Below are 71,382 nucleotides of genomic sequence, written 5' to 3' on the forward strand. Positions count from 1 at the left end.
GTGGGCGGCCTGACACAGATGTCTTTCTTCATCATCTAAGGTTGCACGGATGATTTGATTTTGACTGTCATGACCTATGACCAGTTTGTCACCATCGGTCACCCATTGCCTTACCAGGTCATCATGAACCCCCAACGCTGTGGCTTCTTAGTTTCAGTGTCGGTTGTGGCCAGCCTTTTTGATTCCATGCTGCACAGCTTGATGGTCTTGCAAGTTACCTGCTTCAAGGATGTTGAAATTTCTATTTTCTCTGTGACCCTTCTCACCTTCTCAACCTCACTTGCCTTGACACCATCACCCATTTGTTTATTTTGCTGGCATCATGTAGGTTTTTTTCCCCTCAGGGATCCTTTACTGTTCCTATGAACGTGTTTCCTACATTCTGAGAGTCCCATCACCAGGTGGGAAGTCCAAAGTCTTCTCCAGCTGTGACCCTCACCTGTTGGTTGTTTCCTGGCTTTATGGACCAGGCCTTGGGGTGTATCTGATTTCAGTTTTCTCACTTTCTCTCTGGCAGTGTGCAGTGGCCTCAGTCGTGTACAGTGTGGTCACTCCCACAGTCTGAGGAGCAGGGACATCGAGAGCACTATGCAGAGGCTCCTCAATAAAACAGTCTAATTTCAGTCCCTGTGCCCTACCTTGGATGGGAGTTTGGACAAGGCAGCAAAACTAGACATCTAGGGACTGGTGCTGTGGCACAGCGGGTTAATGCCCTGGCCTGAAGCATTGGCACCTCATATGGGTGCCAGTTCGAGACCTAGCTGCTCCTCTTCCGATCGAGCTCTCTGCTACGGCCTGAGAAAGCAGAAGATGGTCCAAGTCCTTGGGTCCCTGCACCCACATGGGAGGCCTGGAAGAAACTCCTGGCTCCTCTCTTTGGATCAGCACAGATCTGGCCATTGCAGCCAATGGGAAGTTAACCATAGGATGGAAGATCTCTCTCTCTGTCTCCCTCTCTCTCTCTGCCTCTCCTTTCTCTGTTTAACTCTTTCAAATAAATAAATAAACAAATCTTAAAAAAACCTAGACATCTAGGCACAAGATCTCACCTCTCTCTGGTTTGATACTCCTGTGGCTTTCATTCTTCTCTACATTTCCTGTTTGGCTATTGCTTGCTTGTGTCTTTCTTTAATGGAGAATATTATATGACTATTGCACATCTTAACCAGTTCATGCCTGAGTTTTTTTATATTATGGAGCCTTCTTCAGTATGTAATTAATAATCCAGGTATCTTGGATAAACAATTTTTTGTATCCTTAATGCTTGCCTCTATACCATAATTCATATGTGCTTTCCATACACAGTTTTTATCTATTTTCTTTATCTGGGCTAGTGTCTGTGGGGATGCACATTGCTGCTCATCTTTAGGGAATCACCCAGGGAGCTTTAACAAATCCAGGCCTGTGTCTCACCACCAGAGATTCTCATTTCTTGAACTGGTGTTAAGACTGAGTTAAGAATTTTTAAAGCACTGTAGGTATGTGCTGAAAACTATGCTGATAAAAAAACTCTGTTGTTGGTTTTTAAGCAGCTTCATTTTATGTAATGTCACTTTTTAGTCACTGCTTTCAGATTTTCACCTTTTTTTGACTTTGGATAGTTTCATTATAATTTTTTGTGGTAGTCTTTTGGCTTTATTATAATTGCAGTTTAATGAGCTTCTTGAATGTGTATGTCCAGTTCCTTCTTCAAATTTGGGAAGTTTTAATTTGCAGTCATTATTTCTTCAAATTGGTTCTCTGCTATACTTCTCTTCATTCTTACTTTGTATTCCTTTTACTTGAAAATTTCATGTGAAAAAAAAAACCCAATTCAATAGGAATACAGAATGTTGATTACTAGAGGCTATGAAGATGGAGAGAATAAAAGGTTTTTGGATTAAAAAATAGGGGAATCTTGGTATGGTTCATTAATTGTAATGAGGATGTTAATATGAGAGGTAATAGGGGTTACAGGGTGAGGGGTACTTGGAGCCTCTTTTACTACCTCACATTTTTATTTTTGTAATTTTAAAGCTATTTTTTTATGTTATTTATTTTATTTGAAAGTCAGAGTTACACAGAGAGAGGAGAGGCAGAGAGAGAGAGAGAGGTCTTCCATCCACTGGTTCACTCCCCAGATGGCCGCAATGGCCAGAGTTGTGCCAATCCAAAGCCAGGAGCCAGGAGCTTCCTCCAGGTCTCCCATGTGGGTGCAGGGGCCCAAGGACCTGGGCCATCCTCCACTGTTAAACCTATTTTGAAACACAGTGTTAAAAAAGAATGATATAACTTACTAAGTAAATTACTTGAAAAGTAAAATAGTTTACTGATTCTTTCTTCTACTTGAAAAGTCTGCTGTTGACCACTCTATCTAATGTTCTAGTTTGGTTATTCTTCATCTGCACTATTTCTGTTTCTGTCTTTGTTAAGTGTCTTTCATTCTTTTTTTTAAAGATTTTATGTATTTATTTGAGAGTTAGAGTTAGAGGAAGAGACAGAAAGAGAGGTCTTCCTTCCAATGGTTCACTCCTCAAATGGCTGCAATGAGATGTGCAATTTGGGACATGCTCAAGCTGACTTGCCCCAAACGGTAGAGTTAGAAACATACCATGGGATTCCAATTCAATCCCATCAAGGTGGCATGTACCAATGCCATCTCACTAGTCCAAGTGACATTTCTGTTCACAATTGATCATAATGATAGGACTAAGAGCCAAAGGGAGCACATAAACAAGACTAGTGTCTGCAAATACTAACTGATAGAATAGAAAAGGGAGAGAACGATCCAACATGGGAAGTGAGATACACAGCAGACCCATAGAATGGCAGATGTCCTAAACAACACTCTGGCCTCAGAATCAGCCCTTAAGGCATGCGGATCCGGCTGAAAAACCCATGAGAGTATTTCAGGCAAGGAAAGGCAAGACACTCTGGGGGAAAAAAAAATGACCTAAGTGAAAGATCTCCATGAGTGAGATCCCAGTGGAAAGAACAGGTCATCAAAGAAGGAGGTAGCTTTGTCTGTAGGAAGGAGAGAACTTCTACTCTGACTATGACCTTGTCTAAATATGATCAGAGTCAGTGAACTCAAAAGGCTTCCATAGCCTTGGCGACTCATGACTAGAGCCTAGGGTGATTACTGATGCCATAAACAGGAGTGTCAATTTGTAAAGTCAAAACAGGAGTCACTGTGCACTTACTTCTCATGTAGGATCTCTGTCCTTAATGTGCTGTACATTCTGATTCACTGGTATAACTAGTACTCAAACAGTATTTTACACTTTGTGTTTCTATGTGGGTGCAAACTATTGAAATCTTTACTTAATGTAAACTAAACTGATCTTCTGTATATAAAGAGAATTGAAAATGAATCTTGATGTGAATGGAAGGGGAGAGGGAGCAGGAAAGGGGAGGGTTATAGGTGGGAGGAAAGTTTTTTTGGGGGGAAGCCATTGTAATCCGTAAGCTGTACTTTGGAAATTTATATTCATTAAATAAAAGTTAAAAAAATTTCTTATGGGATATGTACTCTATGGAATACTACACAGCAAGAAAAAAATGAAATCAAGTCATTTGCAACAAAATGGATGAATCTGGAAAACATCATATTTAGTGAAATAAGCCAGTCCTCAAAGGACAAGTATCATATGTTCTCCATGATCTGTGACAACTAACTGAGCACCTAAAAGGACACCTGTACAAGTGAAATTAACACTATGAGACCTTTTGCTGACTGTTGAGGAACAGCTTATTATTTTATTTTCTTTTTACTATTTTCTTTTTCTACTTAATACCATTGGTTGAACTCTTTACTAATACAGAATTGTTCAGAGGTGTTTAAATCCAACTGAAAATTGATCCCAGAAAAAGTAATAGTGGATATAATAGAGGGAGGAGATGTACAGTTCAGCACATGTTCCCACAGACTTATCCCTAAAGGTAAAGCTATAAACTTGCCATGGGACTTCAAATCCTACAAAGCTGAGTGGTACTAATGCTACCTTACTAGTTAAAGTGATTATCTTAAGTGCAAAACTGATGATACAGATAGGAATAAGTGTCAAAGGTATCATATAAATAAGACCAAGTGTCTGCTAATAACAGTAGATAGAATTATAGCAGACTCATAGAATGACAAATGCCCTAAACAGCACTCTGGCCTCAGAACCAGCCCTTAAGACATTCGGATCTGGCTAAAAAGCCCATGAGAACATTTCAGGCATGGCAAGCCAAGACAAAAAAAATTACTTGAAAAGTAAAATAGTTTACTGATTCTTTCTTCTACTTGAAAAGTCTGCTGTTGACCACTCTATCTAATGTTCTAGTTTGGTTATTCTTTATCTGCACTATTTCTGTTTCTGTCTTTGTTAAGTGTCTTTCATTCTTTTTTTTTAAGATTTTATGTATTTATTTGAGAGGTAGAGTTAGAGGACAAGACAGAAAGAGAAGTCTTCCTTCCAATGGTTCACTCCCCAAATGGCTGCAATGGCCAGAACTGGGCCAATCTGAAGCCAGGAGCCAGGAGCTCCTTTCAGGTCTCCCACTTAGCTGCAGGGGTCACTTGAACCATCTTCTACTCCTTTCCTAGGCCATAGCAAAGAGATGGATCAGATGAGGAGCAGCTGGGACACCAACTGGCACCCATATTGGATGCTGGCACTGCAGGCAGAGGCTTAGTCTACTATGCCACAGTACTGGCCCTGTGTCTTTATTTTTATTTTCATTTGATTCATGTTTTCCTGTTGGCTTTAAGCTGTCTATCTGTGTCATCTTTTAGTTTTTGACTAGTTTTTATGTTATTTATTTTTTAAAGATTTATTTTATTTATTTGAAAGACAGAGTTAGAGAGAGAGGTAGAGAAAGAGAGAGAGGTCTTCCACCCACTGGTTCACTCCCCAGATGGCCGCAATGGCTGGAGCCATGCCGATCTGAATCCAGGAGCCAGGAACTTCTTCCTGGTCTCCCACATGGGTGCAGGGAAGCCAGGGATTTGGGCCATCTTCTCCTTCTTTCCCAGGCCATAGCAGGGAGCTAGATTGGAAGAGGAGCAGCCAGGATTAGAACTGGCACCCATATGGGATGCTAGTGCTTCAGGCTAGGGCTTTAACCCACTGCACCACAGCACTGGCCTCAGCTTTTGACCATTTTAAAGAGGATTTTTTTTTTGATTTTGTTGTCAGAAGATCCAATAACTCCATATCTTTTAGGAAGGTTTTCTAATTTATTTCTGTAGATGTAAAGGTGTCCTTTGACTGGGCTGTATTTCCCTGTTGTATGCATTACTGTGTTCTCTGCTGAGATTTGAGTATTTAAAAAATCAGGTTCTCCTAGTCCTTAGGATTGGCTTTATGCACGGAGAGGCCTTTGCCACTAGATTTTTCAGAGATTCTGGGGGACCCTCAAATCTTTTTGGGGGAGGCATCTTCTCTGGGCTAGTGTTGTACTTTTCCTTTAAAGAGGTCTGCCATAATTCTCAAGGGCTTATCATCTCTTCCTTTAGCTGGTGTCTGTGGTACAGTAATTTCTCTAAGGTATGTAACTAGGGGCCTTCTATTATTCTCAGTGGCTCTTGAACTTGTACCCACATAACATTGTAACTACCATTAGTGCCTGAAGAGCCAAAGTGACTCCATTTTAAAACAATAAAAAGCAGCCTCTGTTTCCTGTAGCAGACCCGAGTCCTTGTAAAAGCAGGCATTCCGGAGATACCAAAGCTTAACAAAGGGCAGTTCAGTAGACCAAGGACAGCTCAGTAGATATTGCTAAATAAAGTAACTCCTTGAAGCCAAGCCAAATGGAGCCCCCCTTCCACTAAGAACAACCCAGAAAAGCCCCGCCCAATCACCAAAAGCCCCCGTAATGTAAGGCCCTGCTGATGTAACCCTGTGGTTTTTTCCTTTAAAAGCACTCCTAAAACAAAGGCTGGGACCTCCATCCTGCCTCTGTTGTGCTGGTAGGTTGGATGGGGTCCTGGCTGCGGCTTGTACTCCCGAATAAACCTTGCTTTTGCATTTTGGTGTGATTGACTCTCTGGGGGTCTCTGTGGGGATCTAGCGATCTGGGCACTTTAGTGCCCAAGTCAGCCAGAGTATCAACCAGTTCCTCAGGCAGCCCGAGAACAGAACACTCCACATTCTCTGCCCCTTCCAAGACAGACTGTAGTATTTGGATATTTTCTCCTTCTGCCTAGCTGTTTTGGGGAATTGGAGGATCTTGGTGGGCCAATGCAATAAATGTTCTTATCCATTTTGACACAGTTCTCCTTGGCTTTGCACTCACCTGGATGATACAATCTCTTAATGTGTTTGTGGCATTCTCACAATGGCAATTGGGTCCATATATGTTGCTAAGTCCTGCGTCAATGGGGGAAGTGAGGACCTGGAGCTTCCTATGCCATCACCTTCTTGATATCACTGTGGCCCAAAGTATATTACATTGAAGACATAATGAGCTGATAACACATATGAAAAATATCTAAAGAAAATACATTTTGATGGGAAATGAGCACTTATTTGATGAGCAAACACCAGAAGCCAGTGGGAACATGTGTTTCTTTTGGACACAGAATGGCTAACACTGTCTGTGACATCATAAATTGTGTGGGAAGAAGGGAAACCCTGGTTACTCCTTTGGACTATATAATCATGGATACACCATGGAGCAGTATGATAGACACTGTGTAACTGCACAATACAGAGAAACATCTGTCCATATGGTAGTTCTTCTGTAGGAACATTTGGCTGAGAGCAGATGGTTTATGGGTTGTGTAACATGCTGGGAAGAAGAGGAATATATGTACAACCTTGTGGTGTTTACAAAACATCAAGAGTACTCGTTAGTCTCTAAAGTGCTCAAGAACAGCACGGGCAATCACAGCCAAATATACAAATGGGATTACATCAAGCTGAGAAGCTTCTCCACTGCAGAAGAAACAACAAAGTGAAGAAGCAACTTATAGAATGGAAGACAATATTTGCAAACTATGCAACTGATGAAGGATTAATACCCAGAATCTACACAGAGCTCAAGAACCTCAACAACAAAGCAATCCAGTTGAGAAGTGGTCAAAGAACTTGAATAGGCATTTTTCAAGAGAGGAAACTCAAATGGCCAACAGACACATGAAATAAAATGTTCAGGATCACTAGCCATCAGGGAATTGCAAATCAAAACCACAGTGAGGCCTTACCTCAGCTCTGTTAGAATAGCTCTCATACAGAAATCAACAAACAGTAAGTGCTGGTGAGGATGTAGGGGAGAAGGTACCCTAATCTGTTGCTGAGAACGTAAACTAGTACAGCCATGTGACAGTCAGTATGCAGATACCTCGGAAAGCTGAAAACAGATTTGCCTTATGGCCTAGCAGTCCCACTGCTGGGAATTTACCCAAATGAAATGAAATCAGCATATGAAAGTTATCTGTACCCTATGTTTATTGCAGCTCAATTCACAATAAGATAGCGAATCAACCAGATGTCCATCAACTGATGACTGGACAAAGAAATTATGGTAAATATCCACTATGGAGTACTATTCAGCTTTAATAGAGAATGAAATTCTATCATTTGCAACAAAATGGATACAACTTGAAGCCACTATACTTAGTGAAATAAGCTAGTCCCAAAAAGACAAATATATGTATTTTCTATGATCTGTGGTAATAGAATACCAAAAATGTAATGTATAGGAAAGAAATTGACATTTTGAGCTTCAATGATTGTTTACAGCCCTTGTATTTACTGTTAAGGAACAGGTTTTTTTCTTATTATTTGTTGAACATATAATCTTATGAATATAAAATAAACTGAAAGTATATCATTATAAGAATTAAGAGAAGGATTAGGAGAAGATGAAGAGGAAGGGTGGGAGTGTGGGTGGGAATGAGGGCAGGCTAGGAAGTATCACTATGTTCCTAAATCTGTATATATGAAATGTGTATACCTTAATTTTTAAAAGCAATAAAAATAAAAAAAGAACTTATGAGAAAGATATCAATCTATATTCAGTCTTTAAGATGCTGGTCCCAGGAGAAGGCATTTTGCACAGCAGTTAAGATGCCACTTGGGATGCAGGCATCCTGTAATTGAGTGCCTGGATTTGAGCCCTGACTCTGCTTCCATTGTCTACTTCTTGCTAATATGCACCCTGAGGTGAAGCAGACAATGGCTCAGGTATTTCTGTCTCTGCCACCTACATGGGAATTCCTGGGTTTGCCTGCCTTAGCACTGGCTCTTATGGACTTTTGGGGAGTGAATCAGTCAATGGAAATTCTCTCCCTCTCTGTCCTTGTCTCTTTTTACTATTAAAATGAAACAAATTTTAAATAAGAGTATTGTTTCCAGTCTAGTAAAAATTGTACCAGTGTCTCTCCTCCGAGTCACCTGTAAGAGGAGGCCGAGTCCTGGCTGTGTTCCTAGCAGTCCTGAGGAGAGAGCCTCAGCCCGCATTGCCCAATGGACATGTAAGGGAAATGGACCCTCACTCCCCAGTCATGCCCCACAGCAAGGGAGCCCAGTGAGAGGCCTGCATCCTTGAGCAGAGTGTGTGGGATATAGTCACAGCCCCAGTTTGAATTCCCACTTCCTACTAATGCACACACTGCAGGGTAGCAGTTGAGAGCTTAAGCAATGGGGTTCCTGCCACCCATGTGGGGAATTGGGTTGAGTTTTTAGATCCAGGCTTAAGCCAGAGCCATAACCAGCTGTTGTGAGCATTTGGGGAGTGAACAATAGATGGAAGTTCTTTGTATCTCTTTGTCTCTCTCTGCCACTTAAATATTAATAATTACTAAAAGAATAGTTAGATATTAAAAAGAATGTTGGTCCCAAGCCAGTAAAATAGTATGTGTATGTCTTTCTCCAAGACTCACATGCATTAGGAGGCCCAGGCCTGGCTGTTTTCCTGACAGTCTTGAAGAGAAAGCCACAGCCCTCATTGCTCACTGGGCATTATGGGGTAGTGGACCTTCACCCCCCCAGTCATGCCCCTCAGCAAGGGAGCCCAGTCCCATGAGTCCTCTGGGACACAGAGGATGCAGGAGGGAATGTTGGGAACCTTGTCTCCTTGAGTGTAGGACCAGCAATGTGGTTGGGCTAACCAGATTGACCAGGATCAATATAAAAAGTCTCAGCCCCAAAGCATGAGGTGTATAATCTAGGTTCTTAGAGGGACTTCCTAAACCGTAGTGAGAATTCTGATTTTCTTTAACATTTTCTCTTTATAGGGCTAGTCATCCCATTTACACAACCATTTGCTACACCTCAAGAATAACTGAAGATATTTTATATACATGGGGTCTCTCAAAAATTTTATGGAAGACAGATATTATGAACATTAGTTTCAATTTTTGAAACAAACATTTTGAAGTATCTGTTCTTCCTGCTGCTCCTATATTATTTAAGTATAAAATAACAAGTAAATATGTGATTATGAACAGTTTTGTAATATATCAATTTACTTCCATAAGAGACACAACTCAGAAATGAAGACTAAATCAAACTGGTAAAAGGCCCAGAGGTCCCCAGACATGAAATATCAATCCAAGCAACGGCTTAGGAAATAAAAGTAGGAATTTGTGTTTAGAAACTAAGAAAATGGTAAAGGCATCAGATTCTTGGCACAGAAAACCCAATTATCCTACTTTTATAATTTATATAATATTTGGACAGATGAAACAATCACACATTGAGGTGTGAAAATGTAAACCAGAAACTGAATTCGATGTAAAGATCCTACAACTTGGAAGTCGGCAGCAAGGAGCACCGATGGGTGAGCTCTCTGTGAACAGGTTCTGGGTACACTTGCTTTTCTCCTTTTCCTCTTCCAATGATATCAGAAAGTCCTCGGAGACGAGGGTGACATGGACCTATGGGCCAATTAGGAGCTCTGTGCCTTGTGCCCCCTCCCCTGTCCCTCAAGTGCAAATAATGAGCCAGTGACTTCAGAACTTGACTTGCCAGACAAACGCAGTGGCTCTCTACTCATGTCCAGTCCTCTTGAACATCTGGGTGTCAGGAGACCCAACCTGTCTGTCTTCCTCCCACCCCTGAGTACAGAACCTGAGGCTTTTCCGCATACCAGGCAAGAAGCAAACAGTGGACCCAGCTCTTTCTGCCATGCTTCAGTGAGTGCTGAGGGACACAGTGGAAGGAGGTGGGAATATCAGCCTTGATCTCCACATCTTTGGGACAAACAGAACAATTGGAGTAGATGGATGGGAAGGAACCAGTGGGCAAAGTTCCAGCTTAGATAATTGTGAAGTTCACGTTCTTGGTTCTCAAGGGTCTCAACTTATTGAGCATTTTTCTTTCCTTCCACACTGATTCTTCTCACTAGATTCTTCTTCATGATAGGAGCAAATGAGTCTCTGAATTTCCGAGCACTCACACGTAATCATGAAGGTGAGGAGGAGGATGCAGTAACCATAAAGTCTCCAAACTTACTGAGGGCTTCCTATGAGCCAGGCTCTGAATTCTATGTCCTATTCAACCTGCTTCTTCTCATCTATGTACTCCCCCACATTATGTTGCAGATGCTACTTTTGTTTTACAGAAGAGGAGAGGAGCACAATGTTTTTTGCAACTTGTACCAGGCTGTGATGTAGAAATGGGTGAAACCACAACCGAGTCAGGTTGTCTGACTGCAGACACGAGCATTTCCAGTCTCCCCCCTGACAACCCATCCATTCATCTCTCTTTCCTGTCACTCCAGGCTGACAGCCCTGCTCACCGTGCTCTGTCTTTGGGGTTTCTTGGTAAATCACAGCAGGCAGCAGTGGGACAAGGTGACTGAGCTCACAGAGAGAGCAGACATGGGATCAGAGTCTCTCTCTCTCCACCCCACCCCACACTTCAGTCATCCATTTTCTCCCCAACTCTTGTAATCACCTCATTTGATCTCAAAGAGAGACAAGATTGGGGTCTTGGGTTCCGTTTCTACTGCCAAAACTGGGAACGATTTTAAAGGAACTTGTATAACCTGTGGTTTGGATCTCTGGTGCTCTAACACTCCCTGATGGTTGGGAGAAAATGGGGGTCTTTGATAAATTGGATCCAGAGACTTTCAATGTCATTTTGACTCCTGCCTGCTCCACTGATGATTTCTTTGATGTAGGGCAGGTTGTCAGTACCCTGAGAATCTGCGTTGTCATCTGAGATGATGCCTCATTGATAGCACTTCACTGGGTAATTTTTGAACTGATAATAGATACATCCCAATCATCCAAAATCATTTTAGAGCATAGACATACCCTCACAAACATATTTGCTGTGTATTTGCTGAAGAACTGTCTTTCATTTCAGATTCCTCAGACACTAATCTGTTGCTTGGCACAGAGGAGGCATCAAAAAAATGTTAAATAATGAATAGACCTTACTTGGCTCACAATAGCTGGCCATACTCAGTAACATGGGTCCAATAATCTCCTCAGTAGCATCTGCAGCATTACTATTGCTTATAGTTATTCAAAAATCAAGGCAGAGGTTGTTTTATATAGAATAAAAAAACCTAGAGAAGGGGCAAACATTTTGTGTGGGTGAGACTCATTTTTGAGCTGGATATCCTTGTAGCTTCCCATGCCTTGGACAATGGTATACACTGACAAACTTGCTATCTCCATAATGAGAGAATTGTGTATTTTGTATTTTTAAAAAATATTTATTTCAGAGGTGGAGTTACCGACAGAGAGGGAGTGACAGAAAAAGGTCTACCATCTGCTGGTGCACTGTCACAATGGCTAGAGCTGGGCCAATCCAAAAATCCAGGAGCCTCCCATATGGACACAGGGACCCAAGTGCTTGGTCACCTTCTACTGCCTTTCCAGGCCAGAACAGAGAGCTGAATCAGAAGAGGATCAGCTGGGACTTGAACCAGTGCCCAAATGGGATGTTGGCACCACAGGCAGAGGCTTAGTCTACTCTGTCACAGTGCCAGCCCCAAATTCTGTGTTTTAAAATGTCACAGTGACCAAATATTTTGGTTCTAAACTTCCTTAGATGCTACGCCTGTCATAGATGTGTGTGTTCTTCTTCCTGTATCCAGTAGACAATACAAGCACACAGGGGTGCAGAGATTCACACGCATTGTGCCTGTAGTGGGTGAATGATCTGGGATGGAAACATTGATTTCCTCACCCCTTCTCAGAGCACTGTCTCCTTCACTGGAGTCAAATGGAAATATTATTCTGTCTACAAGATGAAACATCTCAGTGAGTAATCATGGGGGGATTATGACTAGATATAACCCAGGGATATATATTCAATGGTATATCTTAATAAGAGGATGTAAGTTGATTACAATTGTTTTATTGGGGCAGCAGATGTAAATGATTAATAGTAAAATTGCCTGTGCACTGAATATTGCAACTCAAACAACTCTATTCCATGCACATATCTTATAGCTATTCTCATTTGTGTGATATGGAGACAAGAATTTTTGAAAGATTGTCAGAATAAATAGACAAATGAAATGATGTTCCTCTCTCAGGTAAGGACAGGAAACAATCAAAGTATATGAAGGAGACATGAGCACTTCACAGAGAGACTTAAACCCAAACATCAATGTATACTTGTACATTTCATGGGCAAGAGGTATAGAATTCTACTCAGATGAGCTTCAAGCACTTTGCAGGTAAGTTTTAGAGAAAACTATTTAGGGATGCAGAAATTACTGCTGACTCAGAGGGGCAGGCATTGTGATAAAGTAGGTTAAGCTGCTTCATCCATATTACATTGCCCGGTTCCAGACTTGGCTTACTCTTCTTCCAATTCAGCCTCTTGCTAATATGCCTGGGAGGCAGCAGATGATGGTCCAAGTACTTTGGTTCCTGCTACTTGTGTGGGAGACATGGATGGGGTTCCTTATTCCTGGCTTTGGCCTGGCACAGCCCCAGCTGTTGTAGGGATTTGGGGAATGAACCAGAGGATGGAAGATCAGTCTCTCTATCATTTTTACTCCAGATCTCTCTGCCTTTCAAATAAAATAACAGAAATTTAATAACATATTTTAAAAACTTTTCTTACAACAGCTCTACAAGGGAGATAATTATTATTGCTATTTTACAGAGGTGGTAACTATTGAGTATCTTTACATTGTTTTCTGGAATTCTGTTTCACATTTTTTCACCATTCAATGACAGTATAACCTAGCAAAATAATAAACTAACATTGCCTTTAGGCAGCTGAAGTTGGAAAAATTCATGTACCAGGAAGTGGTGACATAAAAATCCTTGAATTATGCATAGGAAGTCTGGGACTCAGAGCTGTCTTTGGAGCTTTCCTGATATCACTCAGCTCAAATGGTTTATGATCAGAAAAACAACGAAGCAGTATTGCCAGGCCATTAAGTGACACATAAGAAAAAATTTAAAAATGTTCAAAGTAAAAAGCTCTCATATATCAGGCATTTATTAAGATTCTCAGGGGACCATACAAAGAAACCTGTAGAAAATTTTAAAAATTCAAATAGTTCTTAATAGTTCACTGTTTCTAATCATTGACAGGTCCAGAATACACTATTGTTCCAATGGTGGTCATTGATTTCACATGACTATGTGTATTAGACAATGACTTTTATGAAAATTTGAAGTCCACCAAAGCTAAGGACTGGAGTTATATATTAAATGGCACTAAGAGGCAAAAAGGAGTGAGTGTAAATAGCATAGTGGTTAAGGTGCCAGCTCCCACACAGTACTTAGGGTTGATTACTGGCCCTGGTTCCTGACTCTTGCTTCCTGTGAATACAGATCCTGGCAGGCAGTGGTCAGATGGTTGAGTCTCTACCCAGGGGAGACCTGGATTGAGATAGGATTAAGAACTCACAATTTCTACCTTGTTCCAGCCACAGCCATCACAGGCATCTGTGGAGTGAAGCAGTGGATGAAAGTATTCTTTCTCTCTAAGCAAATGAGTTAAACAATATTAGAGTGAGCACATACATCCACGAAGGAGGGGAGTCAGAAAAGCCAGGAATGGGTAGATCCCTGGAAGACAACAGACACACAACAGTATTTCCTGGTTGTGAACAATCAATGTTAGTTTGGGGTTCAGACAATACATTTGTAGCTTTATAGATGACTTATAAAAATTGTGACTGAAAGGAATTTGTTCCATTGTCTTAAAATAAAAAAGGCGTATTTAACTGTTTTTAAATTTCCTTTAATTAGACTATTTGTCATAAATACTAGATTGCATTAGACTCTGAACATAGACTCGTTAGTTCTAATGTTCTTGGCTTTCTAAAATTTGTGAGACTCTTTAAGGCTTTTACATAGAGAGAGGTAGCTCAGACACCAATCATAAAAGATCTCTCAGAAGACTGAGTTTGTCACCATTGAGAAAGATGACAGAATTTGGTTACCGAGTGTGAATATGAAAGTGGAGTTCCAGAAGCTACTGGAAAATTTGTATCATGCAAAAAATGCATGAATTTCACAACTGTATTACAACAAGAAAACCCTTTTCTTTGAATTCAACTTATTCTGTGAACACTAGCGTTACCCTCATGCTATACCCATACAAACTTGACTTGAAGACATAAAGAGTGCTGGGTGCCTGTTTATCTGTTTCCTTTTACCAATCCTACTTTCCTTTCCAAAAGGAGTCCAGGTTGTTTTGAAACACAAAATCTCACACAAGTCTCAGAATTTCATCTCATGGGCTTCTCAGAAGATCCAGCCTTGCAGCTTCTCCTCTTTGTGCTGTTCCTGTCCATGTACCTGATCACGCTGCTCGGGAACCTGCTAATCGCCCTGGCCATCAGCTCAGACTCCCATCTCCAGACCCCCATGTATTTCTTCCTCTGCAACCTGTCCTTGGCTGATGTGGGTTTCACTTCCACCACGATTCCCAAGATGATTGTGGACATCCACACTCACAGCACAGTCATCTCCTATGTGGGCTGCCTGACACAGATGTCTCTCTTTATTATCTTTGGGTGCATGGGTGATTTGCTTCTGACTGTGATGGCCTATGACCGGTTTGTTGCCATTTGTCATCCACTGTATTACCAGGTCATCATGAACCCCTGCCGCTGTGGCTTCTTGGTTTCAGTGTCAGTTGTGGCCAGCCTTTTGGAATCCCTGCTGCAGAATTTGATGCTATTAAGAGCTACCTGCTTCAAAGATGTTGACATTTCTAATTTCTTCTGTGAACCTTCCCAGCTTCTCACTCTTGCTTTCTCTGACACTTTCACTCATGACATAGCCATATATTTTGTTGGCATCATATATGGTTTTCTCCCTATCTCAGGGATTCTCTACTCTTACTACAAAATCATTTCCTCCGTTCTGAGAGTCCCATCAGCTGGTGGGAAGTACAAAGCCTTCTCCACCTGTGGCTCTCACGTGACTGTTGTATGTTTATTTTATGGAACATCCCTTGGGGTGTATCTCAGTTCAGCAGCCTCATTTTCTTCCAGGAAGTGTGCAGTGGCCTCAGTGATGTACACTGTGGTCATCCCCATGCTCAACCCCTTTATCTACAGCCTGAGGAACAGGGACATCAAGAGGGCCATGTGGAGACTTCTCAGTCAGCAAGCTATTTAGAGCACAGATTGGAAGGCAGCAAAACTCAGCATCCAGACCCTAATATCTCACCTGGTTCATCACATCACACTTGAGGCTCTCATGGCTTTCATGCATCTTCTTTTGTAACTGAGATTTCCTGTTTTGCTCTTTCTTTATGGAAGCATTATATCTTTACCCTTGCATACCTGACTCATATTGTACCTATGGAGCCTTCTGTAGTTCGTTATGGACAATCCAGGTATCCTGGAAAAAGAAAATATACTTTGCTTTTTTGTTATTTAAAATTGATATCTGGGCTGGCCCCGCCGCTCAACAGGTTAATCCTCTGCCTTGCGGCGCCGGCACACTGGGTTGTAGTCCCAGTTGGGTCGCCAGAGTCTGTCCCGGTTGCCCCTCTTCCAGGCCAGCTCTCTGCTGTGGCCTGGGAGTGCAGTGGAGGATGGCCTAGGTGCTTGGGTCCTGCACCCCATGAAGGACCAGGAGAAGCACCTGGCTCCTGCCTTTGGACAGTGCAGTGCACCGGCTGCAGCACGCCAGCTGCAGTGGCCATTGGAGGGTGAACCAAAGGCAAAAAGGAAGACCTTTATAAAAAAAATAAAAAAAGAATTGATATCTGTTCCATAATTTTAATGTACTTTCCACTCACATTTCCATTCTTATCCTTGTAACTTATTTGACCTCGTTATCCGTGAGGATGCATATCACTGCTCCTTTTTATGAAACCCTCTAAGGAACTTTAACAATTCTGTTGCCTGGATTTCACTACCAGAGGTTCTGATGTCTTGAACTGATGTGTGGTCTGAGTATGGAAATTTCCAAGCACCCAGGATAAGTTGAAAAATTTGCTGACAGTTCATTAGTAACTTGATTTTATGTGATGAGTCATGTTTCCCTTGCTATTTCCATGATTTTCTCTTTGTTATTTTTACAGTTTAGTTATAATTTGTGTTGAATGTGTTATAATTGGGGTTCATGGAGCTTAAATGTGTATGTCCACTTCTTTCTTCAAATTTGGGAAGTTTCCAATTTCAGTCATTATCTCTTCAAACTGGTGCACTTGCACTCTCTCTCTCCTTTCTGTAGATCTCCCACAATACATATACTTGTCTGCTTGTGTTATCCCATAAGATACTTCCAATAAATAAAAGCCCAGGACCAAATGGCTTCACTGCTGAATTCTATCAGATATTTAATGAGGAATTAATCCCAAATCTATTCAAGATATTCAAAGCAGTTGAAAGGGAGGGAATCGTCCCAAACTTCTTCTATGAGGCCAACATCACCTTAATTCTTAAACCAGAAAAAGATACAACAAAGAATTATCGATCAATACCCTTGAGGGATGTAGATGCAAAAGTCCTCAACAAAATACTAACTAAATGAATCCAACAACACATCAGAAAGAACATTCACCCAGATCAAGTGGGATTTATCCCTGGTATGCAGGGTGGATCAATATTCAAAAAGGAAAGCCGGCGCCGTGGCTCAATAGGCTAATCCTCCACCTTGCGGCGCCAGCACACCGGGTTCTAGTCCCGGTTGGGGCGCTGGATTCTGTCCCGGTTGCCCCTCTTCCAGGCCAGCTCTCTGCTATGGCCAGGGAGTGCAGTGGAGGATGGCCCAGGTGCTTGGGCCCTGCACCCCATGGGAGACCAGGAAAAGCACCTGGCTCCTGGCTCCTGCCAGGATCAGCGCGGTGCGCCGGCTGCAGCGGCGGCCATTGGAGGGTGAACCAACGGCAAAGGAAGACCTTTCTCTCTCTGTCTCTCTCTCTCACTGTCCACTCTGCCTGTCAAAAAAAAAAAATATTCAAAAAGGAATAAATGTGATATATGTCACATTAACAAACTGAAGAACAAAAGCCATACGATGATCCCAATAGATGCAGAGATAGCATTTGATAAAATACAACACCCTTTCATGATGGAAACCTTAAGCAAATTGTGTATGGAAGAACACTCCTCAACAGAATTAAGGCAATATATGACAAATCCGCAGCCAGCATTTTATTGAATGGGGAAAAGTTGGAAGCATTCCAACTATGATCTGGAAACAGATAAGGATGCCCATTCTCACCACTGCTATTCAATAAAGTTTCAACCAGAGCCATTAGCCAAGAAAAAGAAATCACAGGGATGCCAATTGGGAAGGAGGAAGTCAAACTATACCTATGTGCAGATGACATGGTTCTATATATAGGGAACAAAAGACTCACTAAGAGACTATTGGAACTCATAAAAGAGTTTATAAAGTGGCAGGATACTAAATTTTTTTTTAGTATTTTTTTAAACGTTTATTTAATGAATATAAATTTCCAAAGTACGGCTTATGGATTGCAATGGCTTCCCCCCCATAACGTCCCTCCCACCCGCGACCCTCCCCTTTCCCATTCCCTCTCCCCTTCCATTCACATGAGGATTCATTTTCAATTCTCTTTATATACAGAAGATCAGTTTAGCATACATTAAGTAAAGATTTCAACAGTTTGCTCCCACACAGAAACATAAAGTGAAAAATAATAGATGATTTTTTAAATGATGATGAAATCAGATCAGACCTATTGTCATGTTTAATCCCAGTGAGAGTCAAGTTGGGAATTGCTAATTTCTTCTTTTTTTTAACAGAAGATCAGTTTAGTATACATTAAGTAAAGATTTCAACAGTTTGCACCCCCATAGAAACACAAAGTGAAATATACTGTTTGAGTACTCGTTATAGCATTAAGCCTCAATGTACAGCACATTAAGGACAGAGATCCTACATGAGGAGTAAGTGCACAGTGACTCCTGTTGTTGACTTTACAAATTGACACTCCAGTTTATGGCATCAGTAATCTCCCTATGCACCAGTTATGAGTTTCCAAGGCTATGGAAGCCCCTTGAGTTCTCCGACTCTTATCTTGTTTAGACAAGGTCATAGTCAAAGTGAAGGTTCTCTCCTCCCTTCAGAGAAAGGTACCTCCTTCTTTGAAGACCTGTTCTTTCCACTGGGATCTCACTCACAGAGATCTTTCATTTAGGTTTTTTTTTTTTTTTTTTTTTTTTGCCAGAGTGTCTTGGCTTTCCATGCCTGAAATACTCTCATGGTCTTTTCAGCCAGATCGGAATGCCTTTAGGGCAGATTCTGAGGCCAGAGTGCTGTTTAGGACATCCGCCATTCTATGAGTCTGCTGAGTATCTCCTTCCCATGTTGGATCACTCTCCCCTTTATTTATTCTATCGGTTATTATTAGCAGGCACTAGACTGGTTTATGTGCTCCCTTTGACTCTTAGCCCTTTCATTATGATCAATTGTGAACTGAAATTGATCACTTGGAATAGTGAGATGGCACTGGTACATGCCACCTTGATGGGATTAAATTGGAGTCCCCTGGTATGTTTCTAACTCTACCATTTGGGGCAAGTCAGCTTGAGCATGTCCCAAATTGTACATCTCTTCCCTCTCTTATCCCCACTCTTATGTTTAACAGGGATCACATTTCAGTTAAATTTCAACACTTAAGAATAACTGTGTATTAATTACAGAATTAAACCAGTCATGTTAAGTAGAACAGATTAAAAAAACTACTAAGAGGGATAATGCATTAAGTTGTTCATTAACAGTCAGGGCTATGTTGATCAAGTCACCATTTCTCATAGTGTTCATTTCACTTCAACAGTTTTCCTTTTTGGTGTTCAGTCAGTTGTCACTGATCAGGGAGAACATATGGTATTTGTCCCTGTGGGACTGGCTTATTTCACTCAGCATGATGTGTTCCAGATTCCTCCATTTTGTTGCAAATGACTGGATTTCGTTGTTTCTTACTGCAGTATAGTATTCTAAAGAGTACATATCCCATAATTTCTTTATCCAGTCTACCATTGATGGGCATTTAGGTTGGTTCCAGGTCTTGGCTATTGTGAATTGTGCTGCAATAAACCTTAATGTGCAGACCGCTTTTTTGTTTGCCAATTTAAATTCCTTTGGGTAAATCCCAAGGAGTGGGATGGCTGGGTCGAACGGTAGGGTTATATTCAGGTTTCTGAGGAATCTCCAGACTGACTTCCATAGTGGCTTGACCAGTTTGCATTCCCACCAACAGTAGGTTAGTGTCCCTTTTTCCCCACATCCTCGCCAGCATCTGTTGTTGGTAGATTTCTGTATGTGAGCCATTCTAACCAGGGTGAGGTGAAACCTCATTGTGGTTTTGATTTGCATTTCCCTGATTGCTAGTGACCTTGAACATTTTTTCATGTGCCTGTTGGCCATTTGGATTTCCTCTTTTGAAAAATGTCTATTGAGGTCCTTGGCCCATCTCTTAAGTGGGTTGTTTGTTTTGTTTTTGTGGAGTTTCTTGATCTCTTTGTAGATTCTGGTTATTAACCCTTTATCTGTCGCATAGTTTGCAAATATTTTTTCCCATTCTGTCGGTTGTCTCTTCACTCTCCTGACTGTTTCTTTTGCAGTATAGAAACTTCTCAATTTGATGCAATCCCAATAGTTGATTTTGGCTTTGACTGCCTGTGCCTCCCGGGTCTTTTCCAGAAATTCTTTGCCTGTGCCAATATCTTGAAGGGTATCTCCAATGTTCTCTAGTAACTTGATGGTGTCAGAATGTAGATTTAAGTCTTTAATCCATGTTGAGTGGATTTTTGTGTAAGGTGTAAGGTAGGGGTCTTGCTTCATGCTTCTGCACATGGAAATCCAGTTTTCCCAGCACCATTTATTGAATAGACTGTCCTTACTCCTTGAATTAGTTTTAGATCCTTGATCAAATATAAGTTGGCTGTAGATGTTTGGGTTGATTTCTGGTGTTTCAATTCTGTTCCATTGGCCTTCCATCTGTTTCTGTACCAGTACCATGCTGTTTTGATTACAACTGCCCTGTAGTATGTCCTGAAATCTGGTATTGTGATGCCTCCGGCTTTGTTTTTGTTGTACAAGATTGCTTTAGCTATTCGAGGTCTCTTGTGCCTCCATATAAATTTCAGCACCATTTTTTCCAGATCTGAGAAGAAGGTCTTCGGTATCTTGGTTGGTATTGCATTGAATCTATAAATTGCTTTTGGGAGAAAGGACATTTTGATGATATTGATTCTTCCAATCTATGAGCATGGAAGATTCTGTTATCTAGCAGAGAGATAGATAACAAGTGGAGCAGCCAGAACTTGAACCGGTGCCCCTATGGGATGCTGGTGCTGCAGGCTGTGAGTTGACCTACTATGCCACAGCACTGGCCCCTACAATGTTTCTTAGTCTGAATGTTTTCATGTCTATTTACTGTATCACAAGGTTAAATGAAGATATGTTTATATATATGGGATCCTTCAAAAATGTGAGGGAAACAAACTTTGAAATTTGTTTTCATCCTGCCTTTCCACAAACTTCTAGAAGTATCCCCAGCCTTTCTTACTGCTGCACTAAGCATAACATATCAAATAAATGTGTAATTATCAATAACTTGGTAATATATATTCAATCCTAGAAACAATTGAGAAAAAGCCAGGTAAATGATTAAAATGACCATAAACTTTAACAATTAAATGCCAGCTGAAACAAGGGCTTAGGAAATGAATATAGGAAGTTGTCTTTAGAGACTCTTGCTAACTGAGAAAATGCAGATAGTCTCAGATTCTTGGCATAGAAAATGGAATTCTCCATGCTTTTCATATTGCTGCAATGGACTCAAAGAATCACATTGGGATTTGTGAACATGGAGGACAGAAGTCTGAATTTTATGTAAAGATCCTGCATCTTGGAATTCAGCAGCAAGAAGCAGAGGTGAGCAGTCCTTGGAGAACATTACAGGTGCACTTTTCTATTTCTCTCCCATTTGCATCAGCAAGTCATCAGAGACTGGGCTACATGGGCCTACAGGTTAATTAGGAGCTCTGTGCATTGAGCCCCCGAGGTCCTCCAGCACAAATGATGAGCAGAGCCTCCAGACCGTGACATTGCACTGGAAATATAATGGCCACTCCTCCCCATGTGAGTGTCTGCATCACGAAGCCCCAGACTGAGTCTGTCTCCTTCCCTGTCCTGAGTCCAAAGCCTGAGGTTTCCTTGAACTCCAGGCAGAAGAGCAGCAGTGGAGCCATCACCCTTGGTCATGACTCTGCTCAGACTCAGCACAGCCCAGTAAGTGCTGAGGGAGACAGTGGAAGTTGATGGGGCTGTCAGGAACACTGCTGCTTCATTATCAGGATAAGCAGGACAGCTGGGCTAGACAGCTGGGAGGGAAACCATAGACAGTTTCAGCTCAGAGGCCTGTGCCAGTTTATGTTCTTGGTTCTCATCAGGGTCTGAGATTTCTCATTTTGAATTTTTCCCTCCCACAGTGATTCTCAGAACCACTGGATGTCTCTTCATGACAGCAGCCTGTGCATACCTAAAACTGTCCCCTGAGCACTCAGCAATGTCATGAAGGTGATGGTGAGGAGGAGGGGGAGGATGCCATGACCCTAACATCACACAGCTTTATTGAGGGCTTCCTAAGTGCCAGGCTCTGAACCCTAGGTTCTAAGTAGCTTGTTTCATTTCATCAACATAAAATCATGTTCCATTGCCCATATTATTTTTATCTTACAGAAGAGGTGAGGAGCCCTGAGTTTTTGTGTGACTTGTGTGAAGCTGTGGGGTAGAAATGGATGAAATCATGTTGGAGACAAGTCGGTAGTCTGACTGTAGACACGAAGAGCATGTCTAGTATTCCCCTCTGACATAGCAGCCATCTCTTTCTCTTTCCTGTCACACCAGGATAGGACCCCAGTTCATTGTGATCTCTCTTTGGGGTTTCTTGGGCAGCAGTAGGTAAAGTATGGTTGAGTTCAAAGGGAAAGATCACAGAAAGACTACAGGATCATTTTGGGGATTCCCTCTCTCTCTCTTGATCCCATTTCAAGTTTTCACCTCAGCCATCCAGTTTGTCCCCAACTCTTGCAATCACTTCTTCTGAGAAAGAGGCATACAGTTTGGGTCTTGGGTTCCAAGACCAAGGAATGAATTAGCATTGCCTTTAGGCAGCTGAAGTTAGAGAACTGTAATCCAACTATCAGGAAGGGGTGTCATGACAATCTTTGAATTCTACATACGATGATGGGAACTCAAAGCTGGTGCTGGGTCTTCCCTAATCTCCTCACTTCAACTACAGGCAAGGCTTATGATCAGAAAAGCAACAAAGCAGAATGACCAGGCCATGAAAGGAAACAGAACAAAAGCTTTAAACTTGTTTAAAGCAAAAATCTCTTATATAGCAGTTTTTTTTCTAAAAACACCTGAGGTTACAAGGGGTGTATATTAAAAAAATTAGAAAAATTCAGGTGGCCCTTAAAGTTCATTATTCTATATCATTGTCAGGTGCCTAGTGTAGTAGTGTTACATTTTAGTCACTGATATTACATAAATATGTGTACACAGATAAACTATTTTTATCAAGATTTGAAGTCCACAAAACAAATGAAAGGAGTTACATATTAAAGCATGCTAAAAGACAAATGGGAGTGGATATATAGCATTGTGGTTAAGATGCCCGCCTCCCACACTGGCACGCCTGGGTTGGATTCCAGGATCTGGCCCCTCACTCCAGCTTCCTGCTACTGCAGATGATAGGAAGTAGTGGTGATCATCAAATATTGGGGTTCCTGCCACACATGTGGAAGACCTGGATTGAATTCCATCTCCCAAAGCTTCTGCATGGGAAAACTCACAGTTCACTGGGGCAGTGAACCAGTGGAGGGAAACTCTCAAATCTCTATCCATCTGTGTCTCTGCCTCTCAAAACAAGCAGATGCATGATACTTGAGTGACTACTTCCATCTACAGAGGGCAGAGAAGAGCTAAGAATGATAAAACCCTAGAGGGCAACTGAACCCAGCAATATTTCCTGATTGTGAATACCCAACTTTAATTTGGTGATTATATAATGCAATTCTAGCTCTTCAGGTTATTATACTTTGTTCAAGTAAACTATACTGTTGGTTACAAGAAAATAAGGTATATAGCACTCTGTTAGCAAGAATGTTTTTCTAAACAGGGAAAAGACACTTTTTATTCTTCCTTTTTAAAAACAAAGGGCGCTTCACCAAATGAAAATTTAGCAAGTAGGAAAGCAAAATCCCTAGTTTAACAGCAATATAGGCAAGTGCTATAAATAGTAATTGAATGGAAAGACGACCATTTCACCCATAGATAGTAAATGTTAAAGTAATCACTGATCATTAAAAGTATAGTAGTATAACATAATGTCGATTACAAATATATTCTCTCAAAAAGGAAAGAAAATTAGTGAGGGAGGGAATGAAGAGTGAATATTATTATATTGTATCTATGAACTAAATTAAATCTGCTAAAAACTAAAAAACTAAAAATGAATTCAAAGAATAGGTTACAATTGACTGTGATCATGGACTGAGTCCTTCTAATGTTTATGGTCTTTTAAAATTTTTCATTTGAGTGTCTCTAAAGTAGATGTGCATGGAAGGAGGTGAGTAACATGGAAACCAATCATGAAACACCCTAAGAAGCCTGAATGTGTCATGGTTGAGAAGACTGGAAGTTATATGCTCACCAGTGTGAATAAAATGGATGAAACACATCATAAAAAATTATGAATTTCAAAATTATATAGCACCAAATAACATTTTCTTTTAATTCTGTTCATTGTATCAACCTTCGAGTTACTCTTGAACTACATCTATAACTAGTTGAGTTGAAAACATATACAGAGTGCTGGATGCCTGTTTATCTGTTTCCTTTTACCAACACTATTTTCTTTTCCAGAAGGAATGCAGGTTATATTGAAACACAAAATCTTACACGTGTCTCAGAATTCCATCTCTTGGGATTCTCGGAGGATCCAGACCTACAGCTCATCATTTTCGTGCTGTTCCTGTTCATGTACCTGGTCATGGTGCTCGGGAATCTGCTCATCATCCTGGCTGTCACCTCAGACTCCCACCTGCACACCCCCATGTACTACTTCCTCTGCAACCTGTCCTTGGCTGATGTGGGTCTCACCTCCACCACGGTTCCCAAGGTGATTGTGGATGTCCACACTCACAGCATAGTCATCTCCTATGTGGGCTGCCTGACACAGATGTCTTTCTCCATCACCTTTGGATGCATGGATGATTTGATTCTGACTGTGATGGCCTATGACAGGTTTGTCGCCATCTGCCACCCTCTTCATTACCAGGTCATCATGAACCCCCAATGCTATGGCTTCTTAGTTTCAGTGTCGGTTGTGGCCAGCCTTTTGGATTCCCTGCTGCACAGTTTGATGGTCTTGCAAGTTACCTGCTTCAAGGATGTTGACATTTCCAATTTCTTCTGTGACCCTTCTCAGCTTCTCAACCTCACCTGCCTTGACACGATCACCCATGACATATTCATATGTTTTGTTGGTGTCGTATATGCTTTTCTCCCTATGTCAGCACTCTTCTTCTCTTGTTATAAAATCGTTTCCTCCATTCTGAGGGTCCCATCACCAGGTGGGAAGTACAAAGCCTTCTCCACCTGTGGCTCTCATCTGACAGTTGTTTGCTTATTTTATGGAACAGCTATTGGGGTGTATCTTAGTTCAGCAGCCTCACTTTCTCCAAAGACGTGTGCAGTGGCCTCGATGGTGTACAGTGTGGTCACCCCCATGCTCAACCCCTTTATCTACAGCCTGAAGAACAGGGACATCAAGAGGGCCATATGGAGGCTCCTCAGCAACACAGTCTCTGTGCCATGCATTTGGAGTACTGGTTGGAAAAGCAGCAAAGCTTAGTTCTAGAACTACACATCTCACCTCCCTCATTCCATGGTATTTGAGGCTCTTGTTCTCACCATTTTTTATATTTTATTTTATTTAATGAACATACATTTCCAAAATACAGCTTATGGTTTACCATAGCTCCCCCCCATAACTTCCCTCCCACCCACAACACTCCCCTCTCCCACTTCCTCTCCCCTTCCATTCACATCAAGATTAATTTTCAATAATCTTTAAATACAGAAGATTAATTTAGCATATATTAAGTAAAGATGGTCCAGGTCCTTGGTCTCCTGTACCTGGTGGGAGCCCAGGAAGAAGCACCTGGCTCCTGGCTTTGGATTGGCGCAGCTCCATGTGTTGAAGCCAACTGGGGAGAAAACCATAGGATGGAAGACCCCTCTGTCTGTCTGTCTCTCTCTGCCTCTCCTCTTACTCTTTGTAACTCTTTCAAACAAATAAATTAATTAAAAAAAACTTGTGGAAGATACATATCATGAAACAATATAGGAATTTCAAAATCATACTGCACCAAGACAACTTTTCATTTCATTTATTCCACACACCTGAGAGTTACCTTTGTGTTATACCCATGACCAGCTGAATTGACAATATATACAAGTGCTATGTGACCGTTCATCTGCATCATTTTACCAACACTGTTTTCTCTTCCAGAAGGATTAGGGGTTATACTGAAAAACAAAATCTCACACATGTCTCAGAATTCCATCTTAGAGGATCAAGACTTGCAGCCCCTCATTTTGGTGCTGTTCCGGTCCATGTACCAGGTCACTGAGCATGCGAACCTGCTCATCATCCTGGCCATCAGCTCAGACTCCCACCTCCATTCCCCAATGTACTGCTTCCTCTGTAGCCTCTCCTTGGCTAACATGGGTTTCACCTCCTCCACATTTCCTAAGATGATTGTGGATGTCCATACTCACAGCACAGTCATGTCCTATGTGGGCTGCCTGACGCACATGTCTCTCTTCATCATCTATGGTTGCATGGATTTTTTGATTCTGAATATCATGGCCTGACCAGTTTGTTGCCATCTGCCATCCTCTTCATTACCAGGTCATCATGAACCCCCAACGCTCTCTTTTGTGGCCAGCCTTTTGGATTCCCTGCTGTACAGTTTGATGGTCTTGCAAGTTACCTGCTTCAAGGATGTTGAAATTTCCAGTTTCTTCTATGACCTTTCTCAGCTTCTCAACCTCACCTGCCTTGACACCATCACCCATGACATATACGTTTATTTTACTGGCATCATGTAGGTTTTTTCCCCACTCAGGGATCCTTTACTCTTACTATGAACGTATTTGCTACATTGTGAGAGACCCATCACTATCTAGGATGTACAAAGTCTTCTCCACCTGTGACTCTCACCTGTTGGTTGTTTCCTTGCTTTATGGAACAGGCCTTGGGGTGTACCTGATTTCAGCTTTCTCACTTTCTCCCTGGAAGTGTGCAGTGGCCTCAGTGGTGTACAGAGTGGTTACTCCCACAGTCTGAGGAGCAGGGACATTGAGAGCACTATGCAGAGGCTCCTCAATAAAACAGTCTAATTTCAGTCCCTGTGCCCTACCTTGGATGGGAGGTTGGACAAGAAAGCCAAACTAGACATCTAAGTGCTGGCGCTGTGTTGCAGCATGTTATTGCCCTGGCCTCAAGTGCTGGCACCTAATATGGGCACTAGTTTGAGACCAAACTGCTCCACTTCCCATCCAGCTCTCTACCATTGGCTGGGAAAGCAGCAGATGATGGCCTAAGTGCTTGGGCCCCTGTACCCACATGGGAGATCCAAAAGAAGCTCCTGGTTCCTGGCTTCTGATCGGCATAGCTCTGGCTGTTGTGGCCAATGAGAAGTGAACCATAGGATAGAAGACCTCTCTTTCTGCCTCTCTTTCTCTGTGTAACTCTTTCAAATAAATAAATACATCTTTAAAAAAACCTAGACATCTAGACACAAGAATCTCACCTCTCTCATGTTTGAGACTCTCGTGGCTTTCATCATTCTCCGCATTTCCTAAAGAAAATACATTCTGATGGGAAATGACTACTTACTTGATGAGGAAACACCAGAAGCCAGTGGGAAGCCAGTTTGGGCACAGAATGGTTAACACTGTCTGTGACATCATAGATTGTGTGGGAAGAAGGGAAACCATGGTTCCTCCTTTGGACTATATGATCATGGATACACCATGGAGCAGTATGATAGACACTGTGTAACTACACAATACAGAGAAACATCTGTCCATATGGCAGTTCTTCTGTAGGAACATTTGTCTGAGAGCAGATGGTTTATGGGTTGTGGAACATGCTGGGAAGAAGAAAAATATATATGCAACCTTGTGGTGCTTCGAGAACGTCAAAAGTACTCTTTAGTCTCTAAAGTGCTCAACAACAGCACAGGCAATCACAGCCAAATAGACAAATGGGATTGCATCAAGCTGAGAAGCTTCTCCACTGCAGAAGAAACAACAAAGTGAAGAGGCAACTTATAGAATGGAAGAAAATATTTGCAAACTATGAAACTGATAAAGGATTAATATCCAGAATCTACACAGAGCTCAAGAACCTCAACAACAAAGCAATCCAGTTGAGAAATGGTCAAAGAACTTGAACATGCATTTTTCAAGAGAGGAAACTCAAATGGCCAACAGACACATGAAAAATATGCTCAGGATCACTAGCATTCAGGGAAATGCAAATCAAAACCACAATGAGGCCTTACCTCAGCTCTGTTAGAATGGTACTCCTACAGAAATGAACAAACAGTAAGTGCTGGTGAGGATGTAGGGAAAAATGTACCCTAATCTCTTGGTGGGAATGTAAACTAGTACAGCCATGTGAAAGTCAGTATGGAGATACCTCAGAGAGCGGAAAACAGATATGCCTTATGACCTAGCAATCCCACTGCTGGGAATTTACTAAAGTGAAATGAAATCAGCATATGTAAGTTATCTGTACCTTATGTTTATTGCAGCTCAATTAACAATAAGACAGCGAATCAACCAGATGTCCATCAACTCATGACTGGATAAAGAAATTATGGTAAATATCCACTATGGAGAACTATTCATCTGTAATACAGGATGAAATTCTGTCATTTGCAACCAAATGGATGCAACTTGAAACCACTATACTTAGTGAAATAAGCTAGTCCCAGAAAAGACAAATACATGTTTTCCCTGATCTGCGGTAATAGAGTACCAAAAATGCAATGTATAGAAAACAAAGTGACATTTTGAACTTTAACAATTGTTTACAGCCCTTGTATTTACTGTTGAGGAACAGGTTTTTTTCTTATTATTGGTTGAAATATAATGTTATGAATATAAAGTAAACTGTAGATTATTGTAAAAATTAAGAGAAGGATTAGGAGAAGAAGGAAGAGGAAGTGTGGGAGTATGGGTAGGAGGGAGGGCAGGCTAGGAAGTATCACTATGTTCCTAAATCTGTATATATGAAATGTGTATACCTTAAGCAAAATTGAAAAAGCAATAAAAATAAAAAAGAACCTATGAGAAAGACATCAACCTGTATAATCAGCCTTTAAGATGCTGGTCCCAGGAGAAGATGTTTTGCACAGCAGTTAAGATGCCACTTGGGATGCGGGCATCCCATAACTGAGTGCCTGGGTTTGAGCCCTGGCTCTCCTTCCATTGTCTGCTTCTTGCTAATGTGCACCCTGAGGTGAAGCAGAGAATGGCTCAGGTTTTTCTGTCTCCACTACCTACATGGGAATTCCTGGGTTTGTCTGGCTCAGCCTGGCTCTTATGGGCGTTTGGGGAGTGATTCAGTCAATGGAAATTCTCTCCTTCTCTGTCCTTGTCTCATTTTGCCATTCAAATGAAACAAAGACCACCCTGAGGAGAGAGCCTCAGGCCTCATTGCCCAGTGGGCATGAAGGGGCAATGGACCCTCACAACCCAGTCATGCCCCTCAGCAAGGGAGCCCAGTGAGAGGCCTGCATCCTTGAGCAGAGTGTGTGGGTTACAGTCACAGCCCCAGTTCCAATTCCCACCTCCTGCTAATGCACACACTGTGTGGTAGAAGGTGAGAGCTTAAGCAGTGGTGTTCCTGCAACCCATGTTTGGAACTGGGTAGAGTTTTTAGATCCAGGCTTAAGCCAGAGCCATAACCAGCTGTTGTGAGCATTTGGGGAGTGAACAATAGATGGAAATTCTATGTATCTCTTTGTCTCTCTCTGCCACTTAAATATTAATAAATATGATTTAATGCTATAACTAGTACTCAAACAGTATTTTTCACTTTATGTTTCTGTGTGGGAGCAAACTGTTGAAATCTTTACTTAATGTATGCTAAACTGATCTTCTGTATATAAAGAGAATCAAAAATGTGTCTTGATGTGAATGGAAGGGGAGAGGGAGTGGGAAAGGGGAGGGCTGCAGGTGGGAGGGATGTTATGGGGGGGAAGCCATTGTAATCCATAAGCTGTACTTTGGAAATTTATATTCATTAAATAAAAGTTAAAAATAAAAAAAAATAAAAAATAAAAAAATAAAATAAGTACTAAAAGAATAATTTGATATTAAAAAGAATGTTGGTCCCAAGGCAGTAAAATAGTACGTGTATGTCTTCCTCTAAGACTCACATGCATTAGGAGGCCCAGGCCTGGCTGTTTTCCTGACAGTTTTGAGAAAGCCTCAGCCCTCATTGCTTACTGGGCATAAAGGGGCAGTGGACCCTCATTCCCCAGTCATAGCCCTCAGCAAGGGAGTCCAGCACCATTAGGATGCAGGAGGCAATGTGGGAATGTTGGAAACCTTGTCTCCTTGAGTGTAGGACCAGCAATGTGGTGGGGGTAACCAGATTGACTAGGATCAAAATGAAAAGTCTCAGCCCCAAAGTATGAGGTGTATAATCTAGGTTCTTAGAGGGACTTCCTAAACCATAAGTGAGAATTCTGATTTTCTTTTAACATTTTCTCTTTATAGGGTTAGTCATCATGTTTACACAACCATTTGCTATACCTCAAGAATAACTGAAGCTCTATAAGGGAGATAATTATTATTGCTATTTTGCAGAGGCGGTAACTATTGAGTGTCTTTACATTATTTTCTGGAATTCTGTTTCACATTTTTTCACCATTCAAAGACAGTATAACCTAGGAAAATAATAAACTAGCATTGTCTTTAGGCAGCTGAAGTTAGAAAAATTCATGTACCAGGAAGTGGTGACATAAAAATCCTTGAATTATTCATAGGAAGTCTGGGACTCAGAGCTGTCTTTGGAGCTTTCCTGATATCACTTGACTTGAAGACATATGGAGTGCTGGGTGCCTGTTTATCTGTTTCCTTTTACCAATCTTATTTTCCTTTCCAAATGGAGTCCAGGTTGTTTTGAAACACAAAATCTCACCCAAGTCTCAGAATTTCATCTCATGGGCTTCTCAGAAGATCCAGCCCTGCAGCCTCTCCTCTTTGGGCTGTTCCTGTCCATGTACCTGATCACAGTGCTCGGGAACCTGCTCATTGCCCTGGCCATCAGCTCAGACTCCCACCTCCAGACCCCCATGTACTTCTTCCTCTGCAACCTGTCCTTGGCTGATGTGGGTTTCACCTCTACCATGGTTCCCAAGATGATTGTGGACATCCACACTCACAGTACAGTCATCTCCTATGTGGGCTTCCTGACACAGATGTCTCTCTTTATTATCTTTGGGTGCATGGGTGATTTGCTTCTGACCGTGATGGCCTATGACCGGTTTGTCACCATTTGTCATCCACTGCATTACCAGGTCATCACGAACCCCTGCCACTGTGGCTTCTTTCCAGGTCCTTTGTGGCCAGCTTTTGGAATCCCCGCTGCAGAATTTGATGGTATTAATAGCTTCAAAGATGTTGACATTTCTAATTTCTTCTGTGAACCTTCCCAGCTTCTGACCCTTACTTGCTCTGATACTTTCACTCATGACACAGCCATAGATTTTGTTGACATCATATATAGTTTTCTCCCTATCTCAGGGATTATCCACTCTTACTACAAAATCATTTCCCACATTCTGAGAGTCCCATCAGTTGGTGGGATGTACAAAGCCTTCTCCACCTGTGGCTCTCATGTGACTGTTGTATGTTCATTTTATGGAACATCCCTTGGGGTGTATCTCAGTTCAGCAGCCTCACTTTCTTCCAGGAGTGTGCAGTGGCCTCAGTGATGTACACTGTGGTCATCCCCCTGCTCAACGCCTTTATCTACAGCCTGAGGAACAGGGACATCAAGAGGGCCATGTGGAGACTTCTCCATCAGCAAGCTATTTAGAGTACAGATCGGAAAGCCAGCAAAACTCAGCATCCAGACGCTAAAATCTCACTTGACTCATCACATCACACATGAGGCTCTCATGGCTTTCATGCATTTTCTTTTGTAACTGAGATTTCCTGTTTTGCTCTTTCTTTATGGAAACATTATATCTTTACCCTTGCATACCTGACTCATATTGTACCTATTGTACCTTCTGTAGTTCATTATGGATGATCAAGGTACCCTGGAAAAAGAAAATATACTTTGCATTTTTGTTATTTAAAATTGATATCTGTTCCATAATTTGTATGTACTTTCCACTCACATTTCCATTCTTATCCTTGTAACTTATTTGACCTCGTTATCCATGAGGATGAATATCACTGCTCCTTTTTATGAAACCCTCTAAGGAGTTTTAAAAATTCTAATGCCTGGATTTCACTACCTGAGGTTCTGATTCTTGAACTGATGTATGTCCTGAGTATGGAAATTTCCAAGCACCCAGGATTTAAGCTGAAAACTTTGCTGCCAGTCCATTAGCAGCTTGATTTTATGTGATGAGTCATGTTTCCCTTGCTGTTTCCATGATTTTCTTTGTGATTTTTACAGTTTAATTATAATTTGTGTTGAATGTGTTATAATTGGGGTTCATGGAGCATCTTAGATGTGTATTTGTAATTCTTTCATCAAATTTGGGAAGTTTCCAGTTTCAGTCATTATCTCTTCAAACTGGTGCACTTGCACTCTCTTTTTTCTGTGGATCTCCCACAACACATATGCTGGTCTGCTTGTGGGATCCCAAAAGACCCTCCCAATAAATAAAAGCCCAGCTGGCGCATGGCTCACTTGGCTAATCCTCCACCCGCAGTTCCAGCACCCTTTGTTGCAGTCCCGGTTTGGGTGCCAGGTACTAGTCCCAGTTGCTCCTCTTCAAGTTGAGCTCTCTGCTGTGGTCTGGTAGGGCAGCAGAGGATGGCCCAAGTGCTTGAGTCCCTGACCCAAATGGGAGATTGGGAGGAAGTACCTGGCTCCTGGCTTCAGATCGGCGCAGCACTGGCTTCAGCGGCCATTAGGGGAGTGAACCAATGGAATGAAAACCTTTCTCTCTCTGTCTATAACTCTACCTGACAAATTAAAAAAAAAGCCCAGGACCAGATGGCTTAACTGATGAATTCTTTCAGATATTTAATGAAGAACTAATCTCAAATCCATTCAAGATACTCAAAGCAGTTGAAAGGGAGAGAATCTTCCCAAGCTTCTTCTATGAGGCCAACATCACCTTAATTCTTAAACCAGAAAAAGATACAAAGAATTATAGATCAGTATCCTTCAGGAACATAGATGCAAAAGTCCTCAACAAAATACTAACTAATTGAATCCAACAACACATCAGAAAGATCATTCACCCAGATCAAGTGGGATTTATCCCTGGTATGCAGGGGTAGTTCAATATTCACAAATCAATAAGTGTGATATATATCACATTAACAAACTGAAGAACAAAAACCATACGATGATCTCAATAGATGCAGAGATAGCGTGAGATAAAATACAACACCCTTTCATGATGAAAACTCTAAGCAAACTGGTATAGAAGGAACACTCCTCAACAGAATCAAAGAAATATATGACCTATCCGCAGCCAGCATCTTATTGAATGGGGAAAAGTTGGAAGCATTCCAACTAAGATCTGGAAACAGATAAGGATGCCCATTCTCACCATTGCTATTCAATAAAGTTTTAACCAGAGCCATTAGCCAGGAAAAAGAAATCACAGGGATGCCAATTGGGAAGAAGGAAGTTAAACTAAACCTGCATGCAGATGACATGGTTCTGTAGATAGGGGAAGCAAAGACTCACTAAGAGACTATTGGAACTCATAAAAGAGTTTGTAAAGTGGCAGGATACTAAATTAACACACAAAAATGAATAGCCTTTCTATATGAAGACAATGTCATGGCTGAGACAGAACTTCTAACATCATTGCACTTACAATAGATAGGAGAAAAATTAAATCCCTTGGAATAAATTTAAACAAGGAGGTCAAAGACCTCTATGACAGAAATTACAAAACCTTCAAGAAAGAAATAGAAGAGATAAAAAAATGGAAAAACTTCCATGTTCATGAATTGGAAGAATCAATATCATCAAAATGTCCATACTACCAAAAGCAATTTACAGATTCAATGCAATACCAATCAAAATACCAAGAACATTCTTTTCAGAACTAGAAAAAAATGATGCTAAAATACATATGGAAACAAAAAGAGACGCTGAATAGCTAAAGCAATCTTATAAGACACACACAAATTGAAAGCATCATAATACCAGATTTTAAGACACACTACAGGGCAGTTATTATCAAAACTACCTGGTACTGGAAAAAATAGATGTGCATACAAATGGAACAGAATAGACACTCCAGACAACATCCATGCATCTACAACCAACATCATTGGTGAAGGAACTAAAATCAATCCCTAGAGCAAGGACAGTCTCTTGAACAAATGGTCCTGGGGAAACTGGATTTCCACATGCAGAATTATGAAACTAGACCCATTACACAAAAACTAGACAACTTACACAAAAATCCACTCAAAATAGATCAAACACCTAAATCTATGACCTGATACCATCAAATTACTAGAGATCACTGGGGAAACTCTGTGTGACTTTGGCATAGGCAAAGACTTCTTGGAAAAGACACAAGAAGCACAGGAATCACAGCAAAAATAGACTAATTCTCCTCTGCCAAAGAAACACTCAGTGACATGAAGAGGCAAATTACAGAATGGGAGACTGTGGGGAGCAACTCAGACTAGACTGTTACTCGAATTAAGACTTATTTTATGCATCTGCTCTCCCACAATATGGCGCTGGGAGAGGAGGAAACAGCTTCTACACAGCTGCCTCCAGTTCAACCAATAAACAGCAGGACCTGCTCCTGATTGCAGGAGAGCAGCGTACTCGGAGTGTGGGTAGCAGAGTTGGGATTGGTGGAAGAGGACTATAAAGGAGGAGAGAGACAACATGCACCAGGAACATCTATCTGAAGGAACACCTGTGCAGCCCCCGAGAGAGCCGGCCGGCGGTGTGCTGCTCTCCCGCGGAAGTGGGGAAAGTGGCAGGGGGAACCGCCCTTCCACGGAGGTGGAAGGGACGGTAGCCAACCCGGGAAGAACCAGCAGCAAACCCGGGGAGGGCCGAGCAGCCGAAAGAACAACGCAGGGTCCTGTGTCATTCCTCCACAAAGAGGGGGAGCGACATAATGGTGCCGTGACTCGGATATGAAGCCTAGGCAGGGTTTAGTGTTGTTCCTCCACGAAGAGGGGGAGCGACAGGAGACATTCTTTGCAAACTATGTAACAGGAAAAAGATTAATATCCAGAATTTTTAAAGAACTCAAGAAACTGAATAACAACAAAACAAACAATCCATTAAGAAATGGGCAGAAGACTTGGACTGGCATTTTTCTTTTTTCTTTTTAAGATTTTTTATTTCTTTATTTGACAGAGTTACAGATAGTGAGAGGGAGAGACAGAGAGAAAGGTTGTCTGTTCATTGGTTCACTCCCCAAATGGCTGCAATGGCCGGTGTTTGCCAATCTGAAACCAGAAGCCAGAAGCTTCTTCCAGGTCTCCCATGTGGGTGCAGGGGCCCAAGGACAAGAGCCAGCTTCTACTGCTTTCCTGGGCCACAGCAGAGTGCTTGATTGGAAGAGGAGCAGTCGGGACTAGAACTGGCACCCATTTGGGATGCCGGCACTTCAAGCAGAGGGTTAACATACTGTGCCATGGCACCGGCCCCTAGACTGGCATTTTTCAAAAGAGGAAATTCAAATGGCCAACAGACACTTGAAAATGCTCAGGATCACTAGCCATCAGGGAAATGCAAATCAAAACTACAATGATGTTCTACCTCACCTCAGTTAGAATGGCTTTCATACAGAAATCCAGAAACAACAAATGCTGGTGAGGATGCAGGTAGAAAGGTATCCTGGTCCACTGTTGGTAGGAATGTAAACTGGTACAGCCAAGGTGGAAGACAGTATGGAGATACCTCAGAAATCTGAATATAGACCTACCATATGATCTAGCCATTCCACTCTTGGGAATTTAAACAAACCAAAAGAAATCAGCATATGAAAGAATTATCTGTACCCTCATGTTCATTGCAGCTCAATTCACAACAGCTAAAAGATAGAATCAACCCAGATGTCCATCATCACAAGACTCAATAAGGAAATTATTGTGTATACACACTATGAAATACAACACAGTGGTTACAAAACACCAAATCCTGTTATTTGCAACAAAACAGATACAGCTAGAAACCATTATACTCAGTGAAATGAGCCAGTCCCCCAAACACAAATACCACATGTTCTCCCTGATCTGTGTTAACTAAGAGAGTCTCTAAAAGGTAATCTATAGGAGTGAAACTGACACTTTGAGATACAATGATTTTGAACAGGCTTTGTCTCAACTGTTGAGGAACAGTGGTTTTTTTTTTTTTTTTCTTCATACTATTTGTTGAACTCTTTACAGGGTGTAGAGTAAATCTTATGAGTATAATGTTAACTGAAAATAGATTTTTGTAAAAAGTAAGAATGGGAATAGGAGAGGGAAGAGGAAGAAGGGTGGGAGTGTGGGCAGGAAGGAGGCTAGGGTGGGAAGTATCACTATGTTCTTGAATCTGTATATAGGAAATACATGAAAGTTGTAGACCTTAAATAAAATTCTGAAAAAAATCTAAATACAATTGGGAGTGAAATGAGCACTTAAGTGATAAACAAACATCAGAAGCTGCTGGGAACATCTGGTGCATTTGGACCCAGAATGGCTGCCCCTGGTTGTGATGGCATTGGAGAGATTCTTCTGGAAGAAGAGAAAGCAGGGTCACTTCTTTCGACTAGATGACCAGGGATGCACCATGGAGAAGTATGGTGGAATAGGAATAAATATACCAAGCAGAGAAAATCTGCCTTTTGGAATGCTCTCCTGTAGGACAATTTGGCTGAGAGCATGATGGTTTGCTAGGTTGTCTGATATGCTGGAGAGAGAGATTAGTCACAGTCTGTGGTGCTCATACACCACCACGAAAAGCACTGTATGTCTCAGAGTGCTCAAGAGCACACAGGATGACAGATCAGCCTGTGTCTTCAGCCTTACAGAATGCTGGTCCCAAGGGCAGGCATTTGGCAGAGTGGTTGGGATTCCCCTTGGGATGCCCACGTCCCATACTGAACAACCTGAGTTTGACTCTTGGCTCCTCTGTCAGTTCCCTCTTCCCATTAAAGTGCTTGTAGAGAGGCAGCAGATCTTGGCTAAAGCAATGCATTCCTGCCTCCTGTGTGGGAGACCTGGGTTGAGTTCTTAGCTTCTGGCTTTGGCCTGGCCAAGTTCTGGCTAGTGTGGGTTTTTGGGGAATGACCTGGTGAATAGAACTGTTTGTCTGCCTCTGTCCCTCTACATTTAAATACAAGTGAAGAGTTAGTTTTAAAAATGTCTGAGGCTGGTGCCGCGGCTCACTAGGCTAATCCTCCACCTTATAGCGCAGGCACACCGGGTTCAGCCCTAAAGGCATTCCGATCTGGCTGAAAAGACCATGAGAGTATTTCAGGCATGGAAAGTAATGACAGTCTGGCAAAACAAAACAAAACAAAACAAAACAAAACAAAACAAAACAAAAACACCTAAATGAAAGATCTCTGTGAGTGAGATCCCAGTGGAAAGAACAGGTCTTCAAAGAAGGAGGTACCTTTCTCTGAAGGGAGGAGAGAACCTCCACTTTGACTATGACCTTGTCTAAACAAGATAAGAGTCGGAGAACTCAAGGGGCTTCCATAGCCTTGGAAACTCATGACTGGTGCATAGGGAGATTACTGATGCCATAAACAGGAGTGTCAATTTGTAAAGTCAACAACAGGAGTCACTGTGCACTTACTCCTCATGTAGGATCTCTGTCCTTAATGTGCTGTACATTGAGGCTTAATGCTATAACGAGTACTCAAAGAGTATATTTCACTTTGTGTTTCTATGGGGGTGCAAACTGTTGAAATCTTTACCTAATGTATACTAAACTGATCTTCTGTTAAAAAAAAAGAAGAAATTAGCAATTCCCAACTTGACTCTCTCTGGGATTAAACATGACAATAGGTCTGATCTGATTGCATCATCATTTAAAAAATCATCTATTATTTTTCACTTTATGTATCTATGTGGGAGCAAACTGTTGAAATCTTTACTTAATGTATGCTAAACTGATCTTCTGTATATAAAGAGAATCAAAAATGAATCTTGATGTGAATGGAAGTGGAGAGGGGAGGGTTGTGGGTGGGAGGGACGTTATGGGGGGGAAGCCATTGTAATCCATATTCTGTACTTTGGAAATTTATATTCATTAAATAAAAGTTAAAAAAGTCTGATATTAATGCAGTAAAAATTGTGCTTGTGTCTCTTCCTCTCAGAGTCATCCACATTAGGAGGCCCAGGGCTGTCTGTCTTCCCAACAGTCCTAAGGAGAGAGACTCAGCTCTTATTGCTTACTGGGAATGATGGGGCAATGGGACCTCACTCTCCAGTCATGCCCCACAGCAAGAAAGCTCAGCCTAGTGTGTTCTATGGGATACAGATGACCCACGAGACACTGTTGGAAGCATTTTTTTTCCTCCTATACCAGACCAGTAGGGTGGTTGGAATAACTAGACTGACCAGCCCCAAAATGAAAAGTGTCTACCTGAAGTTTATAGTCTTGGTTCATGGGGGGAAATTTGAGAAATCTAAGTCAGAAATCTGCTTTGCCTTCACACTACTGCTATCTACTATATGACAATACACAAACTGGAGATGCTTTGGTACATATGTAGGATCTTTCACAAGTTCATGAAAATACATATTATCAACTTATCAGTTAATTACATTTTTCTGCAAACTTTTTGGAGTATGCTTTTTCACCTACTGCTTCTGAAGTATTGAAGTATAAGGACAAAGAAATATGTAACTATCAATAGTTTTGTAATCTATGAGTATAATTCAATAAGAGTCACAACCTGGAGATGAAGACTAATTCAAATTAGTAAAAAGCATGTGAGTTCCCAAGACATACAATACAAACCCAAGCAAAGGCTTAGGAAATGAAATAGTAAACTCTATTTATAGACTAATGCTAACCGAGAAAGCGAAAACAGTATCTGATTATTGGTATACAACATACAATTCTCCTTAGGTTTCATGATGAATAAAATGGATTGGCAGACATAAAAAAATCACATACTCAGCTGTGAAATTGAAAACAGAAGTCTGAGTTTTATGTAAAGATTTTGCAACTTGGATGTCAGCACCAAAGGGCACAGGTGACCTTCCTTGTGGACAGGTTCCAGGTACACTTATTTTCTCCTATTCCTCTTCCATGAATATAGGCAAGTCCTCAGGGACTGGGGTAAGATGGACTGGCTGGCTAATTGGGAGCTCTGTGCATTGAGCACCCAAGATCCTAATAATGAGCTGGCACATTCATACCTTGCCTTCCTGGTGGAAATATAGTAGCTGCACTCCCACTGTGAGCATCTGCACCAGGAGGCCCCTGCCTGAGTCTGTCTCCAGTCCTGAGTGCACAGCCCAAGGCTCCCTCCATTGCACTCCAGGCAGAAGAGGAGCAGCGGAGCCATCACCTATGGTCATGCTTCAGTTGAGACTCAGTGCAGCCCAGTAAGTGTGGAGGGATAGCAGGGAAGGAGGTTGGACTCTTAGGAACATTGTTTTCTCATCAGAAGGAAAGTGAGAGTTGGGCTAGACTTGTGGGAGGGAACCAATAAGCAAAGCTTCAGCCCAGAGGACTGTGAAGTCTATGTTCTTGTTTCTCATAGGAGTCCCAGATATCTCATTCAGAGTTTGGCTTTCCTCCTGTATTAAGTCTTACTCCTTTGGAATCCTCTTCATGACAGCAGCAAATGCATCTCTAAACTGTCTCCTGAACTCAGAAACATGATCATAAAGGCAATGATGAGGATGCCAGAGACCATAACATTGTGAGCATTTACTGAGGGCTTCCAAAGTGCCAGGCTCTGAACTGTTGCAAGTAGGCTGTTTCACTACATCTAGCATAAATGCACAGGAGAAGGGGGCAGGCAATTCTTGTGCCAGTGCTGAGGCACCATCTAGATTTGGATGTCCTTGCAGCCAGCAGTACCCTTTGCCAACATCATTTATCAAGAATTTGCTATTTCTCCACTTACAGAATCTGTATTTTGAAAAATCACAATGAGCACATGCTTAAGCTCTCATTCCCCTAGATGATACCCTGTCACAGATATGGGTGTTATTCTTCCTATGTCCAGTGGACAATACAATCATGGTTAGGTGGAGAGATTTACACATGTGTTGGCATGTATTGTAGGTGAATGATGCTGATTTCCTTACTCCCTCCATACAGCAAGCAGAAATATTATGCCAAGTAGAAAGAACTTTCCCACACAACATGAAATTTCTTGTCATTATGAAAGGAGTACTACTACATATTACAGAGAAACATTTGATGATACAAATATATAGTTGATATATATATATATATATAGATGGTATATCAAATATATAGTTAGTATATATTTGGTATATCAAAGATTTTTTTTTGGAATAGAAACTGGTGTTGGACAAAACTACACATGCATCAAATTTTGCTACTCAACCGGAAATACTCACTTGTGTGATATGAAGAGATGGATAAAGATTTTCAAAAGCTTGTCATAATAATGCACGTACAAATTAGATGATGTCCCCCTACCAGGTCAAGATGTGAAGCAGATGAAATGTTTGAAGTGAATGTACTTCCCAGAGGGGCTGAAAACTCAACTTCAGTGCATCCTAGTCTGTTTCAGGGGCAGTAGGTGTGTATACGAGATACCTACACATACTTTTCATGTGAGTTTTCAAGAAATCTACTTAGAGATGCACAAACTAATACTGACATGAAGGAGCATGCATTGTGGTGCAGTTGGTTGAGCCTCGGCTTGGGAAAATCATATCTCCTAGAGGAGTACCTGGTTTGAGTCCTAGTTACTCTGCTTCTGACCAAGCTTTCTACTAATATGCATGACAGACTCGGATGATGGCCCAAGTACTCAGGTTTCTGACATCACATAGGAGATCTGGATGGAGTTCTGGGCTCCAGCCTCAGCCTGAGCTCTTGTGGGCATTTGGGGAGTGAAGCAGTGGAGGAAAGATACCTCTGTTTCAAATAAGATGAAAAAATGAATAAAGAAAAATAAAAAGATTTAAGAAAACTTCCTTGCAACAGTCTTATAGGGAAAACATCCATTTCACAGATGAAGAAACTGCACAAGTATGTTTGCACTACTTCCTGGAATTCTCTGTTTTGCATTTTTCTGATTTCAACCATAATATCTCCTGCTACCATAATGAACTACAGTTTTCTTAGGGCAGATAAAGTTACAGAATTGCAACCCATGAATAAGGAAAGGTTAATATGAAAATATTTTTTATGCATAGGAAGATTGGGACTCAAAGTTGACTTTGTGCGCTCCCTGATACCAAACACTTTAACTTTGAATAAGAGGGTTTATGATCATAAAAATTGTAAAGCAGCATCACCAGGTTGCTATGAAAAAAGAAAAAAATTTAAAATATTTAAATAAGATACACCTCTCAAACACAAGATAATTTACTGAGATCTTGAGGCAAATACAAAAATTACCTGTTCAAGCTTTTGAAAATTCAGACATTTCTTTTAAAAAATCCTTATTTCTGATCACTGACAGGTGCAGAATACACTAAAGTTACACTTGATCACTGATTTTTGTATGATTATGTGCACTTATCTAAACCACATTTATCAAAATTTGACCCCCACCAGTGACCAGGATAGAAGTTATGGATCACATGGGAGACAGACACACAAGAGTGGGCACACAACATGGTTAAGATACCCCCTCCACAAGGGAGTGTCTGAGCTTGATTCCTGGCTATTGTTGATTACTTGGCTTCCTCCCAGACTGTGGGAGGCAGTGGTGATGACTAAAGTACATGGGTGACTGCTACCCATGTAGGAGACCTGGATCAATTTCCAGCTCCCAGCTTCTGTAGTAGTCCATCCAAAGACATTATAAGCATTTAGGAGTGAATCAATGGATGGGTGCTCTTGCTTTCTTTCTCTCTCTCCCTCTCCCTCCCTGTCCATGTCTCTCTGTGTGTTTTCCTATTAAACAAAAAGGAGATACAAAAGGGAAAGCAGAAAACTGGAGAATGATGAAACCTCTGAATGGTAACTAACACAAAACAGTATCTTCCTATCATGAACGATCAACATTAAGTTAGTGTTGACATAACACAGTCTTGTCATTTAGAGCGCACTTAAGTCAATGGAATTTGTATCATTGTTAAAATAAGGTATATTTAACTGCTTCTTAATGACCCTTATTTAGAATATTATCTTTGAAGACAAAGGGGCATTTCCTATTCTTTTTTGTTAAAAGTCTTGGTTGCATTTGACTATGTTCATGGACTAGGTATGTCTAATATTCTGGGTTTCCTAACTTTTTAAAGTTGCTCTAAAAACATTCTTTTAATTATATTTCTTCTGTGGACCTTAGAGTTACCCTGATGTTATACCCATGATTAGCTGAATTAAAACTATATACAGAAAAACTATATGCAAGCTGTGTGCCCATGTCTCCTTTTTCCATCCCTATCTTCTTTTCCAGAAGGAGTGCAGGCTCTGTTGAAACACAAAATCTGACATGTGTCCTAGAATTTCATCTCGTGGGCTTCTCAGAGGATCCAACCCTCCAGTCTCTCCTGTTAGTGCTGTTCCTGTCCATGTACCTGGTCACGGTGCTTGGGAACCTGCTCATCATCCTGCTCATCATCTCTGACACCCACCTGCACACCCCCATGTACTTCTTCCTCTGCAACCTGTCCTTGGCTGACATGGGTTTCACCTCCACCACGGTTCCCAAGATGATTGTGGACATCCACACTCACAGCACAGTCATCTCCTATATGGGCTGCCTGACGCAGATGTCTCTCTTTCTCATCTGTGGATGCATGGATGATTTGATTCTGACTGTGATGGCCTATGACCGGTTTGTCGCCATCTGTCATCCACTGCATTACCAGGTCATCATGAACCCCCACTGCTGTGGCTTCTGGGTTACAGTGTCATTTGTGGCTAGCCTTTTCTATTCCCTGCTGCACAACTTGATATTATTACCAGTTACCTGCTTCAAGACAGCTGAAATTTCTAATTTCTTTTGTGACCCTTCTCAGCTTCTCAATCTTACATGTGATGACACCTTCAAACATGACATTGTCATATATCTTATTGGTATTGTATTTGGGTTTTTCCCTATCTCAGGGATCCTCTTCTCTTACTATAAAATCGTGTCCTCCATTCTGAGAGTCCCATCCCCAGACGGGAAGTACAAAGCCTTCTCCACCTGTGGCTCCCACCTGTTGGTTGTTTGCTTATTTTATGGATCAGGTTTAGGCATGTATCTCAGTGCATCCTTCTCCACCTCTTCCAGAAAGAGTGCTGTGGTCTCACTGATGTACACCCTGGTCACCCCTATGTTGAACCCCTTCATCTACAGCCTGAGGAACAGGGACATCAAGAGAGCTCTGCAGAGAACTGTCAACAGAATAAGCTAATCTCACTGCCCTTGCCATCCTTGTGCTCCTAGAACTGAAATGGACAGCTCCAAGAAGTCCAGAATCAGTCCTCAGGTCACAGCATGTGAAGGCATCTATCATCATCTCCATGTCTTTTGGGCTTCTCTTTCCACAACCGTTCCTCTCAACATATGGGATGCTAGCGCTGTAGGCTGGGGCTTTAACTTGCTGTGTCACTGTGCAGGCCCCAGGTTGGAGCTCTTAAAAATCACTACTCTACTTTCCACCTTTCTTTAATAAAACATCACTCATGGTCACTAACCTTAACTACATTGGAAGTGTGGTGCATTTCACTCATCTCTTCTCTCCCACTCAGGCCTCAGTGTTGGAGAGAGCCTCTTCAGTTACCATTTCTGTTCACACGTTTTTCCTTCTTTGCCTTTGTCCTGCAGAAGCTATTGGACCCATTGCCCATATTCTGTTCTCTCCATTATGATAATTGGATTTGTTTCTGTTTCTTGACTGATCAATACATCATGACATGGGGCAAAAGGTAGAGGATGAGCTGTGATGGGAGTATTTAAAAATGTGCACAAGGGGGTGGCACTGTTTCATGTTAGGTTAAGCCTCTGCCAGCAGTACTGGCATCCCATAGGGTGCTGGTTCGAGTCCTGGCTGCTCCACTTCCAATGCAGCTTCCTGCTAATGTCCTGGGAAATCAGCGGTGGATGGCCTAAATGCTTGGGCTCATGCATACATGTTGGAGACCCAGAAGAAGCACCTAGCTCCTGGCTTTGGATTAGCCCATCTCCAGCTGTTGCAGCCATTTGGGGAGTGAATCAGTGAATGGAAGATCTGTCACTCCTTCTCTTTCTGTAACTCTGCCTTTTGAATAAAATAAATAAATTGTAATTTTTTTTTTCATGTGCTCAAGAAATCAAGCCAGTTTTCAATATCAGTCTTCTCATAAACACAAAAGAGGCAGAATTTAGGGTCTTCTCATTTCTGTTGATGACACTCATAATTTGAGGTGGGTGTTAGTGCCATGTGGGATGCCTGTATCCTATACTGTGGGGCCTGGTTTTTTATCTTAGCTCCACTCTGATTCTGAATTCCTACTAATGTGCATCCTTGGAGGCAGCAGGTGATGACTCAAGCAGTTGGGTTCCTGCCACACATGTGGGAGACGTGGACTGAGTTCCTAGCTTCCGGCTTTGGCCTGGCCCAGCCTTGGCTGCTGTGGGCATTTAGGAAGTGAACCAGAGGATGGATAACATTGCTCTTTTAATCTCAGTCTTTTCCTTTCAAATAAAATAAATTTTTACAACTAAAAAGGAACATTCTTCATGTGAGGGAAAAACAGCAAATGTCTTATTTTATGTGCCAACATAACTCTCCTGGGTTTCACACAGTATGTCTGGCAGGTGAGAACCTTAGTTTTGTTTTAAAGAAGGTTTGCTTATTTGAAAGGGAGAGAGACAGAGAGACAGAGAGACACACACAGAGACACACACACACAGAGACACACACACAGAGACACACACACAGAGACACACACACACACAAAGAGACACAGAGAGAGACACAGAGAGATCTTCTGTCTGTTGGTTCACTGCCCATAAGGCTGCAATGGCTGGGCTACGTCAGTCCAGAGCCAGGAGCCTGGAATTCCATCCTGGTCTCCCATGTGAGTGTCACGGGTCCAGGCACTCAGACCACCTTCCACTGCTTCCCCAAGTGCATTTGCAAGGAGCTGGATTAGAAGCAGAGCAGCCTGGATTCAACTGGTGCCGAGATGAAATACCAGGTGGCAGGCGGCAGTTTAACCTGCTGCACCACAATGCCGTCCCTGCCCAAACACTGAACGAGGCAATAGCGAGTGCCTCCCACCCTTCAGGTTTTCAGTCCATCCAGTGGGAATTGTTCCTGCGCTTTCCATCACCGGAGGTGCCACAGGGGTTAGCTGGCCCATTCCCGTGCCTGTCTTCTTGCCAGTCCTCAGGACAGAGCCTCAGCTCTTATTCTAAGAACCTTAGAGTTACTCATGTGCTATACCCATAATGGGTTGAGTTGAAAATATAGGCACAGGCCATGAGCCATTTGTTCCTATACTAATGTTATTTTCTTTTCAAAGATTCCCAGGTTATATTGAAACACAACATGTCACATGTGTCCCTGAATTCCACCTCATGGACTTCTCAGAGATGACAGAACTGCAGTCCCTCCTCTTTGGGCTGTTCCTGTCCATGTACCTGGTCACGGTGCTCGGGAACTTGCTCATCATCCTTGCTGTCAGCTCAGACTCCCACCTCCACTCCCCCACATACTTCTTCCTCTGCAACCTGTCCTTGGCTGATGTGGGTTTCACCTCCACCATGGTTCCCAAGAGGATTGTGGACATCCATGCTCACAGCACAGTCATCTCCTATGTGGGCTGCCTGATGCAGATGTCTCTCTCTGTTATCTGTGGATGCATGGATGCTTTGCTTCTGACTGTGATGGCCTGTGACCGGTTTGTTGCCATCTGTCACCCCCTGCATTACCAGGCCATCATGAATCCTGGCCACTGTGGCTTCTTAGTTTTGGTGTCCTTTGGGGTGAGCCTTTTGTATTCCCTGCTGCAGAACTTGATGGTCTTAAGGGATTCCTGCTTTAAGAAAGTGGAAATTTCTAATTTCTTCTGTGAGCCTACTCAGCTTCTCAGCCTGACTCCCTCCAACTCCTTCACCAATGACGTATTCACATATCTTGTTGGCATCATCTATGGTTTTCTCCTTATCTCAGAGATCCTCCTCTCTTACTATAACGTTGTGTCCTCCATTCTGAGAATCCCCTCAGCAGGTGGGAAGTACACCTGCTGTGTATCTGTGGCTCTCAAGTGTCAGTCGTTTGCTTATTTTATGGAACAGGCCTTGGGGTGTATCTCAGTTCAACTTTCTTTCTCTGGGGGCAGGTGCCTGGGCTTCAGTGGTGTACACTCTGGTCACCCCCATGCTCAACCCCTTTATCTACAGCCTGAGGAACAGGGACTTGAAGAGAGCCATACAGAAGCTCCTCAGCAACACAGCATAATTTCTGTCCTTGTGCCATGCATTTGGACTGCAGGTTGAAAAAGGAAGCAAAACTAAGCATCTAGAATTTCAAGTCTCACCTCTAACTACATGATGTATGAGGCTCTCGTCTCTTTAAATTTTGTGTCTGAATATTGCTTCTTTTGCCCTTTTGAATGGAGAGTATTACAGATATTTTATACATCTTAACCATTGCATGCCTGAATCCTACTTTAGCTCTGCAAAACTCTCTGCAGATTATTATGGATGATCCATGAATCCTGATCAAATGAACAACCCTTTCTGAACTTTTCAAGTTGACATCTTTTCCATAATTCTTCTGCATGTTTCATCCCATTTTGAACCTATCTAACTTATTTGTGCTGGTTTTCAGTGTGGTCCCCTATCACTGCTCCATTTTTTAATGGACCACCAGGGTTGTTCACCTAACCTCAGGCCTGGGTCTTCCCACTAGAGATTCTGATTTTTTTGACTTCTGTGAAGGCTGAAGTGAAATTTATTTGGAAAGCAGAGTTACACACACATGCACGACTGGGGAGTAGCGATAGAGAGGGAGATCTTTCATCCACTTGCTCACTCCCCAAGTGGCTGCAATGGCCAGGGCTGGGCCAGGCCTAAGCCAGGGTCAGGAGCTTCTTCTTGGTCACCCCCATGAGTGGCAGGGGCCTACGCACCTGGGGCATCCTCTGTTGCTTACCCAGGTGCATTAGCAGGGAGCTGGAACAGAAGTGGAGCAGACAGGACTTGAACTGGCACCCATATGGGATGCCAGAGCTGCAGGCAGCAGCTTAACCCACTTTGCCACAGCTCCAGGCCCTGGCGTGAGAAATTTTAAGGTACCCTAGAGATAATCTGAAAAGTCTGTAGTGTTTTAGAGCTTCATTGTATGTGATAAGTTACTTCTCCTTTGCTGTTTTCAGGATTCTCTTTTTCTGCAACATGGATATTTTGATTATCATTTGGCTTAGTGGTAGTCCTTTGGATTTATTTTAATGGAGTTAACTGAGCTTTCATAATGTGTATATGGACTTCCTTCTTGAAATGTAGGAAGCTCCAAATAGGAGTCATTGTTTCTTAAAAATGGCTCTCTACCATACTCCATTTCCTAATTTTTTGTGTAATTTTCATAAGGCATATGGAATATAAGGCATAGGGCATATCTCCTCATGGTATCCCATACATCCCTCTAGTTTTATTTACTTCATTATTTTTCTTTTGTTCCTGTGAATAGATAATTTTAAGTAAAAAATTCTGAATCTTAACAAAAATGGAGGTTGGGAGTCATGGAATAAGTGAAAGTGTTCAGGATGAAAAGATAGGGGAAAAGGCATCACTGTGGCACAGCGAGTAAAGCTGCTGCCTGCAACACCGGCATCCCACATGGGTGCCAGTTTCAGCCCTGGCTGCTCCACTTCCAGTCCAGCTCCCTCCTAATGCACCTGGGAAAGCAGTGGAGGCGGGCCCATGTGCTTGTGCCCCTGTGCCTGTATGGGAGATCTGAAAGAAGCTCCTGAATCCTGGCTTTGGCCTGGCCCAGTTCCAAGCATTGCAGACATTTGGGAAGGCAAGTAGTGAATGGAAGATCTCTTTCTCTGTTTCTTCCTCTTTCTGTTAACTCTTTCAAATAAATAAATAAATAAAGTTTTAAAAATAATTGGGGAAGATGGGTGTGGTTCACTGTAACAATGATATTAACATGCGATGTAATAGGGGAAGTAGAATGAGGGATATATGGGGACTCACAACTTTTGTATATTTAAAACTATTCTGAAATAAAGTGTTAAAATATAGATATAACTGTTAAATAAATTATTTGAAAGTCCAAAAGTTCACTGATTCTTTGTTGTACTTGAACCTGCTATTGAACACTCTATAGAATGCTCCAACTTAGTTATTGTATTCTTTATCTCCAAAATTTGTGGTTTTTTTATAGTTTGTTACCTTTATTTTCTTTTTTTTTCTTTTTTTTAAACTTTTATTTAATGAATATAGATTTCCAAAGTACAGCTTCTGGACTACATTGGCTTCCCCCCCAATGACTTCCCTCCCACCTGCAACCTTTCCCTTTCCCACTATCTCTCCCCTTCCATTCATAACAAGATTCATTTTCAATTTTCTTTATATACAGAAGATCAGGTTAGTATACATTAAGTAAAGATTTCAACAGTTTGCACCACATAGGAGCACAAAGTGAAAAATACTGTTTGAGTACTCGTTATAGCATTAAATCTCAATGTACAGCACATTAAGGACAGAGATCCTACATGAGGAGTAAGTGCACAGTGACTCCTGTTGTTGACTTTACAAATTGACACTCCTGTTCATGGCATCATTAATCTCCCTATGCTCCAGTCATGAGTTTCCAAGGCTATGGAAGCCTTTTGAGTTCACCGACTCTTATCTTATTTAGACAAGGTCATAGTCAAAGTGGAGGTTCTCTCCTCCCTTCAGAGAAAGGTACTTCCTTCTTTGAAGACCTGTTCTTTCCACTGGGATCTCACTCACACAGATCTTTCATTTAGGTTTTTTCTTTTTCTTTTTCTTTTTTTGCCAGAGTGTCTTGGCTTTCCATGCCTAAAATACTCTCATGGGCTTTTCAGCCAGATCCGAATGCCTTTAGGGCTGATTCTGAGGCCAGAGTGAAAAGCTGAGTCTTAAGAGTTAAAAGTTGTATATATACTTGTTTCATTTATTCCTTTTTTTCTGGTTGTACAGTTGATCTCTTTGTGTCATCATTTAGCTAGCTGACAATCTTTGAGATGATTTTGAATTTGTTTAAAAATCAAATATCTCCATATCTTTATTTTATTTAAAAGATTTTATTTATTTATTTGACAGGTAGAGTTAAAGACAGTGAGAGAGAAAGAGACAGGTCTTCCTTCCATTGGTTCACTCCCCAAATGGCTGCAATGGCTGGAGCTGCACCGATCCGAAGCCTGGAGCCAGGTGCATCTTCCTGGTCTCTTATGTGGGTGTAGGGGCCCAAGCACTTGGACCATTTTCTACTGCTATCCAAGGCCACAGCCGAGAGCCGGATCCGAGGAGAGGCAACCGACCAGAACTGGCACCCATATGGGATGCCTGCACTGCAGGCAGAGTATTAACGTAGTGTGCCATGGTGCCGGCCCCTCTCCATATCTTTAAAGAGGGTTTAGTAACTTATTTCTGATGAAGCAATTTGTTCCTTTGGGTCATATTTCCCAGTTTCTATGCATTCCTTTTGTTCTCTGGTTAGATGTGATCATTTGGGAAAACACCTTCCCCAAGTTTTCTGGACTGGATTCATATGGGGAAGCACCTTCACGGAGATTGTTGGGGACTCTCAAACCTTTGCTGGGAGGCACCTTCTCTGGGCTGTGTGTGTTTATAGTTGTTTTCAAGAGCACATCATCATCTCTGCCTGGTGTCTTGCTTCTGGTACTGAAGTTGCTCTGGGAGGATAACTAGGTGTTTTCCATAGTTCTCAGTGGCTCCTATTCTGATACCCATAGGCCACTGCCATTTCCATTAGAACTCCAAGTCAGGCAAGGTATAATGCACTTCCTCAGGTAGCCCCTGAGAGGACAACACATCTTCTCTTTCCCTTCCAAGACAGATGCTAGGAGTTGGGGTGTTTCTGCTTATCCTGAGATGGTGTTTCTGGCACTGGCAGGGCCTTGGCTGACAAACACAAAGAATGCTGCCACCCACTGTGAGGAAGTACCTTTTGGCTTTGTGTTCATCTGGGCATGATGTAAAGCCTTAACCGGCTTGTGGAGCTCTTACAGATAATTTGGACCATGTTGGCCCATGTATGTTAAGTCAGGACTCTGTGGGTGAAACGAAGATCTGGGACTTCCTATTCCTTTGTGTTACTGATAGCACTGTGTCCCACATCGTATTTTATTAACCACTAATGAATTGATGACACTCATTAAAAAAATCTAAAGAAAATACATTCTGGAGCAAAATGAGAACTACATGATGCACAAAAATCATACACTGCTGGAATCACTTGTGAATTTTGCCACAAAATGGCTACAGCGTGTTGTGACGTTGGGAGATTCTGGTGGATAAAAAAGAAACCAAGATGACCTCTTTGGACTAGTTGGCTGTGGATACATCATGAAGCAGTATGGGTAGAAACTTTATCAGTACAAAGACAGAGACAGTTGTGCTGCAGATATCTGAGAGCATGATGATTTTATGGGTGTTCTGCTGAAAGGCAGCGGGTCATTGCATAACCTCAGTGCATACAGATGTTAGCACTTAAAGTGTTCAAGATCACATGAGCATCAAATCAGGCTGTGCTTTTAGACTTTCAGTACTCCACTCCCAGGGATTTGCGTTTAGCACAGTGATGCCTGAATCCTGTACTGAGGTGCTAGGTTTGTGTTGCAGATTTGCTTCTTAATCCACTTCCTGCAAATGCACTTGATGGGAGGCAGCAGACGATGGCTCAAATATTCGGTTCCTTCTACTTATGTGGGAGACCCACACTGACATCTTTGCATTGGGTTAGTCCTGGCCCTGCCCTAGGTATTGGGGGCACCTGGGGAGTAGACTACAAGATGGGTTTTATCATTCTCTGATAATTTATCATTATCTTACCTTTGTCTCTCTGCCTTGCAGATACATAAAAATGAATGAAAAATTTAAAAGGACTGCTAGTCCCAGTCCAACAAAATCATAGATGTGTATCCATTACTGGACTCATCTGTTTTGGGAGGCCAAGGCCCAACTGTGTCCTGAACAGTCCTGAGGAGACAGCCTCAGCCCTCTCTACTCACTGGGCATGGAATGGAAATGCATTCTCACTTGCCCGTCATGGACCAAAGCAAGAGAGCCCCACCCAGTGAATTTTGTGGGATGCAGAGGCTGCAGGAGGGATTGCTGGGATCATTGTTTCCTCATATGTGGGCCAGCAGGGTAGTTTGGACAGCTGGACAGATGAACTTCAAATTTTATAATCCAGGTGACAAGAACCAGTGGAAATACTGCTTTCCTTTTACCCTGGTTCCTTACAGAGTGACTCAGTACATTTACACAACTATTTACCATACAACAGGAACAATAGAAGATATATATATATATATATATATATATATATATATATGGAATCTTTTAAATTTCATGGAAAATGTATATTATGAACATTTCTCTTAATTACATTTTCTTTTTTTCCCCCAGATTTATTTATTTATTTGAAAGGCAGTGTTACAGATAGGCAGAGGCAGAGGCAAATGCAGAGGTCACTCTCCAAATGGTTGAAATGGCCAGAGTTGTGCTGATCTGAAGCCAGGAGCCATGAGCTTCCTCTGGGTCTCCCATGTGGGTACAAGGGCCCAGGCACTTGGGATATCTTCCACTGCTTTTCCAGGCATTATCAGAGAGCTGGATGGAAAGTGGAGCAGCCTGAATTCAAACTGGTGCCCATATGGGATGCTGGCACTGAAGGTGGCAGTTTTACCTGCTACAGCACAGTGCTGTCCCCTTAATTACATTTTTTTCAAACACTTTTTTTTTTATTTTTTGACAGGCAGAGTGGACAGTGAGAGAGAGAGAGACAGAGAGAAAGGTCTTCTTTTGCCATTGGTTCACCCTCCCATGGCCGCCGAGGCCGGCGCGCTGCGGCCGGCGCACCGCGCTGATCCGATGGCAGGAGCCAGGAGCCAGGTGCTTTTCCTGGTCTCCCATGGGGTGCAGGGCCCAAGCACCTGGGCCATCCTCCACTGCACTCCCTGGCCACAGCAGAGGGCTGGCCTGGAAGAGGGGCAACCGGGACAGAATCCGGCACCCCAACCGGGACTAGAACCCGGTGTGCCGGCGCCGCAAGGCGGAGGATTAGCCTAGTGAGCGGCGGCGCCGGCCTCAAACACTTTTTGAAGTACTCTCTCTCTTTTTTTTTTTTGCTGCTTCTAAAGTACTGGGCTGTGTTACCAAAGAAACATGGAAACATCAATAATTTATGTCAATGCAATTTGATAAGAGACACTCTTAGAGAATCTTATTCAAATTAGTAAGAAGCCGTAAGTTGCCAAGACACAAAATATCAACCCAAGCAAGTGCTTAGGAAATGAACACTGGAAGCTTGTCTATAGAGACTAATGAGAACCTAGAATCAGATTCTTGGCAAATAAGAGTGAATTCTCCTTAGATACCATCCTTAATACAATGAATTTACAGACATAACAATCACACGCTGAGTTGTGGAATTCAAAATGGGAGTCTGAAATTTACATAAAGATCATGTAACTTATCAGCAGCAAGGAGCACAGGTGAGCTTTCGCTCTGAAAAGTTTCCAGGTACACGTAACTTTTCCTCTTCCATTAATATCAGCAAGGCCTCAGAGACTGGGATAACATGGACCATGGCTAATGAGGAGCTCTGTGCACTGAGCCCCCAGGGTCTTCCAAGTACAAATAATGAGCCAGCACCTTTAGACCTTGACATTGCCAGTGGAATTCTAGTAGCTCCATGCTGATTCCTACCACGGGGAGCATCAGCATCAGGAGGGCACGGCCTGACTGTTCCCTTTCCAGTCCTGAGTATAGGATGCAAGTCTCCATTGCACTCCCCACAGAAGAGGAGCAGGGGAGCCATCACTCTTGGTCATGCTTCAGCCAAGACTCAGTGCAGCCCTGTAAGTGCTGAGGGAGATGGTGCAATGATCTGGGAATGTTGGGAGCATTGTTTCCTCATCATTAGGTTGAAATGATTGCTGTGAAAGACAGATTCAATCCCCAAATAGGCCACATTTCAGCTTAGGAAGTTGTGAGGTTTATACTCTTGGTTTTCAAGAGACTCAGACAGTGTTTTTGTTTCCTCTCATGCTGATTGTTCTTCCCACTGGCATCTCCTTCATGATTGCAGCAAACAAATCTGTACAAGTTATCCCTGAACACCCCAATGTGAACATGAGTTTCAGGATGAGGATATCAGTAACCAAAGCATCACAGGCATTAAGTGCCACTGTCTGAACTCTACGTCCTTAGTAGCTCATTTCATTTCATCACGTTGCCCACATTTTTATTTTATAGAGGAGGAGAGGGGCTAGGCACTCTCATGGAATTCACATCAGGTTGTCAGGTCGAAGCAGCAGTGGGCGATTCTGAATCAGGTGGTCTGATTTCAGACACAAGGAACCTGTTCGGTATTCCCCTGTGACGACCCAAGCAGTCATTTCCCTTTTCTGTCCTTCCAGGGAGAGACCTCCTATTTGCTGTGCTCTTCCTTTGGGGTTTCTTTGTAGACCATGGTGGGCAGCAGCCAGGGAAGGGTGCTGAGTTCAAAGGCAAAGATCACAGATGAACAGGCACAGAGTAGCTCAGGGAAGATCTCTCTCTTGAGAGTTCACTTCAGCTTTCAACTTCCTCCAGTTCTCATTATTCTTGCCACTTAATATCAATATGAGACATTAATATGAGGGGTTAGGTCCCATTTGCCATGCAGAATTTGTGAAAAGATTGACAACCAACTTCAAAGGTACCTAGTGTTGTAACTTAGAGAACTCTGCTTAATACATTCTGATGGTTGGGAGATAATGGAGATGCGTCAGATCCAGAGACCATACAGTTTTGAATCCTGACCAATCCACTGATTATTCCTATGCATAGAGGATTTTCCAGGATCTTTGACCCGGGCATCGTCATCTGAGTTGATACCTCATTAAGTAATGAATGGATTTATAGAAGCTTCTTATGTGATGTATATGCAATAGATGAATCAAAAGTGGACAAAAGAAATTTTAGATATTGTTATTACCATTTTAAGGTTGATCTTCATTTCACTCACTAAAATATAAGCTGCTTGACCCTGTTCATTCCTATTTCTGTAGCAGGACTTGTTACTGCTTTCCTTGTATGAGAACTTCAAAACATTCACAGAAAAATGGGATGAAAAATTTGAATTTATTTTGGTCCCAATTTTTAAAAAATCATGACAAGTTTTTCATAATATACATTTTCCACATATTATGACAAGATTTTTATATCCCAAAGTTTAATTCTATTAATATTAATTGATACTTTATTTTCATTCCTACAAAACCTTTTAGAGTGCAAATATATCCTTGCAACATATAAGCAATGTATTTTGGGAACAATGACATTCCCATTCCCTTTTCCTTTTTTGATTCCTCAGACCCTATTATTTGCTTTTCACAGAGGAGTCAAAAAAATAACCTCTGTTGCATATTGAGTAGAGCATCCCTTGGCTCATAGTCTCTGATTTTCAAATAAAAAAACTTTTTTAAAAAATTTCTTTGCCAGGTAGTGTTACAGAGAGTGAGAGAGACAGAGAGAAAGGTCTTCCTTCCATTGGTTCACCCCCCAAATGGCTGCTACAGCCGGTGCTGCACCGATCCAAAGACAGGAGCCAAGTGCTTCTTCCTGATCTCTCATGCAGGTGCAGGGGCCCAAGCACTTGGGCCATCCTCCACTGCCCTCCTGGGCCACAGCAGAGAGCTAGACTGGAAGAGGAGCAACCAGGACTATAACCCGGTGCCCATATGGTATGCCGGTGCTGCAGGTGGAGGATTACCCAAGTGAGCCACGGCGCAGGCCCTCAAATAAAAATTTAAAAAATGAATCATGAAAGAGCTGTAAGATTGAGTTCATCACTGTCAAGAAATTATTATGGAGGCCGGCACTGTAGTGTAGAGGGTAAAAGCCACTGCCTGCAGTGCTGCCATCCAATATGGGCACTGGTTCGACTTCCGGCTGCTCCACTTCTGATCCAGCTCTTTGCTATGGCCTGGGAAAGCAGTAGAAGATGTCCCAAGTCCTTGGGCACCTGGCTTCAGATTGGCTCAGGTCCTGCCGTTGTAGCCATCTGGCGAGGAACTGGTGGATGGAAGACCTCTCTCTCTTTTTCTCTCTGCCTCTGCCTCTAACTCTGCTTTTCAAATAAACAAATAAATCTTTAAGTATTGTATTGCATTAAAATTTTTCTCTTTTAATTCAATTATTCTAAGAACCTTAGAGTTACCCATGTACTACACACATAACTGGTTGAACTGAAAATAATAAAATGTGCCGATTGCCTGCTTGTGTGCTTCCTTTTACCAACACTGTTTTGTTTTCCCATAGGATTCCAGGATATATTGAAATGCAAAATATCACACGTGTCTCAGAATTCCATCTCATGGGATTCTCAGAGGATCCAGAACTGCAGCCCTTCCTCTTTGTGCTGTTTCTGTCCATGTACCTGATCACAGTGATCGGGAACCTGCTCATCATCTTGGTCATCATCTCAGACTCCCACCTGCATACCCCCATGTATTTTTTCCTCTGCAACCTGTCCTTGGCTGATGTGGGTTTCACCTCCACCACGGTTCCCAAGATGATTGTGGACATCCACACTCACAGCACAGTCTTCTCCTATATGGGCTGCCTGACACAGATGTCTCTCTTTCTCATCTGTGGATGCATGGATGATTTGATTCTGACTGTGATGACCTATGACTGCTTTGTCGCCATCTGTCACCCCCTGCATTACCAGGCCATCATGAATCCCAGCCGCTGTGGCTTCTTAGTTTTGACATCCTTTATGGCCAGCCTTTTGGATTCCCTGCTGCACAGTTTGATGGTCTTGAAAGTTACCTGCTTCATGGATGTTGAAATTTCTAATTTTGTCTGTGACCCTTCTCAGCTTCTCAGTCTTGCCTGCTCTGACTCCTTCACCAATGACATAGTCAGGTATCTTGTTGGCATCATATATGGTTTTTTCCCTATCTCAGGGATCCTCTTCTCTTACTATAAAATCATTTCTTCCATTCTGAGAGTCCCATCACCAGGTGGGAGGTACAGAGCCTTCTCCACCTGTGGCTCTCACCTGTCGGTCGTTTGCTTATTTTATGGAACAGCCATTGGGGTCTATCTCAGTTCAGCTGTTGCAGTGTCTCCTGGAAAGGGTGCCTTGGCCTCAGTGGTGTACACTGTGGTCACCCCCATGCTCAACCCCTTTATCTACAACCTGAGGAACAGGGACATCAAGAGGGCCATGTGGAGGTTCCTCAGGAAAACAGGCTCATCTCAGTCCCTGCGCCATGCGTCTGGACTCTTGGTGGGAGCTGCAGCAAAATGAAGCTCTCGACCTATAAATCTCACTTTTCTACATACATAATGTGTGAGGCTGGTGCTCTCCAGATTTTGTGTCTGGTTATTTTTTCTTTTGGTCCTTTTAATGAGGCATATTATAGATTTTTATATATTTTTCATACATAACCAGAGACTGGGAGGAATGAAGTGATAAAAGGCTTTTGGAGAAAAACTAAGAGAAGCTGTGTGTGGATCCATAATTGTGACTAAGACATTAATGAACTATTAATACAGGAAATGATGAGCTGAGGGGTGTAGGGGAATTCTTCGTATGACTACCTCACAATCTATGTTGCATAAATTTAAACCAATTCTGAAATAAAATGTTAAAAATATACAACTGTCAATAAAACTTATTTGAAAAGTTAAAAAAGCCACTGATTCTTCTTGATACCTGCTGAACACTCCACTGAATATCCCAATAAAGTTATGGTGTTCTTCATCTTCTATATTTCTGCTCATTTTTCCTTTAGAGTTTATGTCTCTGTATTTTTATTACCATTTTGCTAGTTCATCATTTTCCTGATTGCTTTTTTTTATGTTTCATCTGTGTTATCTGTTAGCATACTGATAATCTTTAAGTGGTTATTGTGAGTTTGCTGTGGGATGATGAAATATCTTCATTCCTTTAGGAAGATGTAGTACTTTATCTCTGGAGATGCAGTTTGTTAATTTGATTAGGTGATATTTCCTTGATTATATGCATTCTTGTACTCTCTATGGATATTTGAGCATTGGGGGAAAAAGCATCTCCCAGTCCTTATGTATGAGCTTCCAACAGGGAAAGACCTTCACAACAAATGTCTAAAGATTGTGGGTGACACCCAAAACTTCCCTGGGCTTCTGTGTGAGATTTGTGCAATTAAAGGGGTTAGCCTTTGTTCTCCGAGCTCATTGCCTCAACCTCCCCCTAGTGTCTGTTTGTGGTACTGCACTACCTCTGAGGGCAGTTAGTACTATTTAATGCCATTACCGTGGGAGCTCCAAGGCAGGCAAGGTATGAACCAGTTCCTCAGGCAGCCCTGAGAAGACAGAACTTTGGATGAACGCTCCACCTTCTCTTTCCCTTCCATGAGAGATTGGAACTCCCTCCTAGGAGTTGGGATTCTTCTCATTCTGCTATGCTCTTTCTGGGACAGGGAGCTCTGTAGTGGGAAAATGCAACAAACGTATTTTTTTTCAACTTTTATTTAATGAATATAATTTTCCAAAGTACAGCTTATGGATTACAATGGTTTCCCCCCCATAACTTCCCTCCCACCCACAACCCTCCCCTCTCCCCTTACTCTCCCCTTCTATTCACATCAAGATTCATTTTCAATTCTCTTTATATACAGAAGATCAATGTAGCATATATTAAGTAAAGCTTTCAACAGTTTGCACAGAAACACAAAGTGTAAAGCTTTCAACATTTTACACAGAAACACAAAGTGTGAAATACTGCTTGAGTACTAGTTATAGCATTAACTCACAAGGTACAGCACATTAAGTATCCTACATGAGGAGTAAGTGCACAGTGACTCCTGTTGTTGACTTAACAAATTGACACTCTTGTGTATGGTGTCAATAATCACCCTAGGCTCCAGTCATGAGTTGCCAAGGCTATGGAGGCCTTCCGAGTTCACCGACTCTCATTGTATTTAGACAAGGTCATAGTCAAAGTGGAAGTTCTCTCCTTCCTTCAGAGAAAGGTACCTCCTTTGATGACCTGTTCTTTCCACTGGGATCTCACTCACAGAGATCTTTCACTTAGGTCATTTTCTTTTTGCCAGAGTGTCTTGGCTTTCCATGCCTGAAATACTGTCATGGGCTTTTCAGCCAGTTCTGAATGCTTTAAGGGCTGATTCTGAGGCCAGAGTGCTGAACAAACATATTTTGATACACTTCTCCCTGGCTTTGCACTCATCTAGGCTGACACAATCTCTGAACTGTTTGTGGAGTTCTAACAAAGGCAATTTGGTCCAAAATGTTGGTAAATCCAATCCCAATGAGGGAAATGAAGAGCTAGAGTTTCCTATATCATCACCTTCTTGATGTCACTAATCTCCAAAGTATACTGCATTAAAGCCTTAATGACATAATAACACACATTAAAATACCTAAGGAAAATACATTCTGGTGTGCAAGGATCATTTACTTGGAGAGCAAACATCAGAGGCCTCTGTACTGGCAGCATTTGTTGAATGGCTACATCTGTTTGTGACATCATAGGGAGATGCTGCTGGAAGAAGAGAAATCATGGTTATTTCTTTGGACTACATGACTGATGATACACCATGTAGAAGTATGGTAAACTGTGTAACTACAAGATGCAGAGATACACCCACCCAACTGACAGTTCTGCAGGAAGATGTGGCTGAGAGCAGGTCATTTTATGGGTTGTGTAACGTGCTAGGGAGAAGATAGATAGATGCACAGCCTTGTGGTGCTTACACACCAACATCAGAGACCCACTGTTCAGTGCTTAAGTGCTCAAGAAATTCTGAGAAAATATCCTGTGCAATCTTAATGTTAGTGCACGGGGCAAGCATTTGGCATGGCAGTTAAGATGCCACTGGGGATGCAGGCATCTTAGTTTTGAGTGCCTGCGTTTGAGTCCTTGCTCTGCTTCCAGTTTTTACTTCTTGTTACTGTTCACCCTGGGATGCATCAGTTGATGGCTGAAGTATTTCTGGCTCTGCCACCTACATGGCAGACCCAGGATGAATCATCAGTTCCTGGCTCTGCCTGACTCAGCACTGGGTTTTTGGGCTTCTGGGGAGTGAATCAGTCAATAGAAGTTTTCTCCCTTTGTCTTTCTGTTCTTGTTTGTCATTCAAATACAAAGAATGACTTTTTAAGTAAGAATACTGGTTCCAGACTAGGAAATACTGTGCCTGTGTCTTCTCTTTCCAGAGTCATCTGTATTAGGATGCCCAGACCTGGCTGTCTTCCTAACTGTCCTGAGGAGATAGCTCAGCCCTCATCGCTCACTGGGAAGACAAGTCAATGGACCCTCATTCCCCAGACATGTCCTACAGCAGGGGTGCCCAGAAGGTGAGATCTGTGGGACACAGTGGATGCAAGAGGTACTGTAGGAAGTATGGTTTCCTCATGGGCAGAGCAGTTGACATAATTAGACTGACTAGTCACCCAAAAGAAAAGTATCAGTACAAACACCTGAATTCTAAATCTTGGTTCATGGGTAGCATTCAGGAACTATCAGTAAGAATTCTGCATTCCTTTTCCAGTGTTTCTTTTTTTTTAAAAAAAAGATTATTTATTTGAAAAGACAGAGTTAAAGAAAGAGAAGAAGTGATAGAGAGAGAGAGTGAGAGGAAGAGAGGAAGACAGGAAGAGAGGAAGAGATGAAGAGGGAGGGAGGGAGGGAGGGAGGGCGGCAGAGGGAGAGGGAGAGAGAATATCTTCCATATGCTTGTTCATTCCCTGAATGGCCAAAATGGCCAGTGCTGGGCCAGCCTGAGCCTGAAGCCAGCAGCTTCCTCTGGGTCTCCCACATGTGACAGGGCTCAGCCACTTAGGCCATAGTCTACTGCTTTTCCAGGTGCATTAGCAGGGAGCCAGATCACAAGTGGAGCAGCCAGGACTTGAACAGGTGCCCAAATGGGATGTTGGTGCTGCAGGCTGTGACTTGACCCGCTATGTTACAGCTCTGGCCCCTACAATGTTTCTTAGTCTGAATGTTTACATGTCTATTTACTGTATCACAAGGTTAAATGAAGATATTTTTATACATATGGGGCCCTTCAAAAGTGTGAGGGAAAAATTTTGAAATTTGTTTTAATCCTGCATTTCTACAAATTCTTGAAGTATATCCAGCCTTTCATACTGCAGCTCCATGCATAAAATATCAAATAAATGTGTAATTATCAATAACTTGGTAATATATATTCAACCATAGACACAATTGAGAAAAAGCCATTTAAATGATTAAAATGCCCACAAATCTTCAACACATTCAATGCCAGCAAAAGCAAGGGTTTAGGAAATGAATATAGGAGTTGTCTTTAGAGACTAATGCTAACTGAGAAAATGCAGATAGTCTCAGATTCTTGGCATAGAAAATGGAATTCTCCATGCTTTTCATATTGCTGCAATGGACTGAAAGAATCACATTGGGATTTGTGAACATGGAGAACAGAAGTCTGAATTTTATGTAAAGATTCTGCATCTTGGAATTCAGCAGCAAGAATCTGAGGTGAGCGGTCCTTGGAGAACATTCCAGGTGCACTTACTTTTCTCCTATGTCTCTCATTAGCATCAGCAAGTCATCAGAGTCTGGGCTACATGGGCCTACAGGCTAATTAGGAGCTCTGTGCATTGAGCCCCCAAGGTCCTCTCAGCGCAAGCAATAAGCCACAGCCTACAGACCATGACATTGCAGTGGAAATATAATGGCCACTCCTCCCCATGTGAATGTCTGCATCACGAAGCCCCAGACTGAGTCTGTCTCCTTCCCTGTCCTGAGTCCAAAGCCTGAGGCTCCCTTGAACTCCAGGCAGAAGAGCACCAATGGAACCATCACCATTGATCATGCCTCTGCTGAGACTCAGCACAACCCAGTAAGTGCCGAGGGAGACAGTGGAAATTGATGGGGCTGTCAGGAACACTGCTGCTTCATTATCAGGATAAGCAGGACAGCTGGGCTAGACAGCTGGGAGGGAAACCATAGACAGTTTCAGCTCAGAGGCCTGTGCCAGTTTATGTTCTTGGTTCTCATCAGGGTCCAAGATTTCTCATTTTGAATTTTTCCCTCCCACAGTGATTCTCAGTCCCACTGGCAGTGTCTTCATGACAGCAGCCTGTGCATACCTCTAAACTATCCCCTGAGCACTCAGCAATGTCATGAAGGTGATGGTGAGGAGGAGGGGGAGGATGCTGTGACCCTAACATTACACAGTTTATTGAGGGCTTCCTAAGTGCCAGGCTCTGAACCCCAGGTTCTAAGTAGCTTGTTTCATTTCATCAACATAAAACCATGTTCTGTTGCCCACATTTATTGTTATCTTACAGAAGAGGTGAGGAGCCTGAGTTTTTGTGTAACTTGTCGAAAGCTGTGGGGTAGAAAAGGGTGAAGTCATGTTTGAGACACGTGGGTAGTTTGTAGACACGGGGAGCATGTCCAGTATTCCCCACTGATATAGCAGCCATCTCTTTCTCTTTCCTGTCACTCCAGGAAGGGACCCCAGTTCATTGTGATCTTACCTTGGGGTTTCTTGGTAGAGCAGAGTGGGCAGCAGTAGGTAAAGTATGGCTGAGTTCAAATGCACAGATAAGAGAAAGAACAAGCACAGGGTCATTCTGGGGCTTCATTCTCATTCTCTCTCTCTTTCCCTTTCATTTCAAGATTTCACCTCAGCCATCCACTTTGTCCCCAACTCTTGAAATCACTCACTTAATCTGAGAAAGAGGCATGCGGTTTGGGTCTTGGGTTCCAAGACCAAGGAATGAATTAACATTGCCTTTAGGCAGCTGAAGTTAGAGAACTGTAATCCAACCATCAGGAAATGGCGTCATGAAAATCTTTGAATTCTACATAGGATGATGGGAACTCAAAGCTGGTGCTGGGTCTTCCCTGATCTCCCTTACTTCAACTACAGGCAAGAAGGTTTTTGATCAGAAAAACCAAAAGCAGAATGACCAGGCCATGAAAGGAAACAGAATAAAAGCTTTAAACAAGTTTAAAGCAAACATCATCTATATAGCATTTTTTTAAGAAAAAAAAAACCTGAGGTTATAAGGGGTGTATATTAAAATATTTGAAAAATGCCGATGGCCCTTAAAGTTCCTTATTTTACATCACTGTCAGGTGCCTAGTGTAGTAGTGTTACATTGGAAGTCACTGATGTCACGTGGTTATGTGTACAGAGATAAACTACTTTTATCAATATTTGAAGTCCACAAAACAAATGAAAGGAGTTATATAATAAATGATGCTAAAGGACAAATGGGAGTGGGCATATAGCATTGTGGTTAAGATGCCCACCTCCCACACTGGAATGCCTCGGTTGGATTCCCAGAGCTGGCTCCTCAATCCAGCTTCCTGCTACTGCAGATGATAGGAAGTAGTGGTGATGATCAAATATTGGGGTTACTGCCACACATGTGGAAGGCCTGGATTGAATTCCATCTCCCAAAGCTTCTGCATGGGAGAAATCACAGCCATGGTAGTCATTTGGGGCAGTGAACCAGTGGAGGGAAACTCTCAAATCTCTATCTGTCTGTGTGTCTGCCTCTCAAAACAAGCAGATACACAATACTTGAGTGACTACTTCCATCTACAAAGGAGGGCAATCAGAACAGCTAAGAATGATAAAACCCTAGAGGGCAACTGACACCCAGCAACATTTCCTGATTGTGAATACCCAACTTTAATTTGGTGATTAGATAATGCAGTTCTAGCTATTAAGGGTATTATAATTATTTCAAGTAAAGTAAACTATACTGTTGGTTATAAGAAAATAAGGTACACAGCACACTGTTAGCAAGAATGTTTTTCCAAATAGGGACACTTTTTATTCTTCCTTTTTAAAAGCAAACGGAGCTTCACCAAATGAAAATTTAGCAAGTAGAAAAGCACAAAGACCCTAGTTTAACAGAAATATAGGCAAGTGATATAAATAGTAATTGAATGGAAAGACGACCATTTCACCCATAGATAGTAAATGTTAAAGTAATCACTGATCATTAAAAGTATAGAATAACATATTTTAGATTAAAAATATATTATCTCAAAAAGGAAAGAAAGTGAGCGAGGAGGGAATGAAGAGTGAATATCATTATATTGTATCTATGAACTAAATTAAATCCGCTAAAAACTAAAAAACTAAAGATGAATTCAAAGAATAAGTTACAATTGACTGTGATCATGGACTTAGTCCTTCTAATGTTTATGGTCTTCTAAAATTTTTCATTTGAGTGTCTCTAAAGTAGATGTGCATGGAAGGAGCTGAGTAACACGAAAACCAATCATGTAAGCACCCTAAGAAGCCTGAGTGTGTTACGGTTGAGAAGACTGGAAGAAATTGTATGCTTACCAGTGTAAATAAGAAGGCAAAACACATCGTAAAAATTATGAATTTCAAAACTGTATAGCACCAGGTTAACATTTTCTTTTAATTCTGTTTATTGGGTAAACCTTAGAGTTACTCTTGAACTATCTACATGACTAGCTGAGTTGAAAACATATACAGAGTGCTGAGTGCCTGTTCATCAGTTTCCTTTTACCAACACTATTTTCTTTTCCAGAAGGAATGCAGGTTATATTGAAACACAAAATCTTACACGTGTCTCAGAATTCCATCTCTTGGGATTCTCAGAGGATCCAGACCTACAGCCCCTCATTTTTGTGCTGTTCCTGTACATGTATTTGGTCACGGTGCTCGGGAATCTGCTCATCATCCTGGCTGTCAGCTCAGACTCCCACCTCCACACCCCCATGTACTACTTCCTCTGCAACCTGTCCTTGGCTGATGTGGGTCTCACCTCCACCACGGTTCCCAAGGTGATTGTGGATGTCCACACTCACAGCACAGTCATCTCCTATGTGGGCTGCCTGACACAGATGTCTTTTTCCATCATCTTTGAATGCATGGATGATTTGATTCTGACAGTGATGGCCTATGACCGGTTTGTCGCCATCTGCCACCCTCTTCATTACCAGGTCATCATGAACCCCCAACACTGTGGCTTCTTAGTTTCAGTGTCAGTTGTGGCCAGCCTTTTGGATTCCCTGCTGCATAGTTTGATGGTCTTGCAAGTTACCTGCTTCAAGGATGTTGAAATTTCCAGTTTCTTCTGTGACCCTTCTCAGCTTCTCAACCTCACCTGCCTTGACACGATCACCCATGACATATTCATATGTTTTGTTGGTGTCGTATATGCTTTTCTCCCTATGTCAGCACTCTTCTTCTCTTATTATAAAATCGTTTCCTCCATTCTGAGGGTCCCATCACCAGGTGGGAAGTACAAAGCCTTCTCTACTTGTGGCTCTCACGTGTCAGTCATTTGCTTATTTTATGGAACAGGCCTTGGGGTCTATCTCAGTTCAACTTTCTCACTTTCTCTGGGGCAGGATGCCTGGGCTTCAGTGGGGTACACTCTGGTCACCCCCATGCTCAATCCCTTTATCTACAGCCTGAGGAACAGGGACATCAAGAGGGCCATCTGGAGGCTCCTCAGCAACACAGTCTCAGTGCCATGCATTTGGAGTACTGGTTGGAAAAGCAGCAAAACTGAGTCCTAGAACTACACATCTCACCTCCCTCATTCCATGGCATTTGAGGCTCTTTTCTCTCCATACATGTGCCTTTAAGTGGCCTCTTTTGGTGTTTCTGGTGGAGAGCATTATAGAATTTTTGTTCATGTTAACCACAGGATGTCTGAATCCTATGATACTATAGGTTCCTGTTGCTAATGCAGACATCCTAGACAGATGAGCAATTCTTTTTTTAAATTTATTTATTTGACAGGCAACCTAGAGAGGGAGAGAGGGAGAGAGGGAGAGAGGGCGAGAGGGCGAGAGGGAGAGAGAGCAAAAGGTCTTCCTTCCATTGGTTGACTTTCCAAATGGCCTCTATGGCTGGAGATGCACCTATCTGAAGCCAGGTACCAGGAGCTTCCTCCCGGTCTCTCATAAGGGTGCAGGGCCCAAGAACTTGGGCCATCTTCCACTGCTTTCCCAGGCCACAGCAGAGAGCTGGATTGGAAGAGGAGCAATCGAGACTAGAACCAGCACCCATATGGGATGCCAGTGCTGCAGGCGGAGGATTAACCAAGTGAGCCATGGCGCTGGCTTCGTTTTTTTTTTTTTTTTTAAGATTTATTTACTTGGAAGTCAGAGTTACACAAAGAGAGGAGAGGCAGGAAAGAGAGAGAGAGAGAGAGAGAGAGAGAGAGAGAGAGAGAGAGAGAGATGTGTCTTTCATCCGCTGGTTCACTCCCCAGTTGGCCACAATGGCCAGAGCTGTTTCAATCCAAAGCCAGGAGCTAGGAGCTTCTTCCAGGTCTCCCACATGGGTGCAGGGGCCCAAGCACCTGTGCCATCCTCCACTGCTTTCCAAGGCCATAGCAGAGAGCTGGATTGGAAGTGGAGCAGCTGGGACTAGAACTGGCGCCCACATGGGATGCTGGCACTCCAGGCGGTGGCTTTACCTGCTATGCCACATTGCCAGCCCCTCCTTTTTTGTTTTTAAAGTTTCCATATTTTCCAAAATCCATATGTATCTTACACACATGTGTGTCACCCTTCATTATCTGTGACAATGTGCAGTGATGCTCATTTTTAGGGAACACCAGGGAGCTTTAGCAATACTCAGGCCTGAGCCTCTCCACCAGAGATTCTGATTTCTTCAAGTGTATGAATACTGAGAAGAGAATTTCTAAGGATCCTAAGTGTATGATGAAAACTGACAACAATTCTTTAGGAGCTTCATTGTAGGTGATGAGCTACTATTCTCTCACTGTTTCAGGATTTTCTTTCTTTGTGTGACTTTGCACAGTTCGATTATAATTTGTTTTGGTGTTAAGTCTTTTGGATTTGTTATAATTGGAGTTCATTGAGCTTCTTGAATGTTTGTCTACTTCCTTCTTCAAATTTGGGAAGTTTTACATTTTAGTCATTATTTCATCATGTTGGTTCTCTGCCACATGCTCTCCCTCTTCTTATTGTGGGACTCCCAGAACGTATACATGGTCTGCCCATAGTATCCCTTAAATCTCTCTGCCTCTTTACTTCTCTTCATTCTTTTTTCCTCCATTCTTTTGATAATAGTTGGAAAAAAAACAACTCAGTCTGAAAAAGTTTTGATTAGCTGAGTCTAGCAGTGAGTGTAAACTAAACACGTTTTGGAGTTAAAAACAGGGGAAGCTGGGTATGATTCATTAATTGGGCCAAACAACTAATATGAGATGTTAGTAAAGGAAAAGGCATGAGGGGCATATGGGCATGCCCTATATTACTACCTCATAATTTGTTTTGTACATTTAAATCTATTCGGATATAAAAAGTTTAAAGGTATAACTGTCAGTAACAATAATTTGGATGGTAAAAAAATGCCAGAGCCTTTCCTCTCCTTGATACAGTCTGCTGTTGAACACTGTATTTCTTTACTCCAATTTAGTTATTCTTTATCTCCAGTATTTGTTTCTTTTATAGTTTATGTCTCTTTATTATCATTTTGTTCATACATAGTTTTCATGATTTGTCTGTGTTATCTCTTAACATACTGACAATATTTAAGATGGTTATTTTGAACTTGCTGTGGGATAATCAAATATCTCCATTTCTTTAAAGAAGGGTAGGTGGTTTATTTCTGCAGATGAAATTTGTTCCTTCATGCCTTATTTGTTTCTATGCATTGCTTGTGTTCTCTGCTGAGACTGGAGTCTTAGAAAAATCAGGAGGGGCTGGCACTGTGGTTTAATGGGTGAAGCAGCCCCCTGCAGTGCCAGCATCCCATATGGGTGCCAGTTCAAGTCCTGGCTGCTTCACTTCTGATCCAGATCTCTGCTATGGCTTGGAAAAACAGAAGATGGTCTCTCATGTGTGTGGGAGACCTGGAAGAAGTTCCTGGCATCGGATCAGCGCAGCTCCAGCCAGTGCAGCCAATCAGGGAGTGAATCAGTGGATGGAAGACCTCTCTCTCTCTTTCTCTGTGTCTCCTCTTTCTGTGTCACTCTTTCAAATAAAATAAATCTTTTAAAAAAAAGAAAAGAAAAAAGAGGCTGTCCAGTTCCTTACAGATTGGCCTCATGAAGGGAAAGTCCTTTACTGGTAGACATGTTGGACATCCTGGGGAACCCTCAAGCCTTCTCTGGGGAGGCATCATCTCTGGGCTTGTGTGTGTGTGTGTGTGGTTTTGCAGTTAGAGAGTTTTGCCATTGTCCTCAAGAATGCATCATTTCCTCCTCCAGTTGGTGTCTGCCTGTGGCACTGCAATTCCTCTGGGGGTTGTTCCTAGGTGCCCTCCCTTGTTCACTGTTTCCCATGTAGCACTGTCATTACCAAAAGTGCCCAAGACAGGCCAGGTATCAACTCCTTCCTCAGGCCTTTCTGAGAAGACAGAACTTTGAACACTCCACCTGCTCTTTCTCTTCCACAAGAGATGTTGGGAGTTGAGGATTTTCTCTCTGCCATACTGCCCCTGGGGCAGGGAGGGCCTGGTTGTACACATGCAGTGAGCTCTCTTACAAACTTGGACGCAGCTCTTGCTGGTTTTGTGCACACCTAGGGTGATGCAGTCTCTTAGCTGGTTTGTTAGAGGCCAGACACAGGCATTTTGTCCCTGTATATTAAGTCTTGCCATCACGTGGGAAATGAAGACCTGGGCTTCCTATTCTGTATGTCACTGATATCACTGTGACCAAATGCATATTTTTCAATCTTAATGAGCTGACAACACTCATTAAAAATCCAAAGAAAATGCATTATGGAGTGAAATGGGTACTACCTTGGTAAGCAGAAAAAAGAAATTGCTGGGAACATTTGTTGTGGGCATTTGGGCAGTGATCCAGCAATCTTTCCCTGTTTGTCTCATCTCTCTGCATTTCAAGTGAATACAAATAAATCAAAAGACTACTAGTCTCAGCACACAGAAGACTGTACCTGTGTGTTCTCCTTCCAGAATCATGTGTGTTAGAGCAGGCAGGGCTGCACGTCATCCAACAGTCCCAAGGAGAGAGCCTCAGCCCTCTATGCTCACTGGGCAGGAATGGGAAATGGACCCTCACTCTCTACTCATGCCCCACAGCAAGGGAGCCCATACTGTGAGTTCTGTAAGAGAGCTTGCAAGACGGACTATTGGAAGCATGGTTTCCTTATGTGCAGGACTAGCAGAGTATTTGCAATAATTAGACTGACTAGTCCCAAAAGAAAAGTGTCAGTGCAAAGATCCAAATCATAAAAGCTTGGTTCTTGGGTAGAATTCTGAACTCAGTGAAAATTCTGCTTTCCTTTTATAGTGCTTCTTTTAAGAGTAACTCATCATGTTTACATAACTATTTACTGCATCACAAGGTTAAATGCAGATATGTTTACATGTATGGGGTCCTTCAAAAAAACAAATACCTATTTTGATCTTTTCTTTCAATTCTATTTCCTACGAACTTTTAAAAATTATTCCTTGGCTTTCTTTCAGCTGTTCCTAAGTAACTAATCATAAGGTGCTAAATAAATATGTAATAATTAATAGTCTTACAATACATCAAAATAATTCAATAAAGACACAATTTAGAAGACGACTCATTTAAAAGATTAAAATATAGATAAGTGGGACTGACATTGTAGCACAGTGGGTTAAACTGCTGCCTGTGACACCAGCATCCCACATGTGAGACTCTGAGTTCCAGCTGCTCCATTTCTGAGCCAGCTAAGGCACCTGGAGAAGTAGCAGAAGATGGCCCAGAAACTTGGATACTTAAGAAGCTCCTGGCTCCTGGCTCTGGCTTGGTCCATCCCCAACCACTGTGGCCATTTTGGGGGTGAACCAATGGATGGAAGATCAATTGCTCTTTGTCTCTTCCTCTCTTTGTCACTCTGCCTTCCTAAGTAAATAAATAAATCTATTAAAATTAAAAACAAATCTATTTAAAATGCCCATAAATCTCCAATCCATAAAATACCAACCCAAGCAAGGGCTTAGGAACTGAAAACAGGAACCCATCTTGGGAGAATAATGTTAACTTCAAAGTGCCTTATTTCCAATCATTGACAAATGCAGAACATAGTAATGCTATATTTATAGGTGTTGATTTCATCACTATGTGTTTGCAGCTAAGATACTGTTTATCAAAATGTGAAACCCACCAAAGACAAGGTGAGGAGTTACATATTGAATGATTGTATAGGACAAACAGGATTTGGCCCATAGCTTGGCGGTGAAGATGTCCATCTCCCCCACTGTGGAGTACTGAGGTTTGATTCCTGGCTCTGATTATTGACTGCAGCTTCCTGCTAATGCATACAATGGAACGTAGCAGGGATGGGCAAAATAACTGGGTTGCTGCCACACATGTGGGAAATAAATCTGCATTGAGTTCCAAGTCCTAGATCTGTCTTGGACCAGCCACAGACACTGCAGCTTTGGGGGGAATGAACCAGTGGATGAGAGTTTTCTCAGGCCCTGTCTCTGCCCCTCAAAAAAGCAGATAAACAATATCTGAATGAGCACTTACATCTACACAGCACGGAACAGAAAAAACCAAGTACAAATGAACTCTTGGATGACAACGGACACAAACATTTCCTAATTGTGAACCATCCACTTCAATTTAGTGTTTAGACAAAGCACTGGCAGCTCTTATAGAATATTTATAAACATTCTGAATCAAGGGAATATGCACCATTGTTTAGAAAATTAAGGCATTTTGCTGCTAATTTCCTTTATGTTCATATATTTGTCAGTTCCAAATGTTCTTGGTTGCCTAACATTGTTCAGTTGAGTTTCTCTGAAGCAGGTTGAGTATAAAAGGAGCTGAATAACACAGAAGCCAATCATGGACGATCCCTAAGACGACTGAGTTTGAAATCACTGAGAGAGGTGACAGACATTGAATAGTCCAAAGTGTAAATATGAGGAGGTCTTCAAAAACTTTGTGGGGGCAGGTGCTATTGTGTAGTAGGTTAAGCCTCCACCTGTAGAGCTGGCATCCTATGTGGGTGCTGGTTAGTGTCTTGACTGCTCCACTTCTGATCTAGCTCTCTGCCTATGTCCTGGAAAAGCAGTGGAGGATGACCCAAGTGCTTGGGCCCCTGCTACCCTCATGGGAGATCTGGAAGAAGCTCTTGGCTCCTGGCTTCAGATCAGCTCAGCTCTGGTTGTTGCGGCCATTTGGGGAGTAAACCAGAGGATAAAAGATCTTTCTCTCTGTCTCTCCCTCTGTGTCTGTGATTGTACCTCTCAAACAAATAAAATCTGTTTTTTTTTTTTAACTTTTATTTAATGAATATAAATTTCCAAAGTACGGCTTATGGATTGCAATGGCTTCCCCCCCATAACGTCCCTCCCACCCGCAACTCTCCCCTCTCCCACTCCTTCTCCCCTTCCATTCACATCAAGATTCATTTTCGATTCTCTTTATATACAGAAGATCAGTTTAGCATACATTAAGTAAGATTTCAAGTTTGCTCCCACACAGAAACATAAAGTGAAAAATAATAGATGATTTTTTAAATGATGATGAAATCAGATCAGACCTATTGTCATGTTTAATGCCAGTGAGAGTCAAGTTGGGAATTGATAATTTCTTCTTCTTCTTCTTTTTTTTTTTTTTTTACAGAAGATCAGTTTAGTATACATTAAGTAAAATAAAATAAAATAAAATAAAATCTGTTTTAAAATGGGGCTGGCACTGTGGTGCAGGAGGTTAATGCCCTGGCCTGAAGCACTGGCATCCCATATGGACTCTGGTTCAAGACCCAGCTGCTCCACTTCCAATCCAGCTTTCTGCTATGGCCTGGGAAAGCAGTAGAAGATGGTCCCAGTCTTTGAGCCCCTGTACCTGATGGAAGACTAGGACGAAGCCGCTGGCTCCTGGCTTCAGATCAGCACAGCTCTGGCTGTTGTGGCCAATTGGGGAGTGAACCATAGGATTGAAGACCCCTTGCTCTCTCTCTCTCTCTCTCTCTCTCTCTCTCTCTCTTTCTGCCTCTCCTCTCTGTGTAACTCTTTCAAATAAATAAATTAATTAAAAAACTTTGTGGAAGATACATATCATGAATCAAAATAGGAATTTCAAAATCACACTGCACCAAGAAAACTTTTCATTTCATTTATTCCACACACATACGAGTTATCTTTGTATTATACCCATGACCAGCTGAAATGAAAATATATACAAGTGCTATGTGACTGTTCATCTGCATCATTTTACCAACACTGTTTTCTTTTCCAGAAGGAGTATGGGTTACATTGGAAAACAAAATCTCACACATGTCTCAGATTTCCATCTCATGGGCTTCACAGAGGATTGAGACTTGCAGGCCCTCAATGTCTTTTGCTGTTCCTATCTATGTACCTGATCACAGTGCTTGGGAACCTGCTCATCATCCTGGCCATCAGCTCAGACTCCCACCTGCACACCCCCATGTACTTCTTCCTT

At 42.1% G+C, this 71,382-nt stretch overlaps 7 protein-coding genes across 7 annotated transcripts; all 7 read left to right on the top strand.

Moving 5' to 3' along the window:
• Positions 1-14,599: 14,599 nt before the first annotated feature.
• LOC138845730 (olfactory receptor 7E178-like) lies at positions 14,600-15,689 on the top strand. The gene has a single exon (XM_070059232.1). The coding sequence runs from the start codon at positions 14,633-14,635 to the stop codon at positions 15,521-15,523; it is 891 nt and encodes a 296-aa protein (XP_069915333.1). The 5' UTR covers positions 14,600-14,632; the 3' UTR covers positions 15,524-15,689.
• An 8,526-nt stretch (positions 15,690-24,215) lies between these two features.
• Positions 24,216-25,253, top strand: LOC127486340 (olfactory receptor 7E178-like). The gene has a single exon (XM_051830186.2). It carries the CDS (start codon positions 24,216-24,218, stop codon positions 25,251-25,253), a length of 1,038 nt encoding a protein of 345 aa, XP_051686146.2.
• A 5,395-nt stretch (positions 25,254-30,648) lies between these two features.
• LOC100340817 (olfactory receptor 7E178-like) lies at positions 30,649-31,526 on the top strand. The gene is made up of 2 exons (XM_070059348.1): positions 30,649-31,335; positions 31,401-31,526. Exons 1-2 carry the CDS (start codon positions 30,649-30,651, stop codon positions 31,524-31,526), a joined length of 813 nt encoding a protein of 270 aa, XP_069915449.1.
• A 10,627-nt stretch (positions 31,527-42,153) lies between these two features.
• Positions 42,154-43,393, top strand: LOC100345818 (olfactory receptor 7E24-like). The gene has a single exon (XM_070059220.1). The coding sequence runs from the start codon at positions 42,191-42,193 to the stop codon at positions 43,169-43,171; it is 981 nt and encodes a 326-aa protein (XP_069915321.1). The 5' UTR covers positions 42,154-42,190; the 3' UTR covers positions 43,172-43,393.
• Positions 43,394-45,321: 1,928 nt separating this feature from the next.
• LOC138845774 (olfactory receptor 7E178-like) lies at positions 45,322-46,204 on the top strand. The gene is made up of 2 exons (XM_070059350.1): positions 45,322-45,973; positions 46,086-46,204. Exons 1-2 carry the CDS (start codon positions 45,322-45,324, stop codon positions 46,202-46,204), a joined length of 771 nt encoding a protein of 256 aa, XP_069915451.1.
• A 9,078-nt stretch (positions 46,205-55,282) lies between these two features.
• LOC138845775 (olfactory receptor 7E178-like) lies at positions 55,283-56,269 on the top strand. Its single transcript, XM_070059351.1, has one exon. The coding sequence runs from the start codon at positions 55,292-55,294 to the stop codon at positions 56,267-56,269; it is 978 nt and encodes a 325-aa protein (XP_069915452.1). The 5' UTR covers positions 55,283-55,291.
• A 7,377-nt stretch (positions 56,270-63,646) lies between these two features.
• Positions 63,647-64,648, top strand: LOC138845729 (olfactory receptor 7E178-like). The gene has a single exon (XM_070059227.1). The coding sequence runs from the start codon at positions 63,647-63,649 to the stop codon at positions 64,526-64,528; it is 882 nt and encodes a 293-aa protein (XP_069915328.1). The 3' UTR covers positions 64,529-64,648.
• The last annotated feature ends 6,734 nt before the right edge of the window (positions 64,649-71,382 follow it).

Source organism: Oryctolagus cuniculus, chromosome 16 (assembly GCF_964237555.1).
Source record: "Oryctolagus cuniculus chromosome 16, mOryCun1.1, whole genome shotgun sequence".
NCBI classification, from domain to species: domain Eukaryota; kingdom Metazoa; phylum Chordata; class Mammalia; order Lagomorpha; family Leporidae; genus Oryctolagus; species Oryctolagus cuniculus.

Bases quoted from the DNA above. Each gene is read 5' to 3' on its own strand.
- LOC138845730 (XM_070059232.1), top strand. From the start codon at position 14,633: ATGGGCTTCTCAGAAGATCCAGCCTTGCAGCTTCTCCTCTTTGTGCTG.
- LOC127486340 (XM_051830186.2), top strand. From the start codon at position 24,216: ATGCCTGTTTATCTGTTTCCTTTTACCAACACTATTTTCTTTTCCAGA.
- LOC100340817 (XM_070059348.1), top strand. From the start codon at position 30,649: ATGGGCTTCTCAGAAGATCCAGCCCTGCAGCCTCTCCTCTTTGGGCTG. The intron at 31,336-31,400 runs GTATGTTCATTT...ACTTTCTTCCAG, and splicing joins GTGGCTCTCATGTGACTGTT to GAGTGTGCAGTGGCCTCAGT.
- LOC100345818 (XM_070059220.1), top strand. From the start codon at position 42,191: ATGTCTCCTTTTTCCATCCCTATCTTCTTTTCCAGAAGGAGTGCAGGC.
- LOC138845774 (XM_070059350.1), top strand. From the start codon at position 45,322: ATGGACTTCTCAGAGATGACAGAACTGCAGTCCCTCCTCTTTGGGCTG. The intron at 45,974-46,085 runs GTGGGAAGTACA...CTCTGGGGGCAG, and splicing joins TCTGAGAATCCCCTCAGCAG to GTGCCTGGGCTTCAGTGGTG.
- LOC138845775 (XM_070059351.1), top strand. From the start codon at position 55,292: ATGCAAAATATCACACGTGTCTCAGAATTCCATCTCATGGGATTCTCA.
- LOC138845729 (XM_070059227.1), top strand. From the start codon at position 63,647: ATGTATTTGGTCACGGTGCTCGGGAATCTGCTCATCATCCTGGCTGTC.